Below are 72,089 nucleotides of genomic sequence, written 5' to 3' on the forward strand. Positions count from 1 at the left end.
AACAACTTCCTTCCCTTTTTCCAACCCATAAGGTCCCAAACAGTAGTAATTCCACTTTTTGGTGTGATTTCCAGTAAAGTGAGTAGGTATGTGGGTTGCCCCCTGTATGTCCCTTGCTGTGCCCCAAATAGTTTTAAAGTCCCTATGTCCCCATATAGTAATAATGTCCCCTGCTCTGTCCTAATATATAAAAAATGTCCCTGCTGTACACCCCATATAGTAATAATGCTTCCTGTTGTTCCTCTATATAGTAATAATGCCTCCTGCTGTGTCCCCATATAGTACTATTGCCCCCTGCTGTGCCTCCATATAGTTATAATGTCCCCTGCTGTGCCCTCCATATAGTAATGTCCCCTGCTGTGCCCCCATATAGTAATAATGCCCCTGGTGGCTGTAGTCAACCCCTAGTGGTGTCCTGGTAGCTGTAGTCCTCCGCGGGACCCTGCCATACATGCAGGCCTGTATTTAGAATTCATGCTGCCGTAGGCATTTTGCATGCTGAGGCGAAAAAAAAACATTTTCAGTCAAACTAAACTTCTCAGAAAAACCTCCATTTATTCAGCTCTCAGGGTATGCTGGGAGTTGTAGTCTCTGAGAGGACAACCCTTTAATAAATCACTGTATGCAGAGTCTCCTGGTGGCTGCAATCTGTGGGTGACATCAGCCCTGAAGGTCGAGCAATACATCTGTCCACACTGAACTACAACTCCCAGCATATCCTGAGGACTGCAGACTGTCAGTAAATGCTGGGAGTTGTAGTGCCTGCAGCTGCTGTAGTTGGGTCCTATGCACTGGACGCTTTGTGGGAGATCAGAATACATAGATCTGTGGGGGCTCAGTGTAGGGAAGTGACCCCAGAACATCACTAATAGGGGATAGAACAAAAACATCTCCCCCTATAACTATTAGTGATGTTCTGGGGTCACTTCCCTACACTGAGCCCCCACAGATCTATGTATTCTGATCTCCCACAAAGCACCCAGTGTATAGGACCCAACTTCAAGAGCTGCAGGCACTACAACTCCCAGCATATCCTGAGGGCTGCAGACTGTCAGTACATGCTGGGAGTTGTAGTGCCTGCAGCTCTTATAGTTGGATCCTAGGTGCATTATACACTGGAGGCTTTGTGGAAGATCAGAATACAGAGATCTGTGGGGGATCAGTGCAGGAACGTGACCCCAGAACATCACTAATAGGGGATAGATGTTCTAGGGGCACCTTCCCAACACTGAGCCCCCACAGATCTATGTATTCTGATCTCCCACAAAGCACCCAGTGTATAGGACCCAACTACAAGAGCTGCGGGCACTACAACTCCCAGCATGTACTGACAGTCTGCAGCCCTCAGGATATGCTGGGAGTTGTAGTGCCTGCAGCTGTTGTAGTTGGATTCTAGTTTAAAAGTTTGCGCTAGTGTACTGTAGTGACCGCGGGGCTGTGTCAGTACACTACCGCAAACCATACACTGACCTATTTAGACCCCAATGGTACACAGGCTCTGCACACTATAGAAGTGATTACAGTGCAGTTACTAATGACTCACGAGTGACGTCTTCTCCGATTGCTGTCGCTGACTCTTTGCTTTCCTCTCCATCTGGCGCAGCCATCATGAAGACTTCTCCGACCACAACTCAACGGCAGAGGGGCGGGCTGGCTGGCAGGGAGAGAAGCTGGGGGGCAGGGGGATCGGCAGAGGGGCGGGCTGGCAGAGAGAGAAGCTGGGGGGCAGGGAGAGAAGCTGAGGGGCAGGGGGATCGGCAGGGAGAGAAGCTGGGGGGCAGGGAGAGAAGCTGAGGGGCAGGGGGATTGGCAGGGAGAGAAGCTGGGGGGCAGGGAGAGAAGCTGGGGGGCAGGAAGAGAAGCTGAGGGGCAGGGGGATCACCGGCGGGCGGGCTGGCAGGGAGAGAAGCTGGGGGGCAGGGGGATCGGCAGGGAGAGAAGCTGGGAGGCAGGGAGAGAAGCTGGGGGGGGGGCAAGGAGAGAAGCTGATGGGGGCAGGGGGAACGGCAGAGGGGCGGGATGGCAGGGAGAGAAGCTGGGGCATAGGGGGATCGGCAGAGGGGTGGGCTGGCTGGCAGGGAGAGACGTTTGGGGGCTGGGAGAGAAGCTGAGGGGCGGGCCGGCAGGGAGAGAAGCTGGGGGGCAGGGAGAGAAACTGATGGGGGCAGGGGGATCGGCAGAGGGGCGGGCTGGCTGGCAGGGAGAGAAGCTGGGGGGCAGGGGGATCGGCAGAGGGGTGGGCTGGCAGGGAGAGAAGCTGGGGGGCAGGGAGAGAAGCTGGGGGGCAGGGGGATCAGCAGAGGGGCGGGCTGGCAGGGAGAGAAGCTGGGGGGGCAGGGGGATCGGCAGAGAGGCAGGCTGGCTGGCAGGGAGAGAAGCTGGGGGGCAGGGGGATCGGCCGAGGGGCTGGAGGGGGGGGATGGCAGGGAGAGAAGCTGGGGGAGCAGGAAGAGAAGCTGGAGGACAGGAGGATCAGCCGAGGGGCTGGAGGGGCAGGCTGGTAAGGCTCCGGATCCCCCCACCCCCCTGTTCACTTGCCGGCCAGGTGAGCTTCCAGCAGACAGCCTGTTACACACAGGCATGGAAGCTCACCGCAGCAGCCCGCGGTGGCCGAACTTCCTGCTCTGCGCGATGACGTCACTGTGCGCGGCTGCCGAGCAGGAAGTGCGGGCACTGCAGGCTGCTGCGGTGAGCTTCCGTGCCTGTGTGTAACAGGCTGTGCGCCGGAAGCTCACCTGGCCCCGAAGGTGACAACGCTAGCACCCCCCCCCCCCCCCCCCCCCCCCCCCCCCGGTCGCAGACATTACCAGTGGGGGGCTGCAGAGGGGGGTTGAAGAAAAAAAAGGCACCAACCTGAACCCGGAACCCTGCTTCCGGGTTCGGGTTGGTGGGGGCCCCTTTGTGGTGGGGACCCGGGGCAAGTGGAACCAATGGTTGGCATTTCAATCGTAACGGTCCCAGAACGAATTATGCTCATAATCCAAGGCACCACTGTTATTTATTTTTTCTATACACCAGCACCAGAGAAGAAACATTCATTCTAAGGGAGCCGCGTCATATAGGGGAGGGAATTCAGCACCGGCCGGTTCCGGTGCATAGAACGGCGCTGTTCGATTAGTGGGTTCAGGTTAAAGAGGATGTAACTGGTGGTACATCCTCTTTAAAAAGCGCCTCGCCCCCCCCCCCCCCCCCCCCCCCCCCCCCCCCCCCCCCCCCCCCCCCCCCCCCGCTCCATCCTTTTAGTATTTCCCTTTTTATTCTTTCAGGATAAATATATATGTGTATATATATATATATATATATATATAACAGGCAGGATTACATTCTGTTATTGTAGATTTACCAACCACATGTGCTGGAAGTTTGTTCCGAAATTCAGTAAAGTAATATTTTCTCACATTGCTTCTGATCTTTCCCCCAGGTAACCTCACTGAGTCCTCTTGTTCTACAGTTCAGTTTTTTTTTTTTTATCTAAAGACACTTCCCTCCTGAACTTTATCTAGTCCTGTACCATATATAAAGATTTTACATCATGTCCCCCCTTTCCCTTCTTTCCTCCAGACTATACAGATTCAAATCTTTAAGTCTTTCCTGATATGGTTTATGCCTCACACCCTCCACCATTTTTGTAGCCCGTCTTTGGACCCGTTCTATTGTATCAATGTCCTTTTTTAGGTGAGGTCTCCAGAACTGGACACAGTATTCCAGATGTGGCCTCACCAGAGCTCTATACAGCGGGATCACAATCTCCTTCTTTCTTCTGGTTATACCTCTAGCTATACAGCCCAGCATACCATTATATATACAGCCCAGCATACCATTATATATACAGCCCAGCATACCATTATATATATACAGCCCACCACAACATTATATATATATATATATATATATATATATAGCCCAGCATATCATTATATATATACAGCCCAGCATACTAATATATATATACAGCCCAGCATACCATTATATATATATATATATATATATATATATATATATATATATATATATATAGCCCAGCATACCATTATATATACAGCCCAGCATACCATTATATATATACAGCCCAGCATACCATTATATATATACAGCCCAGCATACCATTACATATACAGCCCAGCATACCATTATATATACAGCCCAGAGCATACCATTATATACACAGCCCAGTATACCATTACATATATACAGCCTAGCATACCATTATATATACAGCCCAGAGCATACCATTATATATATACAGCCCAGCATACTATTATATATATACAGCCCAGCATACCATTACATATACAGCCCAGCATACCATTATATATACAGCCCAGCATACCATTATATACACAGCCCAGTATACCATTACATATATACAGCCTAGCATACCATTATATATACAGCCCAGAGCATACCATTATATATACAGCCCAGCATACCATTATATATATACAGCCCAGCATACTATTATATATACAACCCGGCATACCAATGTGTATATATATATATATATATATATATATATGTATAGTAGAAGCAGGTAGAGGACAGCATCATCTTCCAATTAAAAAGACTTTATTGTGCCAGTCTGCATAACAATGCAACGTTTCAGCTCTTGGACCAGAGCCTTTCTCAAGCATGAGAAAGGCTCTGGTCCAAGAGCTGAAACGTTGCATTGTTATGCAGACTGGCACAATAAAGTCTTTTTAATTGGAAGATGATGCTGTCCTCTACCTGCTTCTACTATATATATATATATATATATATACATTGGTATGCCGGGTTGTATATATAATAGTATGCAGGGCTGTATTTATGTAATGGTATGCTGGGCTGTATATATAATGGTATGCTAGGCTGTATATATGTAATGGTATACTGGGCTGTGTATATAATGGTATGCTCTGGGCTGTATATATAATGGTATGCTGGGCTGTATATGTAATGGTATGCTGGGCTGTATATATATAATGGTATGCTAGGCTGTATATATGTAATGGTATACTGGGCTGTGTATATAATGGTATGCTCTGGGCTGTATATATAATGGTATGCTGGGCTGTATATGTAATGGTATGCTGGGCTGTATATATATAATGGTATGCTGGGCTGTATATATAATGGTATGCTGGGCTATATATATATATATATATATAATGGTATGCTGGGCTGTGTATATATATTAGTATGCTGGGCTGTATATATATAATGATATGCTGGGCTATATATATATATATATATATATATATATATATATATATATATATATATATATATATCCCAGCATACCATGATAGACTAGATACACCTGCCCTGTACACTGTAACACCTCCACCACTAGGCACACCTTCCCTGTACACTGTAACACAACCACCACTAAACACATCTGCCCTGTACACTGTAACACAACCACCACTAAACACATCTGCCCTGTATGCTGTAACACCACCACTAGACACACCTGCCCTGTACACTGTAACACCACCACCACTAGACAAACTTGCCCTGTACACTGTGACACCACCACTAGACACACCTGCTCTATACTCTGTAACATCACTGTAGTGTCCCAGTACAGGTGTGCCACTAAGTCTTTTATGCACCTGGGCAAAGTAACTTACTCAGGTTCCCACAGTGGGATTGTCAAAGTGTATTCTGTGTTTCCCCCACTAGGTGTCACTACTGTGTTTTCTGTATGCCTTACGTTATGCACTGCTGAAGGAAACATTGGGCTAACTGTGTTGTCACATGTTTGATGTCCACCTATCACAGGTGCAGGCCTCTTTCGCTTTCCCAACCTATCCTCTTTCTTCTCTCTTTGCACCACACAGCCCCACCAATAACTAGGAGGTTTAGTTTACCCCTATAAAAGGAGATTAGTTTTTGGTGTGAGGGTCTTTTAGTCCAGTCAGAAGCTTTTCTTTTGAGCAAGTAAACACTGCTAACATGCAGTGCTAGACCCCTCAGGAGGAAAGGACGTCCTCTGAGGATCACCTTGTCCATGCCAGGGATATTCTCTACAAGATACAGGGCAGTATACCTGAGTTTGGTACTGACCTCAGTAGGACAAAGCTGCAACTTGCCTACGTATCCTAACGCACGCCTGTTCTGAAAAGTTTCAGGAAGTTTGCTCTACCCAGCGCAGGGACCTGGGACCTTATACTACCATTATAGGATGGGTATCCCGACACTGTAGGGCATTAAGCGGTCAGACCCAAGTTATCTATACGTAAGAACGAGTCGTCTTCTTCTCGCTCCTCAACTTTCACTTCTACACTTACAACTTCTTCTACCTCTTGCCTGCACTTGCAGTTACTGAAGCATTATTTTTGTATTGCACTGAAGAACTTAAGTAAATGGACGTTATTCTGGTTAAACTACTGGACACCCCCCTAGCATCAACAACACTGCCAGCGCTACCCTGGCACCTCGACTGCTTCACTGAACCATCACCACTAGACACACCTGCCCTGTATAATGTAACACCACCACCACTAGACACACCTGCCCTGTACACTGTAACACCACCACCACTAGACACACCTGCCCTGTACACTGTAACACCACCACTAGACACACCTGCCCTGTACACTGTAACACCACCACTAGACACACCTGCATACCTCCCAACTTTTGTGCGGAGGAAAGAGGGACAGTCACGGCAATGTGCCACGCCCCCCCCCCCCCCGTAGCCACGCCCCTCATAACCGCATCACCTGTTACCATTACATAAGAAACAAATAATATCACCAGATCTTCACTACATAGTGACGTATACCCCCCTTATACCATTACTACATAACATCCAGTATACACAGAGCAGTACTCTCCCTCAGCAGTGACCATATAGCGGTAGATGAGGCTGTACACCTACAGACCTTATAGGTGACTGTATTGCCGGTATCCAGTGACTCACAGGGGACGTCTTCTCTGCTTCAGTTTTGTGTTTCTTGCCATCTTTCCCCTCCCCCTGTGCAGCAGTCCCCATAGAGTATAGCCCTCCCCTGTAGCAACCCCTATATAGTATAGGCCCCATTCCTGTGCAGGAGCCCCCCAAAAGCACGTAGTATAGCCCCCTTTGTAGCCCCCACATAATATAACCCCTCCTCTTTAGCCCCCACATGGTATATAGCATGCCCTTATGTTATATGCCTCTTAGTATCCCCATAGTACCCTCCTTAGTATGCCCCTTAGTACCCTCTTTGTATGCCCTTTAGCACGCCCTTAGTACTCCCTTAGTATGCCCCTTAGTACCCCCTCAGTATGCCCTTTAGTACCCCCATAGTATTTTCTTAGTATGCCCTTTAGTACCCTCCTTAGTATGCCTCTTGGTACCCCTTTAGTATCCTCTTAGTACCCCCTTAGTATGCCCTTTAGTACCCCCTTAGTATGCCCCTTGGTACCCCCTTAGTATGCCCCTTAATACCCCCTTAGTATGCCCCTTGGTACCCCCTTAGTATGCCCCTTAGTATGCCCCTTGGTACCCCCTTAGTATGCCCCTTAATACCCCCTTAGTATGCCCCTTAGTACCCCCTTAGTATGCCCCTTAGTACCCGCTTAGTATGCCTCTTAGTACTCAATCTCGTGGAGCTGCTGGTGCAGGCTTCTGGTGCAGGCTTCCATAGTTGCCAAGAGTCCCGGGTGTGACCCGGTAAGCTCCGCCCCCATCGCGGTAAGCCCCCGCCCCGGCGCCCACCTAACTGACCAGCAGAGTACACAGGGCCAGAGAGGAGGAGAGACGCCATGGACAACTGGAAATCTGGTAAGTAAGCTGACTCACAAATTATACTTACTATATTTCCAGTTGTGTTCATACTTGTGTTATTTGGGGGCAGCCTTCTCCGCCGGCGGTGCCGGCAGGGCCTGTGTGGGGCATTTTGGGTTTGGTCCTGTGACATTGGGGTTGCAGGGCCATCCATGGCCTCACTTCCCAGCATGTGTACGCCTTACGGGGGAGGCAGTCACTGACTGACACGGTGGTGAGTTAGCGTAGGGACCCGTGTGAACCAGGATACCTGCACGTGGTACACGGGGCGTATTGGTTTGATCAAATTGTATACCAAATTCCTGGTGTTTGTTTTTAAAGTAGCATGGCGGCTTTAGTATCAGCCATAGGTGTGAGGTGCAGCTGCACTCTTCTCTCCATTTCAAATATTTCCAGTTGTCCATGGCGTCTCGCCTCCTCTGGCCTTGTGTACTTTGCTGGTTAGTTAGCCCCACGGTGGGCGCCGGGGGCGGGGCTTACCGCATCATACCTGGGACTGTTGGCAACTATAGGCTTCCTCTTTCAGCTCCTTCCTGCACCCTTCTCTCCTTCTTGGCACCGGATGTGACATCATCTATGCCAAATAGGAGCGCTCACAGTAAAAGGGCCGCACTCTGCATCCGGGAGCTGAGGGTGCGAACGCCTGGGCCCGGCCGGGGTGGGGGACAGCGGGACACATGGGGGCCGTCCCGGGACAGCGGCGGGACATCACCACAAAACCGGGACTGTCTCGCTGGATCCGGGATGGTTGGGAGGTATGCACCTGCCCTGTACACTGTAACACCACCACCACTAGACACACCTGCCCTGTACACTGTAACACCACCACCACTAGACACAACTGCCCTATAAACTGTAATACCGCCACCACTAGACACACCTGCCCTGTACTCTGTAACACCACCACCACTAGATACACCTGCCCTGTACACTGCAACATTACCACCACCACTAGACACACCTGCCCTGTACACTGTAACACCACCACCACTAGACACACCTGCCCTATAAACTGTAATACCCCCACCACTAGACACTTCTGCCCTGTACTCTGTAACACCACCACCACTGTAAGGGCCCTATTCCACGGAACGATTATCGTTCGCATAATCGTTAACAATGAACGATCCCAACGACCGCTATTACGAAAGTCCTTAAATTGTTCACCCATTTACATAGAAAGATAATTGTTACTTATGATCGTTCTTGCGTTCGTCACTACTGCGAACGACTGAACGATGTCTTATTCAAAGATTTGGGAACGAGCAACAATAAAAATAGGTCCAGGTCTTATTGAACGATCAACGATTTCTCGTTCGGTCGTTAGTCGTTAACTGCTATTCAAACAAACAATTATCGTTTAGATTCGAACGATTTAACGATAATCTGAATGATAATCATCCGGTGGAATAGGGCCCTAACACCACCACCACTAGACACATCTGCCCTGTACTCTGTAACACCACCACCACTAGACACAACTGAAGACACTGTAACACCTCCACCACTAGACACACTTGCCCTATAAACTGTAATACCCCCACGACTAGACACACCTTCCCTGTACACTGTAACACCACCACTAGACACACCTGAAGACACTGTAACACCACCACCACTAGAGACACCTGCCCTATAAACTGTAATACCCCCACCACTAGACACACCTGCCCTGTACACTGTAACACCACCACCACTAGACACACCTGCCCTGTGCACTGTAACACCACCACCACTAGACACACCTGCCCTGTACACTGTAACACCACCACCACTAGACACACCTGCCCTGTACACTGTAACACCACCACCACTAGACACACCTGCCCTGTACACTGTAACACCACCACCACTAGACACACCTGCGCTGTACTCTGTAGCACCACCACCACTAGACACACCTGTCCTGTACACTGTAACACCACCACCACTAGACACACCTGCCCTGTACACTGTAACACCACCACCACTAGACACACCTGTCCTGTACACTGTAACACCACCACCACTAGACACACCTGAAGACACTGTAACACCACCACCACTAGACACACCTGCCCTGTACACTGTAACACCACTAGACACACCTGCCCTGTACACTGTAACACCACCACCACTAGACACACCTGAAGACACTGTAACACCACCGCCACTAGACACACCTGAAGACACTGTAACACCACCACCACTAGACACACCTGCCCTGTACACTGTAACACCACTAGACACACCTGCCCTGTACACTGTAACACCACCACCACTAGACACACCTGAAGACACTGTAACACCACCGCCACTAGACACACCTGAAGACACTGTAACACCACCGCCACTAGACACACCTGTCCTATAAACTGTAATACCCCCACAACAGGGGCGTAGCTAAAATGTCATTGGCCCTGATGCGAAAGGTCAACTTGGGGCCCCCTCTTGACCAGTAACACCACCCAGGACACAGAACACAAGCACCTGCCCACCACACAAACCCAGGACACAAACACAGGCTCACCACACACACCCAGGACACAAACACAGGCTCACCACACACACCCAGGACACAAACACAGGCTCACCACACACACCCAGGACACAAACACAGGCTCACCACACACACCCAGGACACAAACACAGGCTCACCACACACACCCAGGACACAAACACAGGCTCACCACACACACCCAGGACACAAACACAGGCTCACCACACACACCCAGGACACAAACACAGGCTCACCACACACACCCAGGACACAAACACAGGCTCACCACACACACCCAGGACACAAACACAGGCTCACCACACACACCCAGGACACAAACACAGGCTCACCACACACACCCAGGACACAAACACAGGATCACCACACACACCCAGGACACAAACACAGATCCACCACACACACCCAGGACACAAACACAGGATCACCACACACACCCAGGACACAGAACACAAGCACCTGCCCACCACACAAACCCAGGACACAAACACAGGCTCACCACACACACCCAGGACACAAACACAGGCTCACCACACACACCCAGGACACAAACACAGGCTCACCACACACACCCAGGACACAAACACAGATCCACCACACACACCCAGGACACAAACACAGGATCACCACACACACCCAGGACACAAACACAGATCCACCACACACACCCAGGTCCACCACACACACCCAGGACACAAACACAGATCCACCACACACACCCAGGTCCACCACACACACCCAGGACACAAACACAGATCCACCACACACACCCAGGTCCACCACACAAACACAGGCTCACCACACACCCAGGACACAAACACAGATCCACCACACACACCCAGAACACACACCCAGATCCACCACACACACCCAGGACACAAACACAGGCTCACCACACACACCCAGGACACAAACACAGGCTCACCACACACACCCAGGACACAAACACAGGCTCACCACACACACCCAGGACACAAACACAGGCTCACCACACACACCCAGGACACAAACACAGATCCACCACACACACCCAGGACACAAACACAGGATCACCACACACACCCAGGACACAAACACAGATCCACCACACACACCCAGGTCCACCACACACACCCAGGACACAAACACAGATCCACCACACACACCCAGGTCCACCACACACACCCAGGACACAAACACAGATCCACCACACACACCCAGAACACACACCCAGATCCACCACACACACCCAGGACACAAACACAGGCTCACCACACACACCCAGGACACAAACACAGATCCACCACACACACCCAGAACACACACCCAGATCCACCACACACACCCAGGACACAAACACAGATCCACCACACACACCCAGATCCACCACACACACCCAGGACACAAACACAGGCTCACCACACACACCCAGGACACAAACACAGGCTCACCACACACACCCAGGACACAAACACAGGCTCACCACACACACCCAGGACACAAACACAGGCTCACCACACACACCCAGGACACAAACACAGATCCACCACACACACCCAGGTCCACCACACAAACACAGGCTCACCACACACACCCAGGACACAAACACAGATCCACCACACACACCCAGAACACACACCCAGATCCACCACACACACCCAGGACACAAACACAGGCTCACCACACACACCCAGATCCACCACACACACCCAGGACACAAACACAGGCTCACCACACACACCCAGGACACAAACACAGGCTCACCACACACACCCAGGACACAAACACAGATCCACCACACACACCCAAGACACAAACACAGGATCACCACACACACCCAGGACACAAACACAGGCTCACCACACACACCCAGGACACAAACACAGATCCACCACACACACCCAGGTCCACCACACAAACACAGGCTCACCACACACACCCAGGACACAAACACAGATCCACCACACACACCCAGAACACACACCCAGATCCACCACACACACCCAGGACACAAACACAGGCTCACCACACACACCCAGATCCACCACACACACCCAGGACACAAACACACGGAAGTGCAAGCCCCACCCCACCCCCAAACTTAACCTAAAAAGAAGACACAACACCTTTACCTTTTGAAAAGTTTATGTTAAACTTTGAAAAGTTTACTTTATAAGGGTTTACAAACATTTCGTTATAAATAAGAATAAATAATTTAATCAGTAAAACCTCATATACCATAAAAGAGAACCTATCCATCCCAGAATATACTGGGCGATTATACCCCACTACAAAGTCCGCGACAGTTCACAAATTCCTTAAAAATTGGGGAGGGAGGGAGGGAGCTTCTTCATCCAGGGATCAGCGCCGACTGAGCTCCCAGCGCTGTGTCCCTGCTTAAATACAAAACGAATCTCCCGCACTTTTTTAAACGGCCAATCACAGCTGATATCTGCTCCTGTTCATTTTCCCGCTCGACCGTTGATCCAATCAGCTGATAGTAACAGCTGTTCAGCAGAAACTTCTAGAATTGGGCCGGACCACCTGTGAGGAGAGAAATAGGGGGGGGGGGGAAACACAAACAACGGGACAGACCAAGTCTGCCCTACAGTATAACCTTATATAAAAAAGGGGGGGGGGCCGCAATTCCGTGTGTCCCCCCAATAATATGGGGGGGCCCTTAGCACGGAAGTGCAAGCCCCACCCCACCCCCAAACTTAACCTAAAAAGAAGACAGAACACCTTTACCTTTTGAAAAGTTTATGGCCGCGGAACTTTATAAGGGTTTACAAACATTTCGTTATAAATAAGAATAAATAATTTAATCAGTAAAACCTCATATACCATAAAAGAGAACCTATCCATCCCAGAATATACTGGGCGATTATACCCCACCAGCCTGAGACCAACGGTCCAGGCCCCCCCCAAAAAGCACCGCGGCACCGACCTCAACCATGGACTGTAAGTCCATATTAAAAATATCCAAACCTATTTCTGATAAATGGACCAAGTCTGACCAATATAAACCGGGCAAGAAGCCCTCCAGCTCTGTGTGTCTAAAAGAGACTCCACCTATAGTTGGCATAAATTTCTCTAGACTGTGATTAATGCGCTTGCGTATACGCTCACAGTACATAGTACCTTTAATTTTCCACTCCAGCCTTGGTACAATATCAGAAAAAATTAAACATGCCTGTGGGAAGAAAAGATTTAGTAAGCATATATCCCTTTTCATTTCCTCTATCAGGACTTCCGTCCTGACCTTGCTCACATCATTGCCGCCCGCATGAATGATTAATAAATCAGGAAGAGGCAATGATGCAGCTAAACATAGCACTTCTGTGTATAACTCCCTCCACCTTAAACCCCTGAAACCGAACCATAAAATGGAATAACTACTAAAGTCCATAGCTAGATTAGCTGAATACGAACGTGAGGCTGCTCTCTGTTCTGCCCAATAAACAAAGGAATGTCCTACTATCCAGACAGAAAGTTTCTTACCTAGAAAAGAAAGAGTTAGGACACCACTAGGCCAGGGCGCACATACAACTTATATCTACTAGAGTTCCATCTACCAATACGCTTGACCACATGCTCCTGTAGACCCAGCGCAGCAGCCTCAGTCGCTGCGCCGATTCTAAAGGAGTGACTGCTGATTTTTAAATGAGACAAACCTAACTGACCCAAACATTTTTTGAGAACCGAGTTAAACTGGAACATAGATAGAAAAGACCAATCCTCATGCAGCAGAAATACACCCTCAATTGGTGGACGAATGATTAAATAATCCTTAACCGCTTTCACAGGGCAAACAGGGGAGTCAGCGAAACGACTAACACGAACCATAGAACCTTTACCTAAAATGTCTGTTTTAGAAAAACGAATTAAGATATGTAAATCATCACCACATACTCTAACATCTGACAACAACAGACCAGAAACAGTAGTTTTATTCTTAGCTACCAGCTCACTAATTCTCAATGCAGCAAAGAAGGCTAAACAGAAAGCAACTCTAAACAAAACAACTTCAAATGGGGATGAACACACCAGCTGCAAGGCATTACAGATTTTAAAAAGTAGGTCCACGGTAATAGGTCTGCGTAGATCCCTCAGAGGAGTTTGTTTCCTGTAACCCTTCAAGGCTTGAGCGACAGGAAAATAACTCATTATACTCTGACCGCCAAAAAGCTTAAGAAAGAACGACACACCCGCTAAATGTTTTGACAATGTAGCAAAAGACCAATTTCTGACAGACAAATACTCTAAATATGCTAAAGCTAGCCACACATCCCCTTCTAAATACTCAACATCTCTGACCATACAAAAACGCTTCCAGTCCTGCCATGCAGCCGAGTATAAGGCCCATGTTCTGCTAGACAACGAGTTACACAATAACTTAGGCACTATTCCCAGACCAGATCCCATAGGTGACTTGGGCAGGGTACCCCTTCTTGCTCCGCTCCGGGCGCCAGGATTCTGAACGTTGTAAACTGTCGGCGAGATAGAGAATCAGCAATTACATTTTTTGAACCTTCTAAGTATACTGCTTTGAGCCAGATATTAAAAGACAGACAACATAGCACTAAATGACGTAATAGTTTAACTACTTCGGGAGATTTGGATGACAGGCAATTTATTGCAAATATAACACCTTTATTATCTGACCTGAGCCGAATCCTTTTATTCTTAAAATGCTGGCCCCATATCACTATGGCAACTACAACAGGAAAAAGTTCTAGCAATACAATGTTTTTAACTAAGCCATTAATTACCCAAGACTCAGGCCAAGCCTCTGCAGACCATTTCCCCGCCCAAAACGCGCCATAACCCAAAGATCCGGCTGCATCCGTATACAACAGCAATGCCTCAGCGTCCACAAACTCCTCCTGCCAGACCGACCTTCCATTAAAACGGGACAAGAATTCATGCCACATGCTTATATCTTCCTTCAATGGTTTAGACAAACGAATGTGCGCGTAAGGCGACTTGAGGCCTGACGTAGACATATATAATCTCCTAGAGAATATGCGACCCATTGGTATAACTTTAAGTGCAAAATTTAGCAGACCTAGTAGAGATTGCATTTCTTTCAATAACACTTTCTTTTTAGACAACATTTGCTCCAACAACTTCTTTAATCTAACTAACTTGTCTACTGGGAGGCGAAATTCCATGTTTACAGAATCTATAGTCACGCCCAAAAATTCTAGACACTGGCAAGGGGGCACAGTTTTGTCTTCTGCAATGGGGATGCCAAACTTATTAGCAACCAAACGAAATCTACTTAACAACTCAGAACAAACATTAGAACCCGCTCTACCTATAAACAAAAAATCATCTAAATAATGCAAAACCCCCCCTTCCGGCACCCCCATTCTAACTACCCATTCAACAAATGTAGCAAAACTTTCAAAATAAAAACAGGAGAGAGTAAAACCCATAGGTAAGCATTTATCAAAAAAGAAATTTCCGTCAAAGAAAAACCCCAAAGAATTTAAACCCCCCGGATTGACGGGCAAAAGCCTAAAAGCTGATTTAACATCACTTTTTGCCATTAATGCACCAGAACCAAAATTTCTTAAAAGGCACAATGCATCCTCAAAGGATGCATAATCTACCGATGCATTGCTTTTGTCCGTCAGTGCGTTCAAGGACTCCCCATCTGGAAACGATAGATGATGTATTAACCTGAATGAATTTGGTTCCCTCTTGGGAACAATACCCAGAGGGGACACCCTGAAGTCAGGAAAGGGAGGGACAGGAAACGGGCCTGCCACCCTCCCTTCTCTCACCTCCTTAAGAATTTTCTCTCTCACAATATCCTTGTAAAGCTGTACAGATTTTAAATTATCAACAATCACGCAACCTGAACCAGTATATGCCGGTACATTAAAACCATACGTAAAACCATTGTAAATTAGGTCAGCCTTCTGTTTGTCTGGGTAGGCCTCTAGCCAAGGGGACATGTTTTGTAGCTTCACTGGCGTCGACGCTTTTAACCACAGCCTCTCTAGTGGTGGGCTGCTGAGCCGCCTGGGCTGCTTTCTTAAAACAGCGAGACATGGGGTGTTGTCCTCCACAGTGGGAGCATTCATGGCGATATTTACAGCTGGCTGCCCATTTACACTGGCCCTCGTTGTATGCAAAACAAAATCCACCTCTGCGAAAATTACCCATAGGTTGTTTAGGCATACTTCCTCTTTGAGGTAGCATTAAATTCAGCCACAAACCAACATCCTTTGCACCAAAACGCATATTAGAGTGAACTGCTAATTTTTGCCGAAACATTTCGTCATAGGAAAACCACCCCATGCCACCGAAATGTCTATACGCTTCCAATATACTATCCAGGTGCTGGAATAATGCTGAACACAACTCAGGGTGCCTTTCACCAAGAACAGCAGAATAAATGCAAAAACCTTGAATCCAATTAAAAATAGATCTGGGCACTTTTTTACGGTCATCCTCCTTATCCTCTTTTTTATCAACTTTAATCATAGGCTCTTTAACCGAAGGGAGCAATGACAGAACATCAATAAACTCTTTTTTCCATATTTTCTCCTTCACCCCATTACTTAAATGATAGCCCAAAGGAGAAATTTCACAAGTCAGAGCCTCTTTTGCACATATTTCGGAAATACCAGAACCTTTCTCCAAACATGGAGGAACAGAGCGCTCAGGATACAAGGTGGGCATTACCGAATTGTCCCAAACATTGGCCAAAGGAGGCTTAACCACAGCCCCCTGTGCCAATAAACCACAAAATTGCTTAACTGCAGGATTAGACATCAGAACATTCAAATCTGGAACGGCAGGGTTAGCTGCCAACTCACCCACAGCTGATGCAGAAGGTCCTCCCGATCGCTGCGGTGTAGCCACTGGAGCTGTAGGAGATGGAGGCTCAACGGTGGGATAGTGCCTGGCAGGGGGTGCGGAGTGCCCGGAATGCCTGGTGGAGTGATGACTGGAATGCCTGCTGGAATGGCTGGAATGCCCCCTAGAGCGTCTGCTGTAGCGCTCTCTGTCGGCTTCTCCTTCTGCAGCACCACTAAATTCCCCTTCTTGTGGCCGCTCACCGACATCCCGGCTACTTGAGCGGCTGCTTCCAGGGTTGGCCGACGGAGGAGGGGCTTGGTTAGCTCTTTTACCGCGCCGCCTCCGCTTTGCCGACCTTTCCCCCTTCTGCAGCTCACTCCGGTCCGCCTCTTCTTCCATCGCTGCAGCCGTCTGTTCAGTCGGTCTAGGGGGCAGGATGCGACATCTTACACGCAGGGCCGCCGATAGGGCAGTACAAGTGGTACTGCCGTATGGGGCCCGGACCCTAAGAGACACGGTAGGGGGCCCGGCGGGCCCGCCGGCCGCCGCCCCCCGACCGCTACGCTAGGGGGGCCCGCACGGCCCCCCTTGCCAACTGTTTTTGAGCATCCCGAAAAGCTGCGGCCACGCAGCTTCTCGGGATGCACTGATCGCTTTAATGTTCCGCCCGCACAGCGGGCGGAACATCAAAGCGATCAGAATACAGGAGAAGGACCTGTCAGCGTCCTCCTCCTGTATTCTCTCCCATAGGCTGCCGGCACTTCATACCAGCAGCCTATGGGAGGCCGGGCCGTGGTCATGTGCCCCTCCGGCAGGCGTGATGATGTGACGTCATCACGTCTGCCGGAAGTCCCGTCCCTGCGGCTCGCAAGATGGAGCCAGAAGAGGAGGAGGAAGAGAGCTGCTGCCTGCACAGCGCGGATTAGGTGAGTAGGATGTTTGTTTTTTTTAGGGGCACCTCTGGTTACATTTTAAGCCACTTGGGAAAATGGGGAATATGAGCCAGTTCTCTAGAATTGATCTGAACCAAATTATACCTCCCAGCAAGGCGTGGGGCAAACACACAATTTTTTTTTTTTTTTTTATTAATGTGGGGGGCCCAGACACTTTGGTTGTATGGGGCCCCGAAATTCCTGATGGCGGCCCTGCTTACACGTGTGGGGGCACTATCTTCTTCTTCCGGAGCTACCTCCAGGCACCGCCGCAACCAGGCCTCACCACCGGAGCTCTCCGCCTTCCTAATCAGAGCGGAAAGCAGCTCTTCCATCTTGCCGCCGGACCGGAACCGGATGTGGGTGGGCGGGGCTTCCGGATGACGCCGCTTCTTTCCGGTCTTCACACTACTGCCGACTCGGACGGACACCGCCGCTGCTGCTGCCGCTGACAACTCCGCCGCCGCTGCTCCCGAAGACCTCCGGAACCTCCGCGCGACGTCTCAGGACAGCTTGACCTCGCCGCTCCGAACTGCCGCCGGCACACTGGTTCTTCTTCCCGGCCGCCGCTCCTTCTTCTCCTGGATGCCGCCGAAGATCACCGCCGCTTCTACGCTCCCCAGACTTCTTCAGCCTTCCTCCGCAGGTAGCTTCTTCATCCAGGGATCAGCGCCGACTGAGCTCCCAGCGCTGTGTCCCTGCTTAAATACAAAACGAATCTCCCGCACTTTTTTAAACGGCCAATCACAGCTGATATCTGCTCCTGTTCATTTTCCCGCTCGACCGTTGATCCAATCAGCTGATAGTAACAGCTGTTCAGCAGAAACTTCTAGAATTGGGCCGGACCACCTGTGAGGAGAGAAATAGGGGGGGGGGGAACACAAACAACGGGACAGACCAAGTCTGCCCTACAGTATAACCTTATATAAAAAAGGGGGGGGGGGGGCGCAATTCCGTGTGTCCCCCCAATAATATGGGGGGGCCCTTAGCAGATCCACCACACACACCCAGGACACACACCCAGATCCACCACACACACCCAGGACACAAACACAGGCTCACCACACACACCCAGGACACAAACACAGATCCACCACACACACCACACACACCCAGGACACACACCCAGATCCACCACACACACCCAGGACACAAACACAGATCCACCACACACACCCAGGACACACACCCAGATCTACCACACACACCCAGGACACAAACACAGGCTCACCACACACACCCAGGACACAAACACAGGCTCACCACACACACCCAGGACACAAACACAGGCTCACCACACACACCCAGGACACAAACACAGGCTCACCACACACACCCAGGACACAAACACAGGCTCACCACACACACCCAGGACACAAACACAGGCTCACCACACACACCCAGGACACAAACACAGGCTCACCACACACACCCAGGACACAAACACAGGCTCACCACACACACCCAGGACACAAACACAGGCTCACCACACACACCCAGGACACAAACACAGGCTCACCACACACACCCAGGACACAAACACAGGCTCACCACACACACAGACAGAGCAGGGTGATGGAGCAGAATGGGTGGGACACAGGCAGTACCTCCACTTGCCTCTGGGATGACAATCAGCTGATAGTAACAGCTGTTCAGCAGAAACTTCTAGAATTGGGCCGGACCACCTGTGAGGAGAGAAATAGGGGGGGGGGGAACACAAACAACGGGACAGACCAAGTCTGCCCTACAGTATAACCTTATATAAAAAAGGGGGGGGGGGCGCAATTCCGTGTGTCCCCCCAATAATATGGGGGGGCCCTTAGCAGATCCACCACACACACCCAAAGGAAAGGCAGCAGGGCACTGGGGGAGCCTTGACAGGTAAGTATAATCTTTATTATTTTCTTTACCCTGTAATTAGCCATCAGCCGTGCATCGCTCGGTGTTCGATATTTTAACATGTTGAAAGACAACAGTCAGCTGATAATCGGCTCCACAGTCTTTATTACATGAAGCAATAAGTCCATAATCAATGTCCATGGGGCTTGCTGTAAAGCATATCACTAATTATTGTTAACAGAGGTGAGATGGCAGCCCCCATAATAGTATTAAAAAAAATACAGATTAGAAAAAAATATGTTTTACTTCCTGTTCTCTTCCTTGGCGAGGCTATTACTAGAACCTAACAACAGGCAGTGGACAGCAGATTGCTGGGAAGGGAGACTTTTGAGCTGTTTTTCTAAGGTAGGGAGTCATTTTTGGCCAACCAAGTGATTTACAAAAATATTAAGAATCACATGGGCCTTATCCATAAGTCTAAAACATTAAGGATTGCACTGTAATTTTTCATGTCTTTGTTTCTCCTCAGCCGTACCGACCTGTACAGTCAGTGACTCCAGACTAGAGATGCATCCAGACACTGAGAGATCGGTTACATGCTATGTGAGCGGCTTCTATCCAAAAATAATGAGAATACATTGGCTGAAGTACAGTAAGGGTTCCTCTAAGAAATTAGAACTAGATAGCCAGACCTGCACCAGTATATCAGTACAAAACCCCAATGGAACCTACAATGTGACAAGTCTGCTGACTGTGAGACCTAGGAGCACAGAGGAGGATGGAGATGTATATTCCTGTGTGATCCCCCACAGGTCACTGAGAGACCCTCTTACCCTTAACGTTACTCTATCAGTGAAACCTAAAGGTAAGCATGTCAGCCAGTATATAGAAATGTTCTTGTAATAGACAATAGATAAACCATGTTCCTATATGGCTGCCGAATATTGATGTGACTTTTCACAGTAAGATAGTTTATATGGCTAAAAAAGACATGTTTAACCAGTTCAGCCTATCACTCTATAATAAAGATCCAGAAGAAGAAAAAAAAACACCATGAACTAGAAACCATGCTTCCTCCCCGTTCCCGCATGTTGTATCTTCAGAGCAGCCTGTTTCAGCTGACAGGTCGCCCAGCCAATCACTGGCCACGGCGGTCCATGCCAGTGATTGGCTGATCAGCCTGTCAGCTCTGAAGCTGGAGCGTACGGGACTGGGGAGGAAATATGCAGAGCACAGGAGACCGAAACGTGGATAGGTAATGTAAAAACTGTTTAGGCAAAGGCTGCACAGACATCACAAACGATGTCCATGCAGCCCTTGCTAAACGGTTGTCTGGCCGTGTAATAGTAAATAAGCGCCTTTAGCAGTATCGATACAGCCACTATCGGCCCATGTAATAGCCCCCTTAGGGTAGATAATTTAATTTTCCTGACTCCAATGGCAATCGGAATAAATCCCTGGTCCACAACCCTTCTCCAGAATCTAGTGACTATAACCTGCGCTTTCATTGCGCTTATGATTGCTTCCCCTGGCAGTTCCATAGTTTCACCTTCTCTGGTGTAAAAACTTTTATTAATTATGATCTATTTATAAATAGATGATGGAAAAGATCTCTGTACTTCTGCCGATAGATTGGGATTTTTTTTTATCTTTAGTCCAAACCCCTCCTACCTAAAGGGCACCTATGTAGACTGCATTGTTACTGCCACATATGCCTTGTTCGAAAGTATAGCTAAAGCTTCAGCATTAGGTGCAAAACGCCAGGGAGAAGGTACAGATTCGCCCCTTCTCCCTGGCGTATGCCTCCCTACGGTCTTTATAAATCCTCCCCATTGAGTTCTCTTCAACAATAAGGGTATGTTCACACCGAGTAAAATAGGCAGATTTCCGCCTGCGACAGTGTGTCAAAGCATCTCTATGGGAGAGCGCGCGCTCCTCCGCTGCCGCCGATCTTTTTTGAGCGGAGAAGCGCGCTCTCCCATAGAGATGCTATGACACACTGAGGCAGGTGGAATTCCGCCTATTTTACTCAGTGTGAACATATGCTAAAAGTAACCTTCTTGCAGTAATACTTCCCTATTTCCCCAACACAGTAATACTGTCCCCTTAGGGTCCCTACACAGAAATACTGTCCCCTTAGGGTCCCTACACAGAAATACTGTCCCCTTAGGGTCGCTACGCAGAAATACTGTCCTCTTAGGGTCCCTACACAGAAATACTATCCTCTTAGGGTCCCTACACAGAAATACTGTCCTCTTAGGGTCCCTACACAGAAATACTATCCTCTTAGGGTCCCTACACAGAAATACTGTCCTCTTAGGGTCCCTACACAGAAATACTGTCCCCTTAGGGTCCCTACACAGAAATACTGTCCTCTTAGGGTCCCTACACAGAAATACTGTCCCTTTAGGTTCCCTAAACAGAATTAGTGTCCCCTTAGAGCCCCTACACAGGGATTATAAGATTATATTGCCCTGTTACTGCCCATAGTGATAATGACCCCACATAGTTGAGTAGCCTTCTTGCCGTGGCCCAGGGTGCTAGATGGCGGATAGGTGGGCTTCTGGTGTTTCTACTGGAGCACTTGTTATGTGGCCAGGATTGGTGTTACCCATCCCCGGACACATTGGCACTGGGCTTTGTAAAGGGTAGCACATTGTGTGGGTGCAGGTGTGGTGGAGAGTCCAGCACTTAACCAAAAGATAACTTACTTAAACTCTTCACTGCAATAAAGGTTAATAAAATTTCTTGGTACAGGTGTTGATAGTAGAAGGTAGTAATAGGAAGAAGTAGAAGAAGTGTTGCTTGACTTGGATAGGTTCAGTGACTGTCTTGGGGACCTTACCCAATTAGTGCAGTACTCTGCCGAGATGGTGATGTAGGTGTTGGAGAAAAAGAAGAAAAAGATTCGTACTCATGGTTTGGATAAGTAGCGTAGAAAACCACCTTTTGCCAAACAAGTCCATGGAGTGTTAGGTTTGGTAGCACGTGTCCAAGGCTTAAACTACTGGGTGAAGCTAACTCCTCAAGATTACCCTGCGAAGGCTGAGCAAGTACCAGTGGGATACTTCGGCTTAGACTCTTTGTTCCACTGCGGATCAATCGCTGACTCCTTAGATTGTCATGATGTGTTAGAAGGATCCCTGGCATAGACAAGGTTAAACCCAGGTGACAGTTACCCCACCTTTGGGCTTCACAGTTCATACTAACTTTCTTCAACAGGTTCTTAAAAACTGTGTCTCTCAGTCTCACACCAACTCCACTACAGAAGACGATGACCAAAAAGCCCCAGACATTCTAAACCAAACTCTGATAAAATAAAAAAAAAATCCTTCTTTTTACTTTTATCATTGATTTCTAGGTTCAATGTGTAAAGAACAATTATTTAATGTACATTACTGTTCTCTTAACCAGTCAATTGCTTGGGAATACAGTAAAGTGAGGAGCCGTCATCATCCTCATCACTGTGACTTTGTGTTCATTTATTATGTTCTTTTAATTTTCTTATAGATGTCAAAACTTATACAACAGGAGGGGTCGTAGCTGGAGTTGCCCCGGTGGTGGTCATCTTAATAGTGGCAGGATTGTGCTACGCTTGTATAAAAAGTAAGAATTTTACTTAGAGTCTCTGCTAGGAAATCCTTGTTACATACAGTGTGGCAGTAGCAGGACTATAGTTGACTATGGCAGTGTGATCATCCTCTAATCCTGTCCTGATAAGCTTCCTATAATGCAGTGGTGAGAAACCAGTTGCCCTCAAGCTGTTGCAAAACTACCATTCCCATCATGCCTGGACAGCTGAAGCCAAAGAGTTGGTTGTTCAGGCATGATGGAAATTGTAGTTTTGCAACAGTTGGAGGGCTGAAGGTTCCGCACCACTGCTATAAGTAAAAAAGTGGGAATGGCCTGACTACGACTACTACATAGGCATCATGAGCAACAACTATGAGCCACAAATCTAAGATCCCTATTAAATGGGTCGACTATCATTCAAAACAGGCTTATACTGCCCCATGTAATAGGGCCAGCAATCAGCCAGTGAACAAGTGAATGCTTATTCGTCGGCTAATTGCGCAAACCTGACATGCTTAAAGTGTTCCTGTCGTTATAACTTTCGAAATATATATCAACGGGAGATGTGATATAAAGCATGTCTTCAATATTCATTCATTTTTTTTATTTTAGGTGTCATGCTTTATAACAAAGCTATGCTTACTTTTATCCAGGTCCAGTCTCCTTAAAGGGGTTATGCAGTTTTAGGATATGTTCACACTACGTCACCGGCTGGTCACGGAACGGCCGGTCTCTGCATGAATCATCCCGGCCGGATGATCTTTTTGCCGCAGGGTTCTGATGCTGGCGCATTAGCGCGCACCCGCATCAGAACCTCCCACAGCACACAATGAAGCAAGCGGCTGGAGCCGCTCGCTTCTTTGGGTAAACTGACAGGTCTTTCCGCGGCCGCAATTCAGCGAATTGCGACTGCAGAAAACTGACATGTCAGTTATTTGCGGCCCTGTACGGGATCTCGGCCGGAGCGTATACTATGTGTATACGCTCCAGCCGGGATCCCACAGAAGATAAGGCTATGTCCACACTGCACAAATTATGGTCGTACATTTACGTAGTGTGAACATAGCCTTAGAAAAACAAGCCACTCCACAGCAACACTCCAGTCCTCAGTTCAGGTAGGGTTTTACAACTCAGTTCCATTGAAGCCAATGGAGCTTAACTACAAAACCACACCCAAACTAAAGATAAGAGTCGTGCTGTTTCTGGAAGAAAGCGACCATGTTTTCTTATCCTGAATAACTCCTTTAACCCCTCATGGACGGAGCCAAAAATGGCCTTAAGGACCAGCCGCCAATTATCATTTTTGCATTTTATTTTTTTCCTACAACTCTTTTATTTTTCCACCTACAGGGCCACGTGAGGGCTTGTTTTTTCAGGAACAGGCGCCTTTCAATCTACCATAAAATGAATAAGAAAACCCTCAAAATATCACTTATGGCGTGAATTTTGAACCAAAAAATGCAATTCTGCTAATTTTGGGCGGTTTCCATATTTACGTAATGCACTTTACAGTGAAACTGACATTTTGGGGGAGATTTATCAGACATAGTGTAAAGTGAAACTGGCTCAGTTTTCTAATTTTTTACTATTTTTATTAACAGTAAAACTTTTTTTCTTGCAAATACCGTATTTTCTGACTTTTAACCCCGAAAAATCTTCTTAGAAGTCAGGGGTCGCCTTATATGGTCGCCCCATATGGTGGGGGAGCTCAAAAATGGCCACCATATGGGGCGACCACTATAAAAAAACAAACAGTTAACTCTGTGACCTCTTCTGGCAGCCGCGCGTCTTCTGTCCCGTTCCCGGCGAAGGCAGTGTGACGTACACTGCCTGCGCCGAAGATCCCCGAAGATCTCCCGGGCAGCCATACATGTCATCGGAGAAGCTTGGAGACGCTCGGCTGCCAGGGGAGCATCAGGAGAATGACAAAGGCGCCAGAAGTTCCCAAAGCAGGGATCAGTGTTAGGCTGGGTTCACACTACGTTTTTGCAATCTGTTTCTTTTGCAAAAAAACGAATGAAAAAAAAACCTGATGCATTTGTGTGCATCTGTTTGGATCCCTTTTTTCCATTGACTTCCATTATAACAAAAAGATCCCCCCCCTCAATTCAAAACTGGTGGGACAATGACCTTACCAACCCTGGTACTTACTCCACTGAATATCACATCCTGTCCCCTTACCAGCAATGTGTTTGTGGATGATATGTATAAGCAATAATATATTATTTCTGATCCTTTCAGCTTCACCAGAGGTATCGCAGATCTCTGTATGTGACCTTATTCATAAGGAAAAGAATATTCTGCATTGCACCATATCAGGCTTCAGACCAGATAATCTTGATTTAAAATTATATTTGAACAACGGCCAGGAAGGCAGGATAGAAGTCTGTTCCTGGAGATCCAGAAAGCTCAGAAAAAAGAACAATAATGAGGAGGAAAGGCTTCCACTGATGAATAATGACTTACTAGGCCTGAGATTGAAACCTGTTGTATCAAGAGATAAATTGGTCTTCTATAAATGTATCTGCTCCATACATATCATTCCCAAGTTCAAAGGACATCATAGGGCCACACTTTCTCTGGACGTTCACCATCCGGCTCTAAAGAATCCCATTTGCAAAGCTCAATTGCTAAAAGTGAAATGTAAGCATGGATATCTTTGTATGGAATCTATATTGTACTGCTGCTTAACTGCACTAACAACAGCAGCGGGTAGGGGGCAGAATAAAGAAAACTAGATTTGCATTTCCAGCGAAATACATAGTGCTTGAAAAGTGCGCCCCTTTACCGGTGACTTCCTTTTAAGAGAAACTTTAACCCTGGAAACCATCCCTTTAAGAGCGACATAAGTCCCATCCCTTTAAGAGCAACTTGGGTCTTTTTAAGAGCGACATGGGTCCCTTTAAGGGACCCAGGTCGCTCTTTAATTGACCCATGTCACTCTTAACCCCTTAACGACCGCGGGTGTATATTTACGCCCTGCGGTCGGTAAGGGTGTTCAGAGTGGGGCCGCGCGGCGACCCTGCTCTGAACCACTGCGATCCCGGGTGCCGCGAGTACCCGTGCCCACTAATAAGGTAATCAGATGCAGCTGTCAAAGATGACAGCTGCATCGGATTACCGGCTGCAGCACTTCCCTGGTGTCTAGTGAAGGAGCGATCTCCGTACCTGCTGCCGGCCGGGGTCCGCTCCAAGATGGTGCAGACCTCGGCTCGGCACTCGTTTACTTCCGGCTGCAGCAGCCGAAAGCAAACGAGTGCCGATCTCATTGATCTTTGTTGTATATCTATACAGCAAAGATCTCAATGAGAGATCAGAGTGTATATACTAGAAGTCCCCCAGGGGGAATAACCCTAACCCCAGGGGGAATAACCCTAACCCCAGTGAGAATAACCCTAACCCCAGGGGGGAATAACCCTAACCCCAGGGGGAACAACCCTAACCCCAGGGGGAATAACCCTAACCCCAGGGGGAATAACCCTAACCCCAGCGGGGGAATAACCCTAACCCCAGGGGGGGGAATAACCCTAACCCCAGGGGGAATAACCCTAACCCCAGGGGGGATAACCCTAACCCCAGGGGGGGAATAACCCTAACCCCAGGGGGAATAACCCTAACCCCAGGGGGGATAACCCTAACCCCAAGGGGGAATAACCCTAACCCCAGGGGGGAATAACCCTAACCCCAGGGGGAATAACCCTAACCCCAGGGGGAATAACCCTAACCCCAGGGGGGCTTCTAGTATATAAGTTAAAAAAAAAAAGTGATGTTAATAATAAAAAGCCCCCTCCCCTAATAAAAGTCTTAATCACCCCCCTTTTCCCAGGTTATAAATAAAAAAAACCAAATAAATAAATAAATAAACATGTTTGCTATCGCCGCGTGCGTAATCGCCCAAAATATTAATTAATCACATTACTCATCTCGCACAATAAATGGCGTAAGCGCAAAAAAATCCCAAAGTACAAAATTGCGCATTTTTGGTCGCATCAAATCCAGAAAAATTGTAATAAAAAGCGATCAAAAAGTTGTATATGCGCAATCAAGGTACCGATAGAAAGATCACATCATGGCGCAAAAAATGACACCTCGCACAGCCCCATAGACCAAAGGATAAAAGCGCTATAAGCCTGGGAATGGAGCGACTTTAAGGAACATATATTTGTTAACAATGGTTTGAATTTTTTACAGGCCATCAGATACAATATAAGTTATACATGTTATATATCATAGTAATCGTAACGACTTGATGAACATGCATAATAAGTAAGTTTTACCCCAGGGTGAATGGCGTAAAAACAAATACCCCCCAAATAAACAAAATGCTTTTTTTTTTTTCAATTTCACCACACATTGAATTTTTTTCTGGTTTCGCAGTGTACTTCATGCAAAAATTCAGCCCGTCATTGCAAAGTACAATTAGTGACGCAAAAAATAAGGGCTCATATGGGTTTCTAGGTGGAAAAATGCAAGTGCTATGGCCTTTTAAGCACAAGGAGGAAGAAACCAAAACACAAAAAACGAAATTGTCCCGGTCCTTAAGGGGTTAAAGGGACCCATGTCGCTCTTAAAGGGACCCAAGTCGTTCTTAAAGTGACCCATTTTGCTCTTAGGGGGACCCATTTGGCTCATAAATGGACCCAGGTCGCTCTTAAAGGGACCCGTTTCGTTCTTAAAGGGACCCATTTTGCTTTTAAAGGGACCCATTTAGCTCTTAAAGGGAGCCAGGTCGCTCTCAAAGGGAGCCAGGTCGCTCTTAAAGGTACCCATGTCGCTCTTAAAGTGACCCAGGTCGCTCTTTAAGAGCGACCTGGGTCACTTTAAGAGCAACCTGGGTCCCTTTAAGAGCGACTTGGGTCCCTTTAAGAGCAACTTGGGTCCCTTTAAGAGCAAGTTGGGTACCGTCCCTTTAAGAGCGACTTATATAATGACACTTTAAGAGCGACTTGGGTACCATCCCTTTAAGAGCGACTTGGATACCATCCCTTTAAGAGCAACTTGGTTACCGTCCCTTTAAGAGTGGCTTGGGGACCGTCCCTTTAAGAGCAGCTAGGGTATTGTCCCTTTAAGAGCGGTTTGAGTACTGTCACTTTAAGAGTGACTTGGGTACCGTCCTTTAAAGAGCGACTTATGTAATGCCCCTTTAAGAGCGACTTGGGTACCGTCCCTTTAAGAGCGGCTTGGGTACCGTCCCTTTAAGAGCGGCTTGGGTACCGTCCCTTTAAATGCAGCTTTGGTACACGTCCTGCAGGACATACAGCAGATGATAATTACTGGAAGACTAGATATTTTTTAATGGAAGTAAATTACAAATCTCTGACACCAGTTGATTTGAAAGAACTTTTTTTTGGGGGGGTGAACAACAAACCCTTTAATTTTGCTTATATTAGGCTAGCTTATTCTAAAAATGTAATTTTTACTAAAATTTTCTCTGCCTTGTCTTTTAGCCGTACCTGAAATGAAACCAATTCGAGCAAACCAAGAATCCTATAAGGTCGGGGACCAGCTGGAGCTCACATGCACAATTGATTCTTTTTGTCCAAAAAGTATCCAAGTGTTGTGGTACCAAGACCAGGAAGAAATCTCATCACAAAATATGGACGGTGTAGAAGATGGGAGTGGACTCTATTCTGTTACAAGTTCTATGCAGTGCCGGGTTACAGAGGACGACATTGAGAAAATATTCAGGTGTAAGGCCGTTCACCAGTGTAAATCCTTTGAGGCTGCCCAATGGAAACTGGAGAAGGAACAAAGTGAGTAACTAAGCTACTAAATAAGACAATAATAACAATACTAACCAATCTTAACCTCTTAATAACCGAGAATCTGGCTGGGGGATGTGGTCATGTGAGCGGACGTGAGCACGTAGCGTCCGCCCGCCCCCCCCCCGGACCTGACCGACGAGACCGAGGGTTATGGAGGAGGTGTAGAGAGGTGATCCGCGGCGGGCGAACTGACGGCAGACGAGCAGCAAGGACGGAGTGAGCGGATGGTGGCCAGCTGAGGACCTAACCGGGGACGCGCAGTGGAGATGGAGAGCGGACGTGTGGACGAGCCGAGTGGAGTCTGAGGCACGGCGTGGACGCGGTGGCATCGCGGTGGAGAGGACAGAGGGAGACCGGGTCCGAGGAAGTGCTGTAGCTGGCAAGGGAGTGAAGCAAGGCAGGAGCCAGGGACGGTGTGGAGACGGAGTGACGCAGGGGTCCTGGCGGTGTCGGTGTGGAGCGAGTGGAAGTCCTGAGAGCGAACTGTGCCACCGGGTGAGATCTTCCTGAAGGGGGGCCAGATACGTGGAGGACAGAGGGCGCACTTGGGGAGGGAAAGAGAGGAAAAAAAAAAAAAAAAAAAAGGGGGGGGGAGTGTTGGCAAAGAGAGACATTTCAAAGAGTGACATCAAACCCAGGTGCCAGAGTGTTGAGTTATTGGGGGGAAACGAGAGGGAAACTGTGTCTTCAGTGGATAGGAGATCCATCTATGGTATCAGCTGGCTGCTGGTCTGAAACGTGGCCTGCGGGAAGGACTAGAGACTGGCATATTTGCCGTGGCCGCAGGCAGCCTGCTGGGGGGACTTGGCTGGTAATAACAGCATTAGGTTATACCTAGCACGTTGGTATATGGTCTATCAGTAGTACTATGAACTTTGGGTATCATAAATGAGAGCTGTGGTGGATTGGGAGGTTTGTTTCATAGTACAAATAGGGGGTAATAGTGGCATGTGTTTGTCTCTCTCTTCTCCTTTTTTCTACCTACTTCATTTTTTATGCCGTAATTGGGTGTATTCGGTTGCTACTCTGTTTATTTGCTCCTTGTCCTGAAGGGTGTACCGCTCACTGTGTTCGTCTCTCTCTTCTCCTTTGTCCATCTACCTCATCTTATATGACATAACTGGGGGAGTTCTATTGTTGTTTTGTCTGTTTGCCTTTTTTTTTTTTTTTTTTTTTTTTTTTTTTTTTTTTTTGGAGGGTGTATCGCTAACTGTGCAACTTGGCCCCTAAAATGGCCCCTAAAAAGGCTAAGGAGGATCCTAATGTGCGAAGATCAGGGGGAGGGGGATCGGGGGCTGGGAGTCAGCCCAAACTGAGTGGTCAGAAAATGGATAGATTCTTGCAATCCCCGTCAACGAAAGACAAGCCCTCAAAAGTTACCTCGGTAATACAGGGGGAGGGCCCTGAGGAGGAAAGAGAAGAAATAGAGGGGGGTTGCCCACGGCCTGTCTCATTAGAGGCAGAGGGGGAGTTGGGGGTGGGCAATACAGACCAGTTGTCAGCAATGGTATCCATGATTCAGAAATTGGATTTAGCAGTTAAGGAAGTTTTGGTGCAAACAGGAAGTATTGGATCGGATGTGTCTATTATAAAAAATGAATTAAGTAAGATGAGAGAAAGGGTGGGGGAGGCGGAAATCAGAATATCACAGGTAGAGGACGAACAAAACATTCTTAAAAAAGAGGTGCAGGATTTGAAAAAAACAGTAGACTTGAACCAGAAGAAAATCTTGGACATGGAGGATAGACAGAGAAGAGCCAATATCAAATTGGTGGGATTTCCTGAGAAGGCGGAGGGGGAAGACTGTGTATCATTTATCTATAACTGGTTATTGTCTGTCTGTGGAATGGATATCCTGTCAAAGTTCTTTGGGATAGAGAGGGCCCATAGAGTCCCCATGCGTCCGTACCCTACAGGATCTAACCCTAGGCCGATATTGGCTAAGCTATTTTTTTATGGCGATAGAGATAAGCTTCTTGCCTTCAGTAGGAGGAGAGGAGACCTACACTTTGAGGGCAGTAAGATCGCAATTTACCCAGATTTCTCGTATACAACAAACAAACTTAGAACGAGTTTTGTTGGGGTAAAAAAGAGATTGAGGGAAGCTGGGATAGGTTATTCCTTGCTGTTCCCTGCGAAACTGAAAGTCATTTATGACAATAGATCTCATTTCTTCACAGATCCGGGAGAAGTGGATAAATGGTTGGAACTAAAAGGGTTATAGACAGTAACAAAGGTTAAATACTAAGTCTAGGGTTAAGTAGTATTAGTCGGTTGGGGGGGGGGGGAGGGTTTTGATCAAGTAAGGGTTTTTTTAGTCTGAGCCTAACGGTGAAGTCTAGCCAGATGTGGGGGTGGGGGGAGGGGGGGGGGAGGGGGGGAGGGAGGGGGGGGGAGGAGGGAGAGGGAAGGGGGGGGGGGGGAGGAGGGGGTGGGTGGGGGGGGAGAGGGGGTTGGGGGGGGTTATTTATTGATTTATTTATTTATTTTTTTTCCTTCTGTACCTGGGTTTCTTTACATAAGTAAGAGGAGTAAGTGGAGGAATAGAGGGAGCGGATTAGGGCGGTGGAAAGGAGGATGGGCAAGTTTAAAATTGTGACATGGAACATAAGGGGTTTGGCGAGTAGAGAGAAAAGGGTTGCTATCTTTAATGCCTTACATGGATACTTGCCGGCGATCATATGTCTCCAGGAGACCCATTTGACACAGGAGTCCCTGAATGGTATTAATAGAAGATGGGTAGGTACTAGTTTCCACTCCATTTTTTCTAACTACTCTAGAGGAGTGAGCGTGCTTATCCATAGATCCCTGAAGGTGGAGGTATTTCAGAAAAGGGTGGATGAGTTAGGGAGATATATTATACTACACTTAGTTTGCGAGGATGTGGAGCTCCTCCTCTGTACGGTATATTGCCCCCCACCGTTTACAAGGAAACTGTTTGTGGAGATAGATAGAATAATGGATAGGATGGCAGGGTGCCCTAAAGTGTGGTTAGGGGATTTTAATGAAGTATGTGATATTGAGAGAGATAGATGCTATACGGGGGAAAGGGTTAAGGGGAAGGGGAGATCACAACTGGCTAAGATCTGTGCAGAGCTGAATTGGCATGATATATGGCGAATTAAAAACGGTGACAGGGAGGAGTTCTCATGTGTGAACAAAACCCATAAATGTATGTCTAGAATAGATCTGGTGCTGGGCGATAGACAAATGGTTGAGTATGTTAAGAAGGCTAAATTTGGCCATAGGGGGTTCTCTGACCATACACCCCTGATGATAGTAGTAGAAAGCAAAGGAAGTGGCCCAGGTAAGCCATTTAGGTTGAATGCAGCATGGCTGAATATGATTGACCTAGATTGGCGGGATAATATAGAAGAGTTTTTCCGGGTTAACAAGGGGACAGCAGAGAGTAGAATAGTGTGGGATGCCATGAAGGCAACACTGCGGGGTTTGCTCTTTCAGAAAATCGTACGTAAGAAGAGAGAAACGAAAGAGAGAGAAAAGAAATGCTATGAAGGGGTGGAAGAAGCAGAAAGAGAGTATAAAGCGGACCCAGTGCAGGAGAGGTGGTGTAAATGGGTGGAGGAACAAGAACAGCTGGAGAAAATACTTTTGGAGAAGAGTGCGGTTAGGCAGATGTTTTGGAAGGCTAGAGGGGGAGTGGAGGGAGAGCGCCCAGGAAGAATGTTGTCTAGACTGGTGGAGAGTAACCGGGGTTTGGTAGGGATAGTGGCATTAGAATGGCAGGGAAGACAGGTTTCTACAACCAAGGAGATCTTGGAGGCCTTCGTACAGTACTATAGCAAGATATATACCTCGGAAGGAAGTTATGGTCCAGAGGAGTTAGAGGACTATTTGGAGGGTATCCCACTACCGGTACTTGAGGACAATGAGAGGGAACAGTTAGATGAGCCATTTACGCTGGAGGAACTTAAGAAGGCATTGGGGGAGATGGGGGACGGTAAGGCTCCGGGCTCGGATGGTTTACCAGCTGAACTATATAAAGTAGCTGGAGGGAGGGTGTTAGAAGAACTATTGGAGGTGGTAAATGGTGCATGGCAGAGTGGGAGGCTGCCAGAATCCATGAAGGAGGCTATAATTATTATGCTGCCTAAGGAGGGGAAAGGTTCTAGGGGCCCGGAGTCTTACAGACCCATCTCCCTTATTAATGTGGATGCTAAGGTGGCCACCAAGATGTTAGCCAATAGGCTTAAGAGTGTAATTAGTAAATTAATACACAAAGACCAGTCGGGATTTATACCAGGGAGAGGGGTGTATTATAATATTAGGAGGGCCTATAGTAATATACAGGAGGAGAGTAAGGATCCAGGGGGTAGGGCCATTCTTACCCTGGATGCGACAAAAGCTTTCGATAGGGTGGAATGGCCCTACCTGTGGAGAGTCATGAGGAAAATGGGTATTGGAGAAGGATACATCAACTGTGTTAAACTTTTTTATTCAGAGCCTAGAGCAAGGATATCGGTCAATGGGCAGGTATCAGATCCGTTCCCGTTGTCCAGAGGTACAAGACAGGGGTGTCCGCTGTCCCCTCTCTTGTTCGCAATAGCAATGGAGCCACTGGCGGAATATATTAGACGCTCAACAGAAATTAGGGGTTTCGAGCATTCCTCACGAACCGAGAAAATATCCTTGTTTGCAGACGATGTGATGTTGTTTCTGGGGTGTGTGGGGCCCTCAATAAGGGGGGTAATGGAGGCAGTTGAGCTTTATGGGAGGTTTTCGGGCTTCTCCATTAACTGGGGGAAGTCATCACTTCTGCTGTTGGATGGTAGGGAGGGAGACAACTATGGTCAGCTGAAGGTTTGTGCTCCCGAGGCTCCAATTAAATACTTAGGGGTAGAGGTGTCACCTAAGTTGGAGAGCTTTATAAAATTGAACTGGACCCCGTTAATGAGGAAAATTCAGGGGAAAATTAAAGTCTGGGGGAAGTTCCCGCTTAGCTTGGCCGATAGGGTGGGGTTAGTTAAAATGATCGTGTTACCACAGGTTCTGTATGTTTTGGCCAACAGCCCGGTATGGTTAGGGAAAAAAGCCCTGGGTGAAATAAGGGGCCTATGTAACGAATTAATTTGGAAGGGGAAAACCCCAAGGGTTAAGTATGAAATGTTGACGAAAAAGTGGGAGCAGGGGGGTTTTAACCTTCCGAATTTTGAGATCTACTTCTTGGCGGCGCAGTTGGCCTACATAGTGAAATGGAAAGAGTATGACTCTGGTAGAGTGTGGCAAGATCAGGTAGATATATGTAGCCCAAATTTAATGGCAATGTTGGAAGCAGGGAGAGTTGAGGTGAAAAATAAACCCCTGAATGGTCTTTATAGGAAGGTATGGTCTTATAGTAAAAAGTTACTGGGCCTACATAAGAGTAACCAATTTACTCCACTATGGTGCAATAAAAACCTAGACCAATTTGGTACATTCTCAGAATGGCCATTTTGGGCAAAGCGGGGGGCAGTAAACATAAATGATATATTTAAGATTGATGGTGAACTAAAATCCTTTGAGGTCCTGTCAGAGGAGTGGGGATTGAGTAAGGGGGATGTTTTACGATACTTGCAGCTCAAACATCTGGTGAGAGATTCGGTTGAAAAAGATAGGTTCGTGGTGGAGGATTTTTTTTTATTTAATGATATGATAATGAAAATGGGTAAAGGCACGGTGGGGAAGTTGTATAAGATGTTGATAAACACGGTAAATGAGTCACTGGAGGAGAGGTTTAAATATAAATGGGAAGAAGATTTGGGGAATAATGAAATAGATTGGGGGAGTGTTCTGAGTAATATAAAGGAGTGTAGTTTGAGAATGAACCACAGAGTGTCGCAGATATTTATAATTAGAAGGTTACACTATACACCAGATAAGCTATTCAAAATGAAATCACGGGATACAGATTTGTGTGATAGATGTAAAGTGGATAAGGGAGATTTAATTCACTTAATGTGGAGATGTCCTAAACTTAAAAGGTACTGGGGAGAAATATTTGGTAGAATTAAAGATAGATTAGGGTTGGAATTGAAGGTATGTCCGAAGATTGCAGTGTTGGGAGATATGGGGGGGTTAGAGATAACTAGAGTACAAAAGAATATAGTAAATAGAGTAATGTTTGCAGCTAGGTTTTGTGTACTAAAAAAATGGATTTCCCCGAGTGCACCGTCAGTGGAGGATTGGGAAAAAGAGATAAAGAACTTAAAATTAATGGATTATGTAAAAGCCCTACAGTCCAATAGACTAGAGGAATACGAAAGCAAGTGGTTAAATTGGTAGAAGGAAGAAGCCCGGGGAAAGGGGGGAGGGGGGTGTTTTTTTTTTTTGGGTTGCGTTGGGTGTGGGGGGGGGGGGGGGGGGGAGGGTAATATGGGGGAAAAATAAGGGATAGTGTGGGTAAAAAGGAGAGGGAATATTAAGGGTAGAACAAGTGGTAATAAATAGGAAATACAGAGAAAGGAAGAGGGTAGATGTTGAGGTGGGCTTAAGCTTTCTGTAATTTTGTATGTATTTGTAATGGAGGGCAGGCCTGGATAGGTAGGTAGTAGGTGAGGATAAATTATGGGAAAGTGTAAAAGGGAAGGGGCGCCAACCCTCTCCGCATGGTTAGGGTTTAAGAGGGTAGGGGGTATACGGGGGGGGGGGGGGGGGGGGACGCGCGAGGGTGGCGAGGTTGAGAGTGTAACGAGATCAAGAGAAACCCCATGAAGAGAAGTTTAAGTAGTAATACAATAATTTGTTAATGAGAGCATAGGCTGGCCAGTGCCCTCTGTTGGGGACGGGTGACCTTAATATAGGGTTATCTGTGTGCCCGGGGGAGGACTAGGGACCAGCCTGATTAAATAAAGGGCCCAGAGGGTCGTAGCTCCCATGAATGGGTCCTCCTGAGAAGGGGGTGCCAGGCGGTGGGGGTGAGACCATATGGGCCAGGACAATAATTAGAGGGTGTAATAAGGAAAAGGGGTTTAGTCGGTGAGTAAGAGTTGAGTAAGAGTTGAAGGAGTGTGTTGCCCGGCGCGCGCCCTCTGCCCCCTCTGCCACGAACATGTCTCCCAGGGGCGGTAGATAAAGATATGAAGTGGAGGGTGGGGGAGTAATGGGATACCTTTGGAATATATATTAGTTCTAATGCGGATTGGGGTGGTGGCTCGAGTAATCGAGAGAGGATTTAGGGGGTAGAAAGGAGGAGGGATGGGGTAAGTAGTTGTGATAGCTATTTAGAGAAGGTTGTACCATGCCGATCCAGGTCTGTCCTTCTAGAGGGGAAGAATGTAAAAAAGGGGAAAAGGGAGGGGGGGGGTAGATTTTATTGGGAGTTTTGTTGGCCTCCCCTTGGATTGGGGGAGTAAAAGAACTAAAGCCCTACCTCCTATGGGAGAGGGGAAGGGAAAAGGTTATTGTTAAACCCTGGATGTTCATTTTTAGTGTTGGTGTATATATGAGAAGCTTAATAAAAACTATTTAAAAAAAAAAAAAAAAAACCTCTTAATAACCACTGATATGCCTTATTACGTTGGGCCTAAAATAAGGTGGAGCAGGTCTCCACGTGGAAATCATCTGAGCAACATGAACCGTGGTGCCGATAGGTTTCCATGGAAGCTGCCAATTCTGCATTTGTACAGGCATATCTGATGATGTCCTGTATAAGAGATAAAGACTTACTAATTCCCTATGTGTCTGCTTTGTTTTGCTGACCACAACGGTGGTCACACATGCTCAGTTCAACTGCAATCTCCAGGAAGTACTGGCAGTTGGTCTCCACTGAGTCTGCAAGAGAGAAGGATTGTGGGAAAGTATCTGCACTGTATCATAGCAACAGCAAGGTCACAGTTCAGAAACCAGGAAGTGATGAGATCCATGGGAGGAGAAAAACAGTTCAGGGGATGTAAATTACTTTGCTACAAAAACAGCACATTTGTACGACCCCTTTAATTTTATGACAATTGAAGTACATATAGGGACAAATGGCTATTTTACTATTGAGGTCAATAGAACACTCTCCCCCGCCCGGGCAGCATCTGTGATAAGATGCTGGGAGCAGGGGAACTGTACAGATATACGCCGCGCTGTAATGAATCAGCCGCGCCGCTCTGTCATTACAGCGCGGTGCATATCTATACAGTTCCCCCGCTCTCAGCATCTAATTACAGATGCTGCCCGGGCGGGGGGAGAGTCCGTTACAGGGATTCCACGTCCGTGTTCCGTGAGGAACACGGAACATGAGAATGCAGCCTAAGGCCAAGTTCACATGGCGTAAGAGACCAGCCGTTCCGTGACCCGGCCAGGTCACACAGCGGCCGATCTCTGCAAAGATCATCCCGGATGATGTTTCCTGCCACAGAGTTCTGATGCAGGCGCATTAGCGCGCACCCGCATCAGAACTCCCCATAGCACACATGAAGCAAGCGGCCGGAGCAGCTCGCTCCATAGTGTGCACTGACAGGGTTTCCTACGGCCGCTGTTCACTGAATAGCGGCCTCAGAAAGCTGACATGTCAGTTGTTTGCGGAGCCACTAGGGATCCCGGCCGGGGTGTATACTATGTGTATACTCCGGCCAGGATCCCATAGACACCTGGCCAACATATTTTTCCGTATTTATATGGCCGTTGTTGCAAATTGCAACAAAAGCCCCATTTGGCCCTATTCGGCCGATTATTGTTCGGTGCTCAGCCAATCACAGGCCGGGACTGACAGGCCATTCTGAAGCTAGAGCGCGCGGGACCCGGGGCCGAAAACAGTGCGGAGGAGAAGCCCTGCAGGTAATGTATGATGCTGCAAGGGCTGCAAGGACATCGGTAACGATGTCCCTGCAGCCCTCGCTCAACAATCATCGGGCCGTGGAATAGGCTCAGTAAACGAGCGGCGATCTAGCAGATCGGCGCTCGTTTACATCGTACATTGTTGATCAGATTATCGTTAAATCGTTCGAATCTAAAAGATAATTGTAAAAAACTAATAACCTGTAACCCCATCTATAACATCTAACCTTATTAATGGCTGAATGGATCATATTATCTTTGGCATTAGTGGAATCAAATTATTATCATCCAAGATATATCTACACTGTATTATAGTCTCATTCTCTTCTCCACTCTCATATTGAGTATAGGGCTGAACTCTCACCTAGTAATTTCTTGACCTCCAAAATGGTGGATGACTGGAAGTCCTAATATGGTCGTGTCTAAATGGTCACGTGGGTAATGTATGGATCATAGTGAGATATAGCTACGTGTCCAGCTTGACCAATCCACTTGGAGCTTTGCCAGTATACCATTTTTGGGATATAAGTTGTACTGGGTGTAACCATATTTGGGCATAAGTGTATATATTTTCCCGGTCAGGAGAGTATATAGACTTAGAAGGTTAGTTGGTTGGGGGGTCTTTTTGTATACCATCTTTCAAGAGAAGCCTCCACGCACATCTGGGGTTTGTTAGCCCCCACCTCAGGAATTCACCCAAGGAAGTTCTTTGTTCTCTAGCCAAATCTTCAGTCACCATTGGAGAGACGAGATCCCCAGCATTTTTGGGACTCTGAGACTTGAACCACAGAGACATTCTAAGACATTTGTAAGACTATTGCCTTATTTCTCTTATGACTGATATCCTGTTTATATGATATTTGTACCTCCTTTGGTGAAGAATTAAACCCACCATATTTTTACCTACAAGATTTCTTTTGCCGTCCTGGATCATTCAAATTTCCCTCCAAAGCACACTTTTCCTTCTTTTTTAAACCTCATCCTTATTACAATAATCATTCGGTTGAAATGCAGTTAACGATTAACGACCGAACGAGAAATCGTTGTTCGCTTCATAAGACCTGGACCTATTTTTATCGTTGCTCATTCGCAAATCGTTCGCATTGATAAGACGTCGTTTGCAGTAGATACGAACGCAATAGCGAAGAAATAGTGAAGAAAAAACGATCATAAGTAACGATTATCGTTCCATGGAAATGAGTGAACGTTTTCAGGTCTTTCGCAATCGTTAATCGTTAACGATTATGCGAACTATAATTGTCCGGTGGAATAGGGCCCTTAGACTGGGTTCACACTGCGTTTTTTATCCGTTATTTAAAAAACGGATAAAAAAAATGGATGCATCTGTGTGCATCCGTTTTACCATTGACTTCCATTATTAAAAAAAAGGATCACAATGTGTCAGTTTTTTTAACGTACACAAAAGCGTAGCCGACCTCATTTTTGTGTCCATTAAAAAAAAACGAATGTGTTTTGATTAGTTTTTTTTTTTTTAATAATGTAAATCAATGGAAAAAAACGGATCAAAACGGATGCTCACAAATGCATCTATTAAAAAAAAAAAAAACGTATTCCAAAAATGCAGTGTGGACATTTTATAGGTGGTTTACAGCCCAAAAAACATACCAGAAACTGTGTATGAACATAGCCATACACTGATCAGCTATAACATGACGTTATCTGGTGAGCTAGTAACCAGTCAGTTATGTAAGATCTATTATCATTATGTTTAGCTGTTTTTTTTTCTTTATTACTATAGCTCGGCCCATACTGGATCCAATTCAGGCCAACCAAGACTCCTACAGTGCTGGAGACCGGCTGCAGCTGAAGTGCAAAATCCACTCATTTTATCCACTAAACATAGGAGTGACATGGTGGAAAGATCAAGAAGCGCTTCCACCAGAAACCTATGACCTCGAGGACAATGAGGCTGGAGACTTCTATGTTACTGCCTGTATGAATAACACTATTAAAGAGGAAGACTTTGGGAAAGCATTCACTTGTAGAGTTCGGCATCGGGACAAGAATTATGAGATCCAATGGATACTGGAAACAAATACAGGTAATACGGAGCATGTCCTCCAGTTTTATTGGCACCCAGCAACTTTCCTATGTATCTGATTTCCTATGTATTTATGACCACACCCAAAACAGCCCAGTGTACAAGGCCAAGTTATATGAATATGACATGTGTCACTTAACCACTTAAAGGGGTATTCCAGCCAAAATATTTTTCTTTCAAACTTTCAACTGGTTTCAGAAAGTTATACAGATTTGTAAGCTCTCTGCTGCCACCTCTGTCCATGTGAATCCATCTATGAGGATTTGAGCCTGTTCTGGACAGTTCCTGACATGGACAGAGGTGGCAGCAGAGAGCACTGTGTCAGACTGGAAAGAATACACTACTTCCTGCAGGACATACAGCAGCTGATAAGTGTGGGAAAACAAGATTTTTAAAGGAGAAGTCTGGTGAAAAGTTTTATTAAAGCATTGTATTGCCCCCCAAAAGTTATACAAATTACCAATATACACTTCCTGGATAAAATAGTAATGTCACTTCCTGGATAACATGGTGATGTCACTTCCTGCATAAAATGGTGATGTCACTTCTTGGATAACATGGTGATGTCACTTCCTGGATAAAATGGTGATGTCACTTCTTGGATAACATGGTGATGTCACTTCCTGCATAAAATGGTGATGTCACTTCTTGGATAACATGGTGATGTCACTTCCTGGATAAAATGGTGATGTCACTTCTTGGATAACATGGTGATGTCACTTCCTGGATAACATGGTGCTGTCACTTCCTGGATAAAATAGTAATGTCACTTCCTGGATAAAATAGTAATGTCACTTCCTGGATAACATGGTGATGTCACTTCCTGGATAGCATGGTGATGTCACTTCCTGGATAACACGGTAATGTCACTTCCTGCATAAAATGGTGATGTCACTTCTTGGATAACATGATGATGTCACTTCTTGGATAACATGGTGATGTCACTTCCTGCATAAAATGGTGATGTCACTTCTTGGATAACATGGTGATGTCACTTCCTGGATAACATGGTGATGTCACTTCCTGGATAACATGGTGATGTGATGTGACTTCCTGGATAACATGGTTATGTGACTTCCTGGATAAAGTGGTGATGTCACTTCCTGGATAACATGGTGATGTGATGTGACTTCCTGGATAACATGGTGATGTCACTTCCTGGATAAAATTGTGATGTCACTTCCTGGATAACATGGTGATGCCACGACGCGACTCCCAGAGCTGTGCGGCTGTGGCTGCTGGAGAGGATGATGGCAGAGGGACACTGAGGGACACTGAGCATCCCCCTGCCATCATCCTCTCCAGCAGCCACAGCCCACACAGCTCTGGGAGTCGGGTTGTGACATCACCATGTTATCCAGGAAGTGACATCACCATGTTATCCAGGAAGTGACATCACCATGTTATCAAGGAAGTGACATCATCATGTTATCCAAGAAGTGACATCACCATTTTATGCAGGAAGTGACATTACCGTGTTATCCAGGAAGTGACATCACCATGTTATCCAGGAAGTGACATCACCATGTTATCCAGGAAGTGACATTACTATTTTATCCAGGAAGTGACATTACTATTTTATCCAGGAAGTGTATATTGGTAATTTGTATAACTTTTGGGGGGCAATACAATACTTTAATAAAACTTTTTACCAACTTTTAGAACCTGCACTAACACTGACTGACATGTAGTTTCTCAATGGTTCTTCATTGGTGGGCCCCCAGGATCATTTCCTCTGGTGGGCCCCAGATACCCCAGTGCAGTAGTAATTGCAGGGAAAAAAGCACTTTATTAGCATGGTCATTTTTATAACTTTTGGGGGACAATACAGTACTTAAAAAAAAAAAAAATCACAAGACTTCTCCTTTAAATAGAAGTAAATTACAAATCTATTTAACTTTCTGAAACCAGATGATTTGAAAGAAAAAGATTTTCGCTGGAGTACGATACAAAGCAGCACAGGTGCACTATTTAGACAAGTGATGAATAGTAGAAATCCTTCCAGGGGTGTTCCTAATAATGAGGAGAATGGGAAGGAAGAAAGGAGAGGTGTCGCAGACCTAGGGCGCATACACTCTAGGCTACACCACATTGACTCGGCTGCTGCAGATTATTATTAAAGATAATTTTTTTTTACCCTAACCAAGGCACCGGGCACATTTTAATAGTCATGACCGGGAAGGACTTACTCTCGTCTAAGGGTAATGAGTCGCTTTAACTAAAAGGACTGAGCTGCTGTGGTGTCCCACCACGGGTGTTGCTATTGGTTACATCTTTCGTAAAAGCCTGTACTTATTGTAAGTGGTGATGAAGTAGTGATAAAGTTTTGCCACTAGATGTCGCTATTATAGGTGTGTGTACTTAGATGCTGCAAGGCTGAAGTATAGAAAGGGTTATTGTTTATTTGTGTGTCTTATGGATCTGAGAACCTATGGGAGTATCTTCTTCTGTCCTATCATCTCTCACTTTACTTCTTCTTTATGCACTCTTCACCCACTCAAAGCGCACTTTAGATATGCTGGAGATAAGAAGTCACATGGGTACAGGAAGTGTAGGGGTCTTTTGTGTTGGACGTTGTAGGGGAAGGACGCAAGCTAGAATGTTCCCTACAGTGGTCCCTTTGGGCCCTGGCCCTCTGCCAGGTACAGTGTAGTCTTAGTCAGGTTTCTGTATGGGAAGGAAGCAAGACAAGACGCAGCTAACAGTTTCTCCTCAGCTTACTATAGACAACACGATGCAGTGTTAATCTCCTACAGGAGAGGACAAGTTGGAGCTTATCTCAACCCATGCCGTGGACTAGGATAGTCACAGTGCAGGACAGTATCCACACAAAAGCCAAAGAAGCTAGGAACTGATCCGGATAGAGCAAAGTTGCTAAGAGCCTAGGAACTCTATCTCGCAGCGCAGTTGTCAGCAGGGAACCCTCAGCATTCCGCTCATCCCAGGTAACTAGGTCTGGGGCCGTGTGTCCCCCAACACTGGTAGGGCATTAGGTGGTGCAAAGACCCAAAGGTCAAAACACGGGTACAAGTATTCCCTTCTTCTTAAAGTATTCTTCTACCTCATCCTCCAACATCCCGCCAGAGCACAGTGCTACTTGGGTTGGGACTCTCACGACATCCTCCTCTCTGCTCTTCTGATTCCTCCTATCTCTCAACACACAACTCAGTCAGCACAACTGTACTCTCCACTATACTCCTACAACAGATCTGGATCCTGTATTGTCAAGTGTATTACTAGAGATGAGTGAACCGGGTTCGGGTTCGAGTCGATCCGAACCCGAACGTTCGGCATTTGATTAGCTGGGGCTGCTGAACTTGGATAAAGCTCTGAGGTTGTCTGGAAAACATGGATACAGCCAATGACTATATCCATGATTTCCACATAGCCTTAGGGCTTTATCCAAGTTCAGCAGCCACCGCTAATCAAATGCCGAAAGTTCGGGTTCAGCACGATTCGAGCATGCTCCAGGTTCGCTCATCTCTATGTATTACCGAGTAAATAAGCAGGGGCCCCAAGCGAAGTTATGTCTGGGCCCCCCCCCCTCGACACGCGTTCCAAAACAATAGACCGCTGTGTGTTGCCCCCAGTATTATATACCCTTTGTGCGCTACCGCCAGTAATATATACTCCTTGTGTGCTGCCCCCAATAGTATATACCCCTTGTGTCCTGCCCCCAGTAGTATATACCCCTTGTTTGCTTCCCCCAGTAGTGTATAGACCCCTGTGTGTTCCCCCAGTTATATATAGCCCCCCCGTGTGCTCCCCCAGAAGTATATAGAGCTCCTGTGTGCTGCCTCAAGTTGTATATACCCCCTGTGTGCTCCTCCAGTAGTATATAAACCCCCTGTGTGGTTCCTCCAGTAGTATACAGACCCCCTGTGTGCCCCACCAGTATTATATAGACCCCTTGTGTGCTGCCCCAGTAGTATACAGACCCCTGTGTGCTCCCCCAGTTATATATAGACCACCTGTGTGCCTCACAAGTAGTAAATAGACCCCCTGTATGTTCCCCCAGTAGTATATAGACCCCCTGTGTGCCCCACCAGTAGTATATAGACCTCTGTGTGCTCCCATAGTAGTATATAGCCTTCCTGTTTGCTCCCCCACTTGGATATAGACCTCCCGTGTGCTCTTCAAGTTGTATATAGACCCCATTCTGCTGTCCCAAGTAGTATATAGACCCCCTGTGTGCTGCCCCCAGTAGTATATAGACCCCTCTGTGAAGCCATTTATATAGACCCCCGCTGTGCGCTCCCCCAGTTAAACAGACCCCTGTGCTCCCCCTCCCATATAGTATATAACACAATAAAACAAACACTTATACTCACCTGGGTCCGGGCGTCTCCTCTTCTCTTCACTCTTGTGGCCGCAAGAAGGGATGTCACTGGAGCGCCGGCACCACAAGGACAAAGCTGCCACTTGTGACCACAGGGAAAACCCTTCCTGCGGCCACAAGAGTGACTGACAGGAAGGGGGCCAATGTCTCCCGCCCTGTCAGTGCTTCTGCATGTAACTATGAGCGCTCTTTACGAGTGCTCATAGTTACAGTTCAAATGGCAGCAGCGAGCGGGGCAGCGGCCCTGTCCAACGGTCTTGAGCACAAGAGCAGGGCGTGGGGGGCCCCCCTGGATGTTGGGGGCCCCAAACGATCGCTTGGGGTGCTTGGTGCCAAAGATCGCCACTGTAAATAAGAGATTATTTATGGTAAAGAGACTCTGTGATTCTTCGCCCCGCACCAGCACAGTATACACACACACTCCTTGGGACATTTCCCCTTTCTGTGGGGGGCAGTACCAATAGTCTGGGAGGGTTACTACACCATTCTGGCCCACCGTGATAACATCCCAAGGGACCCCATAGCAGCCCAGCAGGACACAGTCCACAGGGGAACAAGGTACAACCGCTCCTTTCAACTAAAAGCAGGTGTGCCACCATACCTGTGTGCCCAACCGGAACTGGCGTCACAATATAACATCACTGGGCCCGGCTGTATCTCGTCCAACCACCGCTGGAGTGGCGTCACCGCAGGGGATAGCACCGCAGGGGATCACCACACTGCAGTATTAGGAGCCTTGGTCTGATTGGTGGGATGTTGGAAACACACTGATCAAGGAGTGATGAACTTTCCTACAGTAAGAACCAGGGAACTACTTAAAGATACAGCTGGTTTATAAAACCACTCATAGAGTAAAACCCTAAGGTGGCACAGAAGATGAGACAAACGAGGAACAAACACAATGGCAGATAGTCAGCAACAATCAGGTCAGGACCAGGAGAATCAAAATCAGATCCATTTACAGAGCCATGGAGTAGTCAGAAGAAAGCCGAGGTCAGTTATAACAGGAATGTATATAAATATATAAAAAAAAAAAAATTATCTTAAACCTGAAATGTCTTTCTAAAATGCTCATAAACACATTAAAAGCATAAACCATACAAATACATAAGCCCCGGGGCCCTTATAGTACAATACATCAACACAGAGGGTTAGGGAGTGCGGTACAAAAGCATATGAAAACAAATAAAAGAAAAAATGGAAGAAAAAAGAAAACAAAACAAAACATGAGGCTGGGTTCACACTATGTATATTTGAGGCTGTATTTGTGAGGCTGTATAGCAACCAAAACCAGGAGTGGATTGAAAACACAGAAAGGCTCTGTTCACATAATGTTGTAATTGAGTGGATGGCCGTCATTTAATGGCAAATTTTTGCTGTTATTTTAAAACAACGGCTGTTATATTGAAATAATGGCAGTTATTTACCGTTATATGACGGCCATCCACTCAATTTCAACATTGTGTGAACAGAGCCTTTCTGTGTTTTCAATCCACTCCTGGTTTTGGTTGCTATGAGGACCTGACTTGAGGACCAAATACTGCCTGAAGTATACAGTGTGTGAACCCAGTAAAGGTGTAAAAGTGTATAAAACAACTAAATACTCATATAAATAGCCATATAGTCATTGTACTGCAATGCTTCAAATATATAATCAGCACAAAAAGTGGTAGAACTGGTCTTTTGGTTCAGACCAAGAGGGGGATTCCCATCATCCTCTCACTGACTTGCAGTACAATCACACAGTGAAAGCAGGCAGATGGGGGTAGTAGTCCTGGCTCACTGGACTGATCCCACTTTGTTGTTAAAATTCAAAAGTCAGTTCGTTTGTAGATTACGATCCAAAGTAAATGAACTCCTTGTGTGGAGTGTATAGTTATTAGACCAGTATAATAGATATCACTGATCCCTGGTGTTCTGTCTGAGATGTGCTGCAAGCACTGGATCTGAGATGTACTGCAAGCACTGGATCTGAGATGTACTGCAAGCACTGGATCTGAGATGTACTGCAAGCACTGGATCTGAGATGTACTGCAAGCACTGGATCTGAGATGTACTGCAAGCACTGGATCTCTCTGGCTCTATCACTGTTTGTTGTCATAGGGGAGGATTTATACACATTCACATAGTTTGGTGCATGTGCACCGCTCACCTATACAGGATCTGCGTCTTCTCCGGGGTCACCGGCGTCCCGGTCTGCCCACGGTGAATACGGTAACATCACCAGTCTTGTTCCTGGTCTGTGTCAAAGCGTTGCTCTACTGCCAGTAGTGCAGTAGACAAAGTCACTGTTGAGCCAGCTCCTCCCAAACTTAGAGAGATGGGGAATAGATCCAGGGGTATGTTCAGGAGACTGTTGAGGGGTGTAGGCCAATGTTAGGTGGCTTCCAGACGCGTTTCGAAGCTGCTAGCTTCTTCCTCAGTGGCTGTGAAATGGTGTGAGCTATTGCATTAGTCTCAGCTCTCTCTTAAAAAGTCTTGTGGAATGCTGGGTAGCCTCCGGATTGGCTGACAGCAGTGGCTACACAATTGTTAACTCCTTCCCTGCTGGGCAAATCTGTTACACCCTGCATAAAGGTGTTGTACCTCTCTATTCCATAGGTTGGTGGGGTACTTTTAACGTACTGAAAGTTCAACGTAAATGTCTTAATAAATATAAATACAAGTGAGTGGATATGAACCAATAATAGTGTATGGATAAATGAAATGGATACATAAATAGTAACAGTCTTGCAACAAAAATACACTGACAGAGGATGGCTATATGGTATAATAAATAATTCACAGTATAGCAAGTGTGGCGTGGGGCTGCACGTGGTGGCCGCCAGACTCGGTTCTGGCGCTGATAATCAGCCAGGCACAGAACCGCCTGTGGATGCCAGCAGGGCCGCCCATGGTCAAATAAACCCAAAAAGTTCAACCTCAGCATTTAGGCCTCTGGGTTGTAGACTCCCGAATTCAAAAATTTTCTGGGTCTCAGCTCTGGACATGGTAGCGATGTGATCTCCCCCTCTCCAATTCTTGTGTATTTTCTGTAGTGCTGTAAATGTGAGTCCTGATGGGTCCCTATTGTGGTGTTCTGCAAAATGCGCTGACAGAGGATGTGACAGGTTCCCTTTCCTGATGTTGTTCAAATGTTCTGCGACTCGGACCTTTAACTGTCGCTTTGTCCTGCCTATATATTGTTTGTCGCATTTACACTGTAAAATATAGATGACGCTGTTGGTGTTGCAGGTCAGGAGGTTTTTTTATCTCCCATTTGAAATCGGTACATGTAGAGTTGACATGAGTGATTTTTCTTGGGAAGTTGGTACTCTTGCAGCTGATGCATGTGCCACAACGATAAAAACCACAACTTTGTAGCCATGTAGATGGTGGAATATTAGTCAGATTTTTGACTGAAGGGGCTACTTTGCTACCCAGATTTGGCGCTTTGGAATACACAATAGGGGGTCTCTCGGGGAGTTGAGCACCTAGCAGTTTGTCTTCCTTTATTAGATGCCAATGCTTTTGTATGATTTTTTCTACCCTTTTGTATTCTCGGTTATATGGGAGAATGATTTTGGAGTCAGAGTTCTCTCTGTTAGCTGACTGGTTGGGTTCAAAGAAGGTATTCCTATCAAGTTGGCGTACTTTCTCTAATGAAGACTGTAAATTGTCTATGGGGTAAAGTTTTTCTTGGAATTTCTTAGTGAGGGCCTCAGCTTCTACCTCAAACTGTTCATTGTAGGTACAATTACGTTTCAGTCTTCTATATTGTCCAGTGGGAACATTCAATAACCATCTTGGTAGGTGGCAGCTCGTGTATAGTATATAGCTGTTACGGGAAGTCGGTTTGTGGTAGGTCTTACATATGAGTGAGGTTGTGGAGGCTGTGATACATAAATCCAGAAATTCTATGTTATGGGTACTGATATTTGGGGTGAAGCGTAGATTGCAATTATTTGTGTTAAGATGTTCTAGAAACTGGTCAAGTTCTGTTCGGGATCTGTCCCATATCATGATGATATCATCAATGTACCTCTTCCAAAGCACCAGGCCCGCGCCCAACCTGGGAAGTACGGTGGTCTCCTCCCAGGCCGCCATGAAGAGATTAGCGAAACTGGGCGCGAATCTGGTGCCCATAGCGGTCCCGACCCACTGCAGGTAGTGTGTACCCCCAAAATAAAAATGGTTATGTGTCAGTATGAACTTAATTGTTTCTAAGATGAATTCTCGCTGTTCTGGTTTTATGTCGCCTCTGGTGAGAAAGTGGCCTACTGCCTGAATTCCTTGTTGGTGGTTGATGACCGTGTACAATGTGCTTACGTCCAGTGTTACTAGGGTATACTCTGGGGACCAGGTGAAATCTTCCAGGATTTCTACTATCTGGGTAGTGTCCTTGAGGTAGCATGGAGTTTGTTGTACTAAAGGCTGTAAAAAGCGATCTATGTACTGGGATAAATTGGAAGTCAATGAGCCGATCCCTGATATGATGGGGCGCCCTGGGGGGTTCACTGGGTCTTTGTGGATTTTTGGCAAGCAATAGAAGATTGGTAATCTGTTGGGTGTTCCGAGTATGAATTGGTGTTCTTTGTGATTGAGAATATCTCTCTCTAACGCTTTATCACATAGATCCTTCAGTTCTTTGCTATATTCCGATGTTGGGTCTGTAGATAGTGTGGTGTATGTAGTTGGGTCTGAGAGTTGTCTGTTACACTCTACATTGTATTTCTCTGTGTCTTGGATTATGATAGCACCTCCCTTGTCCGCGGGTCGTATTGTAATGTTGTTATTCGATTGTAAGTCTTTAATGGCTTGTCTCTCTAGTCGGGTTAGGTTGTCTTTGTATTTGTTACTGGTATTAAGTGACCTCAGGTCGCCTGTCACGGCTTTCTGAAAAGCCTGTATGTCCGCACCCGCCATGTGTCTTGGGTAGAAATTGGACTTCAGAGCACAATCTGTATGTGTGTAGGTGTCTGTTGGGGTAGGTTGTGGTTCTAGTGGTTGTCTCATGAAGTGTTTGGTTAAGCAAAGTCTACGAACATACTTTTCTATACCGATATAGGTCTCAAATTTATTTAACGGTTTGCTTGGAGCGAACTTCAAACCCTTGTTTAATAGTGTGCTCTGAGCTTCAGTTAAAGTGATTGAACTGAGGTTAATTATGGAGTTGGAGTTTGTTGATGTATCTTGCCTAGCTTGTGAGGTGGTTGAGTGTGGAGATCTGGTTCTGTATGTTCGTCTTCTTCTGCGTAACCTCTTTTTTTTCTGGGTGTCTGAGGAATGGTGTCTGGGGGATTGGGTTTGTCCCGCAGAGTTGGTTGCTTCTGTATGTATGGAATTGTTTGGTCTAGAGGTACCGAACAGAACTTGACCAGTTTCTAGAACATCTTAACACAAATAATTGCAATCTACGCTTCACCCCAAATATCAGTACCCATAACATAGAATTTCTGGATTTATGTATCACAGCCTCCACAACCTCACTCATATGTAAGACCTACCACAAACCGACTTCCCGTAACAGCTATATACTATACACGAGCTGCCACCTACCAAGATGGTTATTGAATGTTCCCACTGGACAATATAGAAGACTGAAACGTAATTGTACCTACAATGAACAGTTTGAGGTAGAAGCTGAGGCCCTCACTAAGAAATTCCAAGAAAAACTTTACCCCATAGACAATTTACAGTCTTCATTAGAGAAAGTACGCCAACTTGATAGGAATACCTTCTTTGAACCCAACCAGTCAGCTAACAGAGAGAACTCTGACTCCAAAATCATTCTCCCATATAACCGAGAATACAAAAGGGTAGAAAAAATCATACAAAAGCATTGGCATCTAATAAAGGAAGACAAACTGCTAGGTGCTCAACTCCCCGAGAGACCCCCTATTGTGTATTCCAAAGCGCCAAATCTGGGTAGCAAAGTAGCCCCTTCAGTCAAAAATCTGACTAATATTCCACCATCTACATGGCTACAAAGTTGTGGTTTTTATCGTTGTGGCACATGCATCAGCTGCAAGAGTACCAACTTCCCAAGAAAAATCACTCATGTCAACTCTACATGTACCGATTTCAAATGGGAGATAAAAAAACCTCCTGACCTGCAACACCAACAGCGTCATCTATATTTTACAGTGTAAATGCGACAAACAATATATAGGCAGGACAAAGCGACAGTTAAAGGTCCGAGTCGCAGAACATTTGAACAACATCAGGAAAGGGAACCTGTCACATCCTCTGTCAGCGCATTTTGCAGAACACCACAATAGGGACCCATCAGGACTCACATTTACAGCACTACAGAAAATACACAAGAATTGGAGAGGGGGAGATCACATCGCTACCATGTCCAGAGCTGAGACCCAGAAAATTTTTGAATTCGGGAGTCTACAACCCAGAGGCCTAAATGCTGAGGTTGAACTTTTTGGGTTTATTTGACCATGGGCGGCCCTGCTGGCATCCACAGGCGGTTCTGTGCCTGGCTGATTATCAGCGCCAGAACCGAGTCTGGCGGCCACCACGTGCAGCCCCACGCCACACTTGCTATACTGTGAATTATTTATTATACCATATAGCCATCCTCTGTCAGTGTATTTTTGTTGCAAGACTGTTACTATTTATGTATCCATTTCATTTATCCATACACTATTATTGGTTCATATCCACTCACTTGTATTTATATTTATTAAGACATTTACGTTGAACTTTCAGTACGTTAAAAGTACCCCACCAACCTATGGAATAGAGAGGTACAACACCTTTATGCAGGGTGTAACAGATTTGCCCAGCAGGGAAGGAGTTAACAATTGTGTAGCCACTGCTGTCAGCCAATCCGGAGGCTACCCAGCATTCCACAAGACTTTTTAAGAGAGAGCTGAGACTAATGCAATAGCTCACACCATTTCACAGCCACTGAGGAAGAAGCTAGCAGCTTCGAAACGCGTCTGGAAGCCACCTAACATTGGCCTACACCCCTCAACAGTCTCCTGAACATACCCCTGGATCTATTCCCCATCTCTCTAAGTTTGGGAGGAGCTGGCTCAACAGTGACTTTGTCTACTGCACTACTGGCAGTAGAGCAACGCTTTGACACAGACCAGGAACAAGACTGGTGATGTTACCGTATTCACCGTGGGCAGACCGGGACGCCGGTGACCCCGGAGAAGACGCAGATCCTGTATAGGTGAGCGGTGCACATGCACCAAACTATGTGAATGTGTATAAATCCTCCCCTATGACAACAAACAGTGATAGAGCCAGAGAGATCCAGTGCTTGCAGTACATCTCAGATCCAGTGCTTGCAGTACATCTCAGATCCAGTGCTTGCAGTACATCTCAGATCCAGTGCTTGCAGTACATCTCAGATCCAGTGCTTGCAGCACATCTCAGACAGAACACCAGGGATCAGTGATATCTATTATACTGGTCTAATAACTATACACTCCACACAAGGAGTTCATTTACTTTGGATCGTAATCTACAAACGAACTGACTTTTGAATTTTAACAACAAAGTGGGATCAGTCCAGTGAGCCAGGACTACTACCCCCATCTGCCTGCTTTCACTGTGTGATTGTACTGCAAGTCAGTGAGAGGATGATGGGAATCCCCCTCTTGGTCTGAACCAAAAGACCAGTTCTACCACTTTTTGTGCTGATTATATATTTGAAGCATTGCAGTACAATGACTATATGGCTATTTATATGAGTATTTAGTTGTTTTATACACTTTTACACCTTTATGTTTTGTTTTGTTTTCTTTTTTCTTCCATTTTTTCTTTTATTTGTTTTCATATGCTTTTGTACCGCACTCCCTAACCCTCTGTGTTGATGTATTGTACTATAAGGGCCCCGGGGCTTATGTATTTGTATGGTTTATGCTTTTAATGTGTTTATGAGCATTTTATCCTGGACTAGACACAAAGACATTTCAGGTTTAAGATTTTTTTTTTATTATTATATATTTATATACATTTTTATTACATTTTATTACAATAAATTGACACATATTATCAGATTTTGCTTTGAGGACTGGTATGTTTAAGAATTTTTTAGTTACTGTGTACATTGGATGGTGTATTCCAGTTAACCTCAGCCAAATCAGATACAGGTGAGCTGCACCTTAGATCGTTACTGTGCATCAGTTATAACAGGAGTTTAGATGTAGCAGGAATAAGGAGCGGGATATAGGCAGAGCAAGTGGGTCCATGGAGCCTCAGTTGCGAGTCTCAAAACACGGAAATAGCCAGATATCCCTCCAGGAGAGGAAAGCCTATTGCCAAGGGGATGACTCCCAGTGGGGAGAACACCAAACCACCCTGATACATAGTCCCTCAGGTCCTCACTCTGTTGCGAGCATTGGGAACTATATAGGGAAACACCAGGGGGGCAATCAGTGGAGACTCTTGAGTGAGTACTCCATTGAATTTTTTGTCGCTGTTCTCCCTGAGCTCAGTGATTGTTGTGTTTTGTTGGTCTATTTTTCATTGCCCCCAGTAGCCAGAATCCTGCTCCACACTGACGAGGGGCAAATACCCCGAAACTGCAGTCTGTGGATGGATGCCTAGCCTTGGTAACCCTTGTCTTATTTCGTTACACTCGCAACAGAGTTAGACTTTGACTCATAGGGGCCACCCTGGTGTTTCCTTATTTATGTCCCAATGCTCGCAACAGAGAGAGGACCTGAGGGACTACGTATCAGGGTGGTTTGGTGTTCTTCCCAATAGGATGTGCCCCTTGGCAACAAGCTTCCTTCTCTGGTAAAAGGCATATCTTGCTATTACTGTGTTTTGAGACTTGCAACTCCACGGACCCCTTCTTTGCATATTCAATTTTGTAGGGGAAATCAGTGGAGACTCTTAAATGAGTACTCTATTGGATTTTTTTTCACTGATCTCCCTGAGCTCAGTGATTGTAGCTATTACACCAAGCCATTATCGGCCATAATGGCCTTTAATTGGCCCAAAACAGCTGATAACCGCTTGGTGTAATAGGGCTCTTAGTTATTTTAATCACTATGTAAAGATTTTTTTTCTCTTCCTTTGTTTTATAGGAGATGGAAGGAATACCGAATAAAGTTGGTGATGGATAACAGACGCCATGCAAGTCCGCACAACAATGAAGGAGATGACGGAAAGGTTATTAGTACTCTTAACAATCCCTCAGCATTTTCCCCCAACTGAAAAGGACATAAATGGTTACGTTAAACCACATTTACTTTTTTAAAGTCATATTTGCTATTTCATACCTTTACATTGTTGTCACCCCCAACTAAGGAGAAGACGCCGGAGCACTTTAACCGCGATCCTGGATGATCCTGGAGAGCTTGATCATGAAGTGGAATGGTCTTCCTTACTGACATTTCATAGATTACAAATGATTACATGGCCTTAATAAAGCACTGATCTCCTAGATCAGCGCTAGCTTACTGAGCCCATACACTGCCCGATAATCGATAGTGATGCACGGCTGACGGCTGGTGACTGTGTTAAAAAAAAACAACTCCTGTGTGGCGCTGTCCTGGTGACTGGCTGAGCGGCCTGTCACTTCAGACAGTGCCAGGAGTGAGCCAAAGCTAGCAGGACATCAGGGAGCATGGACAGGTATATAGGATTTTTTTTGGGGGGGGGGTTTCTACACAGTCTGGACCTAAAGAAACGATCAGCTGTCTATTATGCTGCATTTACACGGAATGATTATCATTCGAATTTTCGCAATAACGATCGCATTTGAGCGATAATCGTTCCGTGTAAACGCAGCATTACACTGAGCGATAATCAGCTGATTATGGCTACGTGTAAAGGGGTCCTTACTCAGTGGTTACTGTATTTTACAGCAGCCCTATCACATGGCTCCATGGTGTTACATTTTGCTAGTTAAAATTATAAAATGAAGAATGTAATTTTTTTTTTCTAATATTTATTTTGCAACTGAACTTCTACAAAACCAGCAACAGTGTTTTTTTTTATTTTTTATTTTTAAACATCAGGCCATCAGAAACTTTTAAAATGGCTTGTTAACTTCTCTAAAAAAATATTGTGGGCATGCTCTGTGAAGATCACTGTGAAGATATAATGTGTGTTGTTTTCTGCTATTTAGTGCTGCAATATAGGTTTATCGTACTTTCCATTGATTTTATTACTGCTACTTATTGTGCTATTTCACTGTCCTGTCATGGGGAGGTGCGGGCCCATTTTATTTTGCAATGGGGCCCTATGAATAACCAAATGGCTTTAATGTACTTCAACCTATGCTCTGTTCTCAGGTGTGAAGCAACAACCTTGCCTGCACTGTACACACTTTTGTTATAGTGGTCATGCCTTTTATTGATTACGGTGCTTCTATATTTATATACCTACATGCTATATATCTACAATGTGGATTTACATACTATTAAGCAGAACCATCCTGTGGGAAATCTCCTTGCTGCAACTCAAACCCAGAGCACTACACAGCACAAGATATACTGTCAAAACCATATATGAACCATATTTTCATAAATTGTTGGGATAGTTTTGTATCTATTGTGCAAGAAAATAAAGTATTTTTACTTACCATATTACAATGTTTGGTGCAGTTATTCAAATAACACGGTGGGACTCAACAGGGCTATCACGGAATGTGCAGTTATGGAGGGGGCTAAAGTCTATGGTGGGATGACCATGTAATGGCAGCTCCTACATTTTTGGCATGCGTGGTTATGTGCATTGGCCCACAGACTTTAAAGGGAATCTGTCACTAGGTTTATTCCACCTTAAATGAGGGCGGCATAAACTAGTGACATAAATGCTGAACAGATCGGTGTATTACTTACATCATCCTGTTCAGCCGTTCTCCTAATATGCAGGAGAATAGGATTCTTGTCACACCCCTCCCCCCGCCCTCCAGCTGCTGATTGACTGTTGACTGACTATACTCAGCATGGATAGATAACTGCCAATCAGCAGCTGGTGGGTGGAGTTTTCTGCTTCTCATGAATATATAGGACTACTGGGCTCATGCACATAATGGAGAGAACCACAATTGTGCACCAAAAATTACAGACAAGCCATTACAGAGAATTGTAAAGGGCCTAAGGGAGTGAAAACCCATTGTACAGTCAGTATTTGTGGCACAGACTGAAAGGGGTTATCCAGGGCTACAAAAACATGGCCACTTTTCCCCCTCTCTAGTCTCAAGTTCAAGTGTGGTTTGCAATTAAGCTCTGTTTACTTCAATGGAACCGAGTTTGAAACCCCACCCAATCTGGAGACAAGAGAGGGGGGAAACGTCGCCATGTTTTTTTTAGCGCTGGATAACCCCTTGAAGTCCATAAGCATCTGCAATTTGCGGATCAGTTTCCCACTTTTCCTTTTTCTCAGGCAACATTCCTCTGTGTTACAGATCTGCAAAATACAGATACAATACAGATCTATTATTTACAGAATACAGGAGAAAAAGTACGGGCAAAATTTCTGGCACCAGTTGATTTTTTTTTTTCTGAACTACCCCTTTAAGCAGCACCATTTAATGGTCAGAATCTTTCTATTCCTCTTCCATTGTGTGTTTCTTGTAGAATTCCACTCTCATACTGTCTGCTGGTACACCAGCCTCTGTACTGAAAATATAATCTTCACCCTCTATGTTCAATCTGGAAGCTCCACAGTGAAGATACACATGTATAAATCAACACTTTTAGCTAAACCTTGAACTAAAGAACATAGTAATAAATTTGTCCTTTGGCTTTGCTTGCAAAATAAAGTGTACCTCGCCTACATCATCAAATCTTATGCCTGAATTTTCATACCGCAGTCCCATCAATACTGACACATGGCACCAGGAGAGTCGCCCAGGAAGTGAAGGAGAGATGAGACCTTTACATGAGCTGTAATGCTCTCCCGTGACCACAAGGGGGCAAGAGACCCAAAAGTCAATTTAATTCCCAGTCAAAAACCTGAAACACATCCATCTCTATTGCTCTGCAGAGGATTTGGAGCAGTGTATCAGGACACCAGAGCACCAACCTCTTCTCCAGATATATTATAAGATTATTCAGCATAATATACATGACCTGGTTGTATGTCCACATCACATTCCTGTGAATATACTGGGGCCAGTTGCATTTGGGCAACGCAATAATAATAATATCTCTCTTTTCCATTCTACCTGCCGGTGGATGGTGAGTAGTAAGACCTTATACACACTTGTGTTGCTTTCTCAGCCGGCGGCGCCTGCAGGGTTTGGTGGGGCCCTTGGAGTTTGATCCTGTGACAGTGGGGTTGCAGGGCCATTCTGTGGTCCCCCTTCTCTGATTGCGCACGCTTTGCGGGGATTGTGGTCGCTGACCGGCACAGTGATGTTTTTTGGTTAGGGACTCATGTGTATCAGAAGACCTGCACGTGGTACATGAGGCAATATGGTTTAATCAAATTATATACTAACTTCTGATGTTGGTTTTTAATGTAGCTGAAAAAGCTTTCATATCAACCATGGGTGCGATGTGCAGCCATTTCTGTCCTTTAGGCTTTTACCAATATATACCAATATGGCTGCTCTTACTGGAATGGGGAGCCAAGAACAACAAGGAAAACAAAATGGTGGATGATATATATGATAAAATGTGGTTACCGTAGAAACCAGTGATCCTGGGATCATCACTATATAAAACTACTAGAAAATGTACCCAACGCTGCCCGGATATAAAGTGTCAGCGTGTTAATTAGATTTGTTCCAAGGTCGCCCAGGAGGCCATCTATGCCCTTGTGTTTTTTTGTTTAAGGGGAAATCGCCAGGAGCCCTATATACCCCTACATACACTATATACCCCGACAGTTCTGCACTGTTTATGTAAATTGTAGTTTAGAAATAAACTAAAAACTTTAAGCATCCTAAATACCTAATAGCCAAACTGAGATGTCATCATGTGATCAGACTGTATACAGAGCCTGGTTATATACAACATTGTCAGTTTTATATACAGAGCCTGGTTATATACAACATTGGCAGTGTTATATACAGCCTGGTTATATGCAACATTGCCCATGTAATAGACAGCCTGGTTATATGCAACATTGGCAGTGTTATACAGTATACAGCCTAATATACAACATTAACAGTGTTATACTGAGCCTGGTTATATACAACATAGGCAGTGTTATACACAGCCTGGTTATATACAACATTGGCAGTGTTATATACAGCCTTGTTATGTACAACATTTGAAGTGTTATGCTGAGCCTGGTTATATACAACATTGGTAGTGTTATGCTGAGCCTGGTTATATGCAACATTGGCAGTGTTATATACAGCCTGGTTATATACAACATCAGCAGTGTTATATACAACATTGGTAGTGTTATGCTGAGCCTAGTTATATACAACATTGACAGTGTTAGTAGAGGTCCTGTATACCTGTAGTATATAGTTGGTCGAGGTCCTGTATATATGTAGTGTATAGTTGGTGGAGGTCCTGCATACCTGTAGTGTGTAGTTAAGGGTCCCCCACCGACTGTAAGGTGTGTGTGCAGAAAACCTGCAGCTTATAATAATAACTGCATACACAATCCTGCATCATCATAATCTGGCCCTCTTCGGCACTACCTTTAATCCTTGGTGAGGACAACACAGAAGAGGTTTCAAAGTTTCTAATGCTGTATATACCCCCCCCTTGCAGGTAGCCCCCGTACTGTATACACTCCCCCCCTTGCATGTACTCCTATACTGTATACACTCCCTCCCTGTAGGTAGCCCCCATGTTGTATACACTCCCCCTGAAGGTAGCCCCCATACTGTATACACCCCCACCCCTGTGGGTAGCCCCCATACTCTATACATTCCCCCACTTGCAGGTAGCCCCATACTCAATACACCCCCCCCCCCTTGCAGGTAGTCCCAGTCTGTATACACTCCACCCCGGCAGGTAGCCCCCATACTGTATACACTCCCCCCCCCCCCCCGCAGGTAGCCCCCGTACTGTATACACTGCCCCCCTTGCAGATGGCACCCATACTGTATACACTCCGCCCTTCAGGTAGCCCCCATGCTGTACAAACTCCCCTCTGCATGTAGCCCCCATGCTGTATACACTCCCCCCTGCAGGTAGCCCCCATGCTGTATACACTCCCCCCCTGCAGGTAGCCCCCCATGCTGTATACACTCCCCCCCATGCTGATAGCCCCCATGCTGTATACACTCCCCCCTGCAGTTAGCCCCCATGCTGTATACATTCCCTAACACCCCCTTACTGTATACATTCCCCAACACCACCACCCAGCAGGTAAGCCCCTTACTGTATACACTGTATATACACTGTACACTGTTAAAGTGCCTTCACACCTACCGGATCCGCAGCGGATTTCACTCAGCGAATTCGTAGCAAAATCCACTGCGCATCCAGTGTCATTCAAACCTATGACACTACATACTCGCAGCGAGATTGACATCCCGCTGCGAGTATGTAAATTAACCCCCTCAGCAGCCGGAGCGTAACTTACACTGACAGAGGCCGCCATCATCCCGCCCGCACAGACCGCTGTTAGATTGTGTAGGCTCCCCTCCAGTGTGTTCAGCGCTGTGCTGCTGCCGGGTACGGCTCTCTCCTCACGGCTCTGGACGCCACCAATCAGGTTTCTCCACCAGATCTCAGCAATTTCCTCTCACACACCTGGATGTGCTGACTCCCAAGGTAGAGCGGGGCCCCATAGCAGTCACATGATCTTCCTCCATCACAGGGACACCACTGGGTCTGGGAACAGAGTTGCACAGTGCACATATAACAGGGCCTATGTCTGAAAATAAGGACAGTCAATGAGAACTCCGCTTTCACTTACAGGATTTCTATGAAATCCAAGTATTTTAACCCCTTATTGACCAGTGAGGGATATATCTATCACAGGGGGCGCTATTTCCCAACTGCGGGGGGATCAGAACCTCACCCGCATGCGGCAGCCCCAGACGTCATCATTCCCATTGTTGTTACTCCTGTATTTACAGTAAGAGGGTGTCATGTCAGCACTGGCTGCCGGGGAGGAAATCTCATGTTGTGTACACGTGGGTCATGTTTGCAATGTAATCCCATTGACTGCTGAGAAGTGCTGGATGAGTGCTGTACACATAGCCGCAGTGTAAACCTCTGTGCTATGGGGTGAGGCCGTCCCCGGGGTCACCGGGTCACACGCTGTATTATGATTGGTAGGCGCGGTCGGCTCCTTGTCCATGTAGACCCCAGGTCTACCTGGGCGCCCCCACTGCTGGAACAATTCTATGGAACTGGTGCAGATAGCAGAATACAGCACTTGGCTTTCTCCTGAGGTCCAATAGACAATGACTCAAGGACCAGTTTCTACATATCAACACTGCTTAAAGGGGTAATTTTTTTCTTTCAAATCAACTAGGATCAGAAAGTTATACAGATTTACATTTTACTTCTATTAAAAAATATCCAGTCTTTCAGTACTTATCAGCTGCTGTATGTCATGCAGGAAGGGGTGTATTCTTTTCAGTCTGACACAGTGCTCTCTGCTGCCACCTCTGTCCATGTCAGGAACTGTCCAGAGCAGGAGAGGTTTTCTATGGGGATTTGCTGCTGCTCTGAAAGTTCCTGACAGGTGGCAGCAGAGAGCACTGTGTCAGACTGGAAAGAATACACCACTTCCTGCATGACATACAGCAGCTGATAAGTACTGTAAGATTGGACATTTTTAAATAGAAATAAATTACAAATCTGTAGAACTTTTTGATTTTAAAGGGGGGGGGGGGGAATCACCGGAGTACCCCTTTAAACAGTGTTCATATGTACAAACTGCTCCTCAATTCCCCTTTAATTCTATTGGAAAGTAGGTATTCTAATTCTAACTAGGTAACCCCATCCTCAACCTAACTTGGGTTCCCAATGATCAGACCCACCGAGATTATACACTTAATCCATGGTTATACAAGCCGCTATCGGCTGCATATCTGCCCATATAGGAGGAGTGCGGTGTGTACTTCTATATAAAAAATCTCCAGTCTTTCAGTACTTATCAGCTGCTGTATATCCTGCAGGGAGTGGTGTATTCTTTGTTCTCTGCTGCCACCTCTGTCCATGTCAGGAACTGTCCAGAGCAGGAGAGATTTTCAATGGGGATTTGCTGCTGCTCTGGACAGTTCCTGACATGGACAGAGGTGGCAGCAGAGAACAAAGAATACACCCCTTCCTGCAGGACATACAGCAGCTGATAAGTACTGGAAGACTGGATATTTTTTTTTTATTAGAGGTAATCTACTAATTTATATACATTTTTGCCACTGGTTGGTTTCCTCTAAATTAAACTGGTAACTGCTGTACTGATAATGCTGCTCAAGGTTGCTGCCTGCAGGAAATGCTATTCAGCCAATCACTGGCCGCATCAGAGGAAGTGAGGAGCAACACCGAACAATCAATGGGGGATCAGGACAGGTGAGTATGATATGTATGTTATTTTTTAAAGAGCTATGGCTCCATTGAAAAAAGAAATCCCACTATGGACTAGCCATTTAAAGGGGAATTCCAGACAGAAAATGTTTTATATAGAGCTGGGGCCTTATGCTCACCTCCGGGGTCCCCCTTTAATGTTTTTTAGTCCCCCGTTGAACTCTTTGGCCAATACTTTCAGGGCAGACTTATCTGGGCAGTGATGGCCAGAGTGATAGGAGAGTGTGGGGAGGTAGCTTGCTTGTTTGTCAGGGCAGCCACACATCAAATGTTTTAAAGAATCAGAGGACCCCTTTAAACATTATGTTCACATGTTCCCACTTGGGGACATGAAGCTACAATAGCTGATCTAATCCTTAGGAATACGTAGTACTCATCATTGTGTCCGTCTCATTGACTGTAATTATTGTAACTACTGGTCCATCTCACCCCCCCTCACATGGACCCAATACAAAAAGAGGTGCAGAAAGGCGACAGCTAGACGTATACCATAGTGCAGCACAATATACTGTCTAGTAGTGCTAGACATATACCATAGTGCAGCACAATATACTCTCCAGTAGTGCTAGACATATACCATAGTGCAGCACAATATACTCTGTAGTAGTGCTAGACATATACCATAGTGCAGCACAATATACTCTGTAGTAGTGCTAGACATATACCATAGTGCAGCACAATATACTGTCCAGTAGTGCTAGACATATACCATAGTGCAGCACTATATACCTCTCTAGTAGTGCTAGACATATACCATAGTGCAGCACTATATACTCTCCAGTAGTGCTAGACATATACCATAGTGCAGCACTATATACTCTCCAGTAGTGCTAGACATATACCATAGTGCAGCACAATATACTCTCCAGTAGTGGGAGACATATACCATAGTGCAGCACAATATACTCCCTTGTAGTGCTAGACATATACCATAGTGCAGCACAATATACTCTCCAGTAGTGCTAGACATATACCATAGTGCAGCACAATATACTCTGTAGTAGTGCTAGACATATACTATAGTGCAGCACAATATACTCTGTAGTAGTGCTAGACATATACTATAGTGCAGCACAATATACTCTGTAGTAGTGCTAGACATATACTATAGTGCAGCACAATATACTCCCTTGTAGTGCTAGACATATACCATAGTGCAGCACTATATACTCTCCAGTAGTGCTAGACATATACCATAGTGCAGCACAATATACTGTCCAGTAGTGCTAGACATATACCATAGTGCAGCACAATATACTCCCTTGTAGTGCTAGACATATACCATAGTGCAGCACTATATACTCTCCAGTAGTGCTAGACATATACCATAGTGCAGCACAATATACTCTCCAGTAGTGCTAGACATATACCATAGTGCAGCACAATATACTCTCCAGTAGTGCTAGACATATACCATAGTGCAGCACAATATACTGTCCAGTAGTGCTAGACATATACCATAGTGCAGCACAATATACTCTGTAGTCAGGGGCGGGCTGGGCCGGGGGGCAGGGGGGCATATGCCCCCCGGGCCGCTCTTCCCCCAGCTGTCAGGGCCGCATGGCTGCTGACAGCTGGCTGGAGTCCTCAGTGCCTCCCCTGCTTACAGCCCCGCCCTCTTCAGTCATATTTACCTGTGGCTTTGCTGTGGATCCGGTCTGTGCTGGAAGCGGCCGCTGAAGCCCCGCCCCCATGACGTTAAGCCCCGCCTCCTTTATGGCCATTATGCTTTCCTATAAGCCTATGAGGCTTATGGTAAAAAGCAAACTGCTGTACGCAGTATCTTCCTCCGGCCACCAGAGGCCGCTCTCTCCTCCTGGTTCTCCTGTGTCTGGGCTAGAAGAGCCTGAAGACAGAGAAGATGGTGTCTGCAGGAAGCCAGGTACCTACACAGGAGGACATCTACACAGCAGGCCATAGAGCAGGGGGAGGGAACCAAGGCCCTCCAGCTGTTGCAGAACTACAACTCCCATCATACCTGGGCAGCCATAGACTGTCCATGCATGATGGGAGTTGTAGTTTTGCAACAGCTGAAGAGCCAAGGTTCCCCCTCCCTGACATAGAGGATACATATACACAGGAGACCTACACAGGAGGATACATATATACAGGAGGAGACATACAGAGGAGTATATAGAGGATACATATATACAGGAGGAGACATATATACAGGGGTACATGGAGGATACATATATACAAGAGGAGACATACAGAGGAGTATATAGAGGATACATATATACAGGAGGAGACATACAGAGGAGTATATAGAGGATACATATATACAGGAGGAGACATATACAGGGGTACATGGAGGATACATATATACAAGAGGAGACATACAGAGGAGTATATAGAGGATACATATATACAGGAGGAGACATATATACAGGGGTACATGGAGGATACATATATACAAGAGGAGACATACAGAGGAGTATATAGAGGATACATATATACAGGAGGAGACATATATACAGGGGTACATGGAGGATACATATATACAAGAGGAGACATACAGAGGAGTATATAGAGGATACATATATACAGGAGGAGACATATATACAGGGGTACATGGAGGATACATATATACAAGAGGAGACATACAGAGGAGTATATAGAGGATACATATATACAGGAGGAGACATACAGAGGAGTATATAGAGGATACATATATACAGGAGGAGACATATACAGGGGTACATGGAGGATACATATATACAAGAGGAGACATACAGAGGAGTATATAGAGGATACATATATACAGGAGGAGACATATATACAGGGGTACATGGAGGATACATATATACAAGAGGAGACATACAGAGGAATTAGGGCTGGGTGAGTAAACAAATTAATTCGCCCAGAAGGTTAGAATCGATTAGATTTTTGTAAAAATCTTAATTTAAATTTTCACAAAAAATCATTGCAGGCGGAGCAGCATGGATTGTCGGGTTGGTGGCCGGGCAAGAGGTGCAGGTCAAGCGTGCGGCGCGGAGGTGAGGTGCATGGCGGGCTTATGGCGGTGCGTGGAGTGTCGGGCCGGAGGTGAGGTGCAGGGTGGTCGGGCAGTCCGCCTAACAGAGCTGCGACTGACCTGCCTGAGCTATAAATATCACGTCCTGCTCCCCTCCTGGCCACACATGCAGGTCCCCGGTCTCTGGAGCAGGCCGCAGGGACTGTAGTGGTGATATCAGGATACCAGGGTGAGAGGAAGAGGAGGAGGGCTATGTGCACTCCTGCCCCAATCACCCCCAGCTGCCCCAGTCCCCCTAGAGTCACCCCCAGTCTGCCTCAGTGCCCCTCAATCACCCCCAGTCTGCCCCAGTCCCCCCCAATCACCCCCAGTCTGCCCCAGTCCCCCTTCAGTCAACCCGTTTGCCCCATACACCCCCAGCTCTCCCAGTCACCCCCAGCTCCCCCAGTTTGCCCCGTACACCCCCAGCTCTCCCAGGCTCCCCCAGTTTGCCCCATACACCCCCAGCTCCCCCAGTTTGCCCCTACACCCCCAGCTCTCCCAGTCACCCCCAGCTGCCCCAGTTTCCCCCAGTGACCCCTCAGCTCTCCCAGTCACCCCCAGCTCCCCCAGTTTGCCCCGTACACCCCCAGCTCTCCCAGGCTCCCCCAGTTTGCCCCATACACCCCCAGCTCCCCCAGTTTGCCCCGTACACCCCCAGCTCTCCCAGTCACCCCCAGCTGCCCCAGTTTCCCCCAGTGACCCCTCAGCTCTCCCAGTCACCCCCAGCTCCCCCAGTTTGCCCCGTACACCCCCAGCTCTCCCAGGCTCCCCCAGTTTGCCCCATACACCCCCAGCTCCCCCAGTTTGCCCCGTACACCCCCAGCTCTCCCAGTCACCCCCAGCTGCCCCAGTTTCCCCCAGTGACCCCTCAGCTCTCCCAGTCACCCCCAGCTCCCCCAGTTTGCCCCGTACACCCCCAGCTCTCCCAGGCTCCCCCAGTTTGCCCCATACACCCCCAGCTCTCCCAGTCACCCCCAGCTCCCCCAGTTTGCCCCGTACACCCCCAGCTCTCCCAGTCAACCCCAGCTGCCCCAGTTTCCCCCAGTGACCCCTCAGCTCTCCCAGTCACCCCCAGCTGCCCCAGTTTCCCCCAGTGACCCCTCAGCTATACCCGTATTACTACTAAACCCCTCATCTTTACCTGTACTACTACAGCCCACATCTGTACCTGTACTACTAATCCCCCTCATCTGTACTACTAATACACCCCTCATTTATACCTGTACTACCATACCCCTCATCTTTACCTGTCCTGTACTACTACTACTAATGCCCCTCATCTGTATTACTAATACCCCCCATATCTATACCTGTACTACCTCACCCCTCATCTTTACCTGTATTACTACACCCCTTATTCACTATACCTCCACTACTACACCCTACCTAGATGGAGGCACCAGTGGTATGGTGGTATAAGTAACTATGTGGTGAAGGAGTGGTGATAATATTTGTTACTTATATAATGGTAATAGATGATGTGGCTATGGGGTCATAGAGCGCAGTTATGGGCGTGGCTATGTCCCTCTTTCCCCCCAGCAAAAGTTGGGGGGTATGCATATATACAGGAGTACATAGAGAAGACATATATACAGAAGTATATAGATGATACATACAGTATATACAGTAGTACATAGAGGAGACATATATACAGAAGTATATAGATGATACATATATACAGGAGTACATAGAGGATACATCATATATCCTCTATGTACTCCTGTATATATGCATCCTCTATGTACTGCTGTATATATGTCTCCTCTATGTACTGCTGTATATATGCATCCTCTATGTACTGCTGTGTAGGTCTCCTCCTGTGTGTGTGTGTGTATATATATGTATATGTATATATATATATATATATATATATATATATATATATACTGATCCAAATTTTCCTGCATTGCATATTCCCTCGTGAATATATATATATATATATATATATATATATATATGTATATACGCACACACAGGAGGAGACCTACACAGCAGTACATAGAGGATACATATATACAGCAGTACATACACAGCAGTACATAGAGGATACATATATACAGGAGTAGACATACACAGCAGTACATAGAGGGGACATATATACAGGAGGAGACATATGCAGGAGTACATAGAGGATACATATATACAGGAGTACATAGAGGATACATATAAGTATGTGTGTTTGTTGTTTTGTTTATTATTATTTTTACTAATGGGGGGTGCACACACGAGGGGGGTGTTCTAAAAAGAGGAATGCCTATACCCACAGGACCACAGCAGTGATATAAACTATTGTAAAAAAAAAAATACAGAAACCCCAGCTTTCCCAGCATCTTGTATTTGTAGTCAGTATAATGGAGGTCACCCAGCTTTTCCACCATCTTATACTCAGTATGATGGAGGTCACCCAGCTTTCCCAGCATCTTATAGTCAGTAGGATGGAGGTCACCCCGCTTTCCCAGCATCTTATACTCAGTATGATGGAGATCACCCAGCTTTTCCACCATCTTATACTGCGTATGATGGAGGTCACCCAGCTTTCCCAGCATCTTATAGTCAGTAGGATGGAGGTCACCCAGCTTTCTCACCATCCTATACTCAGTATGATGGAGGTCACCCAGCTTTCCCAGCATCTTATAGTCAGTAGGATGGAGGTCACCCAGCTTTCCAGCATCTTATACTCAGTATGATGGAGATCACCCAGCTTTCCCAGCATCTTATACTCAGTTTGATGAAGGTCAACCAGCTTTCCAGCATCATATACTCAGTACGATAGAGGTCACCCAGCATTCCTATCATCTGTCTATGGGTACGTTCCGTGTCATCGCTGAGCCGCCCCATAGACTTATACCGGAAAGTGACTTCTGATCCCTTCACAGGGCACAGTAGGATATTTGGTCACAAATGACGAAGATGTTATAGGTAAGGGCCAGAGTGGTCCTTAAAGGATGGGCCGCCAGCCTGCTACTTATGGGCCAGTGCTGTGTGCTTGCCCCCCGGGCTAAAATTTGCCAGCCAGCCCCTGTCTGTAGTAGTGCTAGACATATACCATAGTGCAGCACAATATACTCTGTAGTAGTGCTAGACATATACCATAGTGCAGCACAATATACTCTCCAGTAGTGCTAGACATATACCATAGTGCAGCACTATATACTCTCCAGTAGTGCTAGACATATACCATAGTGCACCACAATATACTCTGTAGTAGTGCTAGGCATATACCATAGTGCAGCACAATATACTCTCCAGTAGTGCTAGACATACACCATAGTGCAGCACTATATACCTCTCTAGTAGAGCTAGACATATACCATAGTGCAGCACAATATACTCTCCATTAGTGCTAGACATATACCATAGTGCAGCACAATATACTGTCCAGTAGTGCTAGACATATACCATAGTGCAGCACAATATACTCCCTTGTAGTGCTAGACATATACCATAGTGCAGCACAATATACTCCCTTGTAGTGCTAGACATATACCATAGTGCAGCACAATATACTCCCTTGTAGTCCTAGACATATACCATAGTGCAGCACAATATACTCCCTTGTAGTGCTAGACATATACCATAGTGCAGCACAATATACTCCCTTGTAGTCCTAGACATAAACCATAGTGCAGCACTATATACTCTCTAGTAGTGCTAGACATTGCAATAGTGCAGCACAATATACTCTCCAGTAGTGCTAGACATATACTATAGTGCAGCACAATATACTCTGTAGTAGTGCTAGACATATATCATAGTGCAGCACAATATACTCTGTAGTAGGGATGAGCGAACCGAACCATTACGAACCAGATTCGTTACGAACTTTGCAAAAGGTTTGTGACGAAGTTCATTAAAACCGCAACGGCGTCGCAAAACTGTATTGTTTTCACAGAATGGAAGAGGATATAAGGAATTATTACTCCTATAATCCCTTTTATCCTGTTATTATGTGAATATCAAGGTGTGTGACGTCACTCCAGGAACAGGAAGTGACTGAGCGTCCATGCTCTTTCTCATTGTGTGTCTAGACTGCAGAGAGAGAGAGAGGAGCTCTGTGCTAGTTAGGGAGGGAAAGCACATAGGTAGGTAGGCAAACAAGTAGATAGTTACAGGGAGGTAGAGAGAGGGAGAGATAGGCAGAGATAGGAAGTAAAAAACTTGTGATATCCAGAAAATAGTCAAACACCGATATATCACAAAATATCTTTATTACATGCTCGAAATAGTATAAAGCCCAGGATAGTGGTTGGGGGGGGAGGGGCAGAGGCTGTGTGACCACTAATCACAATCATTTATGCCAACAACAACCTTAGTATAAGAGGGAGTGCAGGCAGGACGCCCACAATTTATTCTTTAACGTCAAGCCAGATGTTGGTCTCCCTGCCCAGGCTCAACAGGGCCCTCTTGGCCCCTTGGTGGTGGAGTCATGGTGCGTTCCTCCGTCAGATGAGCTTCTTCATTCTCTTCATCCCATGAGGCCTCTGCTGTTTGTTGAGCTTCTTCATCTCTGCTGACAAATGAACAATGGACAAAATCTGTTATTACAAACATGTTAGCAACATTGTAACAATTCTCAAGAACCAATATGCATCCAATGCAGGATTTTACTTAGGCTTTTTGTGTCCTTTTTTTATCCAGTATGTCCAATGTGTTGTTAGCCTTACCTTTGCGCATAATCTAGACTATTGATCAACATTCACACACTGCTCCCCAAAAATAATGCTCAGGGAAAATAATATATCTGCAAAGAAATAGTAATTTATTCTCACATCTGGCGCTAATTAGCCCTTGGCTCCCTAAAAATCTCACTTGAGAGATGAGTGGGACATTGTTAGGTCATATGGAATCATTGGGGCACATTTGTCGCCATTTATCCTGTCCGTGCTTTGTAGCTAAATCGAACTCCAGTTAGGTCTTACATCATCGACTTATTAAAAATTTTTAGTATCCAGTTAGGGCACGCTGCATTTATAAAGAATATTGAGTGTCCAGCAGGGGGAGCTGTTAGTAACTTTATTATTATCCAGTTCCAGAAATATATAGGTCCCCCTGCAGGAAGCTGGATGTATATAATCTCTGTCTACGTATCACATGTCTATATGTCTGCACACATAACAGACTGAACTAATACTGACATCATCTGATCCTAGCATGGACAGATGCAATTAAGACACACACTTACTGGCGCCGTCTGCTGGCATTCAAAAACGCAGCATTGGGGCAAAACGCAAAGAGCCGAGTTCTTCTTGTGAGGCCCCACGCCTCATCAGCTGCCGTCGCTCCCTGATGAATCTGTCCCTCACACTGGACCACCTGGTCTCCACATGTTTGGCTGAAAGCAAAAAACGTACAGACATTAGTAATATATGAGCGTCAGGTGACCATAACACTAGAGTTTCTTGTTTGACATAGTGGGTAAATAACTTACCAATGATCAACTTGTGTAATCTACTATGCTTGTCCCAATGTGGGTACACAATCCGGGCAACCTCCCTCCATGCGGCACTCCGCCTTAGCCGGCTTGTGTACCCAAGCGCAGGGCCGTCCCATAGCAGTGGCCGAGCATGGACCTTATTAAAAAGATAAATAAATAATATAAACCTCTTGCAAACAATGCTCGCTTGGTAAGGTAATAGCTAGTTGAGGCTTTTTCCTTGTTAGAGGCAATGTTGCTGACTAAATATGACGTCACTTATGTGGGTGGGTTATGGAGCTTCCCGTGCTGCTAACTCCCTCCCTCCTCCCTCTCCCTCCATGATGTCTGCTGCCGGCCCATATCATATACACAGTACACAACTACTCCCGTCATGTGGTCATAGTGTAAGCCTCAAATATTTAAAACATAACGTAATAGTGAATTCGACACCACAATCCGGAGGGGGGATGGGGGAGGGGGGAGTGAGTTAGCTGCACGGGCAGCTCGCTAACACAAACCATAAGTCACACCCTAGTTTCTCAGCAACATGTGATCAAACAAAGAAAATTCCTGGAAGAGATATTACACAAACATAGCGAATCAAACATAATTAGCGGCACATTGGCTACAATTGGAAATACATTGCATTATGTTTCACACAGACACATAGCCTAAGGGTACAAACACACACACCGTATACGCAGCCTATTTACTGCTGCGATACGCAGCAAATACGCAACAAACACGCAGCAGATTAGATCTAAATAACTGAACACAGCATCAAATCTGCACCACCAAATCTGCTGCAGATCTGCTGCGTATTTGCTGCGTATCTGCTGCGTATACGGTGTGTGTGTTTGTACCCTAACAAATATAAATGTATAGTGCGATTTAGAGCTAACCTTTATGGGCAAGCCATAGGAATTACACACATTCGTAGGGACGTGAACTACTATCAGCAATGTATGGTGACCAAAGTAGTCACACAGGGCAATGGGTGGGGGCAAAAATCCATAATAAAATTTAGCTTCGTCATAAATAAAGATCATTCATGACTAACTTGTAATTGATAAATTAGGAAGGAAAGAGCCTTTAACAACACATATATAAAATGAAGCAATGTAAAGTACCGGGACAGAAGGTAAGCATTATTGAGAACAGATATCTGATATATTCGAAGACCAGACCTGTACATTTAATTTTGACACTAACTCTAAAAAATACATCAAGTGACTGTCACACACATCGCTTCTCAGACTCACAATGATAAGCCAAAAAGCGGTAAGCTGTTAGAACTCCACCTATGTCAACATTTATTAACTCATTAATGGCAAGGAGTAATCAAATACTCACTTCTAAGATTAGTCCATGAACGTCGATGAGTGATTTATCGATAACCATATCTGCCTCCATCGATTTTCCTTCACAGTTCTAAATAAGCTAATTGAGTGAATTGCTTTCACTCTTCAGATGTGAACATACAGAAAATGGCGAAATAACCTTGGCATATACACATGGGAACAAAAAAAGATACATTTGTTTCTCAAAACAATCACGTGACCCCCTAGATGCAATTGTATCATGGCCAGTGAACCTGCTTCGTAGGAGTAAGTAGATTCAGTTTGTCAGAACTTTGTAAGCCGAGGAACAAAAATAGAAATATAATCATCACTAGCAGTAGTGGATTATAATAGGGGCGTTTTGGGCGGCAGCCCGGGGCCCTGAGCTCCTAAGGGGGCTATGACCACCCAAAAAGACTTATACTTTCAGTGGTGTACTGTCTCCTGGCTACACTTCCGCCATGATTTGCAAAAAAATCACTGTTTTTTTATGGCAATTTTGCACAAATCAGGACATCATGACATTATCAATACTGTACTATGAACACCAGGCTAGTGCTGCCATAGTTACAGTGGGGTGGGGGGGCCCAGGCTTGTTGAACAGCCCGGGGCCTATGGTAGAGTTAATTCGCCCCTGATCACTAGTAATCTGTTTTTAATTATACTGGCCTAGAATCAATCAACTGCTGCCTCCTCCTCAAGTAGCCTCTCCTCGATAATACTGGCCTGGAATCGTTCAACTGCTGCCTCCTGCTCCTGAAGTAGTCTGTTTTTAATAATACTGGCCTGGAATCGATCAACTGCTGCCTCCTCCTCATATAGCCTCTCCTCGATAATACTGGCCTGGAATCGATCAACTGCTGCCTGCTCCTCATCAAGTAGCCTCTCCTTGATAATCCTGGCCTGGCATCGATCAACTGCTGCCTCATCCTCCTCAAGTAGCCTCTCCTCGATAAGACTGGCCTGGCATCGATCAACTGCTGCCTCATCCTCCTCAAGTAGCCTCTCCTCAATAATACTGGCCTGGAATCAATCAACTGCTGCCTCATCCTCCTCAAGTAGCCTCTCCTCGATAAGACTGGCCTGGACTCAATCAACTGCTGCCTCCTCCTCCTCAATTAGCCTCTCCTCCATAATACTGGCCTGGAATCGATCAACTGCTGCCTCCTCCTCAAGTAGCCTCTCCTCAATAATACTGGACTGGAATCAATCAACTGCTGCCTCCTCCTGCTGCTCAACTTGTCTCTTCTCAACAACACTGGACTGAGAGGCGAGCAATCTACTGCTGCCTCCTCCTGGTTCTCGACTTGTCTCTTCTCAACAATACTGTCCTGGGTGCAATCAAGTGCTGCCGCATTCTCCTTGTAAACTTTTTTTTCCAATATTTTTTTTTACTATTTTGGCACTTTGATTCACTATATTTTATTAATTTTATTCCTATTATTATTATTATTTTTTTCTCATTATTTTTCCCACTTTTTTTCATTGTAATATCAACTAAACGAAACTATACCCTATCACACTCCCACTATTGTAGCTGCAATTATTCAGCCGTTAGAGCAAGGTTCGTTTTCGGTT

General features: G+C 46.0%; 1 protein-coding gene across 1 annotated transcript; it reads left to right on the plus strand.

Annotated features, from left to right (window-relative positions):
- The first annotated feature begins 25,731 nt into the window (after positions 1 to 25,731).
- Positions 25,732 to 54,779, plus strand: LOC138789431 (signal-regulatory protein gamma-like). Its single transcript, XM_069968074.1, has 4 exons — positions 25,732 to 26,035; positions 28,840 to 29,145; positions 39,680 to 39,982; positions 53,363 to 54,779. Exons 1-4 carry the CDS (start codon positions 25,843 to 25,845, stop codon positions 53,383 to 53,385), a joined length of 825 nt encoding a protein of 274 aa, XP_069824175.1. The 5' UTR covers positions 25,732 to 25,842; the 3' UTR covers positions 53,386 to 54,779.
- Positions 54,780 to 72,089: the final 17,310 nt, after the last annotated feature.

Source organism: Dendropsophus ebraccatus, chromosome 4 (genome assembly GCF_027789765.1).
Source record: "Dendropsophus ebraccatus isolate aDenEbr1 chromosome 4, aDenEbr1.pat, whole genome shotgun sequence".
NCBI classification, from domain to species: domain Eukaryota; kingdom Metazoa; phylum Chordata; class Amphibia; order Anura; family Hylidae; genus Dendropsophus; species Dendropsophus ebraccatus.

Coding starts and splice junctions, on each gene's coding strand:
- LOC138789431 (XM_069968074.1), top strand. CDS start 25,843: ATGAATAATGACTTACTAGGCCTGAGATTGAAACCTGTTGTATCAAGA. Junction 26,036..28,839: donor TCAATTGCTAAAAGTGAAAT/GTAAGCATGGAT, acceptor CTTGTCTTTTAG/CCGTACCTGAAATGAAACCA. Junction 39,983..53,362: donor GATACTGGAAACAAATACAG/GTAATACGGAGC, acceptor TTTGTTTTATAG/GAGATGGAAGGAATACCGAA.